General features: G+C 31.5%; 1 protein-coding gene across 1 annotated transcript; it reads right to left on the reverse strand.

The window, feature by feature from the left end:
• Positions 1-30,709: 30,709 nt before the first annotated feature.
• Positions 30,710-59,085, reverse strand: LOC107163456 (endothelin-converting enzyme 2-like). The gene is made up of 14 exons (XM_089226556.1): positions 58,289-59,085; positions 35,671-35,806; positions 35,418-35,579; positions 35,166-35,314; positions 35,017-35,079; positions 34,686-34,886; positions 34,429-34,556; positions 34,028-34,352; positions 33,778-33,959; positions 33,216-33,332; positions 32,863-33,118; positions 32,206-32,301; positions 31,770-31,846; positions 30,710-31,597 (listed from the first exon to the last, which is right to left on the reverse strand). The coding sequence occupies exons 1-14, from the start codon at positions 58,697-58,699 to the stop codon at positions 31,507-31,509; spliced, it is 2,394 nt and encodes a 797-aa protein (XP_089082682.1). The 5' UTR covers positions 58,700-59,085; the 3' UTR covers positions 30,710-31,506.
• Between the last annotated feature and the right edge of the window lie 1,863 nt (positions 59,086-60,948).

Genomic DNA, 60,948 nt, shown 5'->3' on the forward strand with positions numbered 1-60,948 from the left:
ATTCGAGATCCCTCACAAGATTCAGCTCCCCATGTTTGATATGTAACATGAGCGATGAATGGCGAGCGAAGATAATGATTGTTATTCCTATTATAAATATGTACCTATATTATTATCTATTGTACACCTATATAATATAGTGTATACATAATGGTTTGAATAATTGACCAGTACGACGTTAACGGCTCGTATCAATGTTTAATGGTGCATATAGACAATTTTTATCGTTTAAAAATCGAAAAGTTTTTTACTCAGGTACAACTCACGACTATTATATATATACACCGTTTTTAATAATAGTTAATAGTTAATACATAAATACATTTATAAGATATGCAGTATGTATAAAATAATTTTTTTTTTAATATAGGCAATGACTCGCCTAATTTTTTTCACAATTAATTATTTATATCTACAATAATACATTTAAACTAGGTGAGATTTCATTGTACAAACTTGCTTTCTTAAAAAAAAAATACGTCATAATTTGGTGTCGAGAATCTGGTTATAGGTCCTTGTGCCGCATCTATATTGACATGTTGTGTACGTGATATATTGAAACTGGAGAGGTCGTTGGTGTATAGGTAAAATTTTGAGAGTAGTTTTATTAAAAAACACAACATTATTAATTATTATTATTATTACAACGTTTTATTTATATAATTTTATTTTGGTATTCAAGACTCACAAATCACGAATAAAGAAACCACGAACAACGCAATACCATATTTTATATTAAAATGCATTATTTTTTACTTTGATTAAGCTTGAATTGTAAATTATAATTACAAGTTTGCCTTCAATCTTTTGGGATGAATTATTATTATTAAGTAAGTTTTAAATACATAATATAATATATTATACACAATACACTGTATAATACTACATAACCCAGCAAAGAACACAATATATATATATCTACAACACCGTGCGAAAGTGTGTCAAAATAATGTCAAATAATCTTTCTCTAATTCTTTTGTTCGGTACAGAGGAAGAGGTGTGTCTGTGTGTATGTGTTGTGTGTGTGTATGTTTGTACATATCACATATGTGTGTACGCAATACGACCGGGCTAATTGAATCCCACGTACCAATTTTAATTACACTCGCATATACGTGCACGAGAGAGGTTTCACTATTACATCGGTTCCAGGGTGACAACGACGGTATGACACATGTGTAAAATGTAAAAGAATAAAATAAAAAATTTACGCTTACCTACTCTCTTGTCCGGCACGTATACGCACTTACGAGAAATTATTTAGGAAAATCGTCGAGTGTCTGCACTATACCTGCAGATTAATGATTATCGTATATAAATCGATGGGTGGCGTATAGCATACACATTATATATGCAACAGTGCAATACAGTGTACTACTCGGTAGATCTGCACAATGATCAGTGATCACGATGATTATTGTAGGCACTATCCAGAATAATCCGTCACATAAACGCGACCTCGGACCCGTCCCAGCGTCATTCGCACGCCTTTACCGCCGAGGCGTATAAATGTACAACATAATATTATTGTATTGTAATTTCGTTATTTATGTATTTCTTCCATGTACGCGCAGCATTACAAATTATAAAACGTATACTGAGGTATGTTAGAGGTTATTAGCGGAACGTCGCCGAAGTATATTATTATACCTAAACTAGCCTATACATATATATTTAAACTTAAACACACGCACACCACTCTCAACTGTGGCCAATAACTTTTGAGTATGTGTATTATGTCCGTATGTGTGTCGGTGCCGACTGTAATATCTCACCTGGCCGACGCGTATTAGGTATATACACATATATCTAAGTACTTATACTGTAACATACTAACATTTGGTGGCGCCAACGGTTACGCCATCGCGCGAGACTGTAACATAAAAATATACGACTATTTCGAAGTGCACGCAATTTGCATACAAACAATATTATCATATGGTACGCCGCACCATCCTTAACTTTTTTAACTAACGTGGACGATTGCTTTGCTCCGCGTCTATAATATGCATGTATATATTATAAATATCTATATCTCTCTATATCATATATATATATATATATATATATATATAATGTAATATTAATACATAAGTACTTTAGAAACAACATATGAATTTCGACACGTAGATATATAGGTACATATACTCGAACGTGCCACGAAGACCACGGAGATAATATCGAAGTTATAAACCTCAACTTACGAAATTAAAACTAAAAGAAAACATGTTATTTTAAACGTTGAGCAAATATTAAATATCCTAAAATATATGAGGAAATGAGTGTGGTTTCAAGGGGTGCTCCACGAGATTCCTATAACGTCCATAACGCCTTACTGATATATATATATATATATATATATATATATATATTATACTCATTGGTCGATCTATATAGCCATCATATACCATATACCTAGTAGGTACCTAAAATGTTATATTATATAATATTATGAATTAAACACATATATTAATGACAAAATCATGTAATATATCGCGTCTAGGAACATTTCCGCAAATCGTGTCACGCAACGTCCGCTGCTATTACAGTACATCCACGGCGATGCGCATGAATTGCATAAAATAAATATATATAACATTTCGTATACGTACCTATATTATAAAAGTTTCCCCGCTTTACGACAAAAATTATCCGTGAATAATGTTTTTTTTTTTTTTTTGTAATACACGACGCACGTGTAAGAAAATAATCATAATATCGACGGCGTAAACAATTGTTTCGTTTGGTGCAGTATTTACCAACGATATATATTATAATAATATTATATACATATAATAGGTATACGCGTACCTATCCACATATCGTACATGTTTAATATATTATATGCATAATGAATAGCGACAGTTTTCATTTAGACGCGCGCGACTAATCATTACCAGCATTATAATATTATACACTGCAGCTTATCATCAGTCCGTTTGTTATTCAAATTTAAAACGTACTTAGGTACTTGTAAAAGGTGTATTACACAATGGCGTGTAGCCATTGTTTCATAAAGTACAATACTATTAGTATATTATTACGTAATAGCAGGTCCTATAGGGCTATAGTGAATATCGGAAGTGAATATCGGGATTTTCGTCGACAAAAAAAAACCGAACAGTAGCTATTACCACATTCATATTATAGTGGATAGTCCTGCCGTAGCTGGCAATGCACAACAAAAATTGACTCTATAATTATTATTATAATATATACAATGCGTACAGCAGGTATACATTATATCAATATGCACGTGAACCGATTCACTCGTATCGACGTATGTAATATCCTGTCCCCCATCAGCGCAATGACAACGGAAGTATCGAACCTGGTGGCGAACTCGTTTTCAAAGAACGCAATTTTGTTTTCCCCCTCAATTATTAAATTTATATTTTTTAATCTACACAGTTGTATTCGTCGAATTTATTATTGTTTATAAACTCTGTTTACTGATGTACTATTAGGTAGTATGTACTTATGTATTCTACTTATGCTCTATTAATATTATTAAATATTAATAATATTATATTATGCTGTAGATATTCACTTGGACGTGAACAACTCGTATTTTCTTACCGTCATAATATTTTGTACAATACTAATGTAACATAATATGGCTTAACTTGACAACGAAGCCAGATTATGAACGTCACTAACTGCATGTATTGACCGTCAATGAAATGGAATCATATCTTTGGAATCATTTCAATGTACAACAACGTATGGTATTTCTTAAGACCTAGGACTTTAAAATGAAATTTACAAAACTATAGTGAAAAAATCATTATAATATATATCATGTCGTTAATACTCATAATATTATACTGCACCAATTTATGTCAATAATATATGAATTATAATATTATTATCTACAACCTATGTAATGTACATACAGGCTGGTAGTAGAAATAGTATATACAATAATATTACACTTTGGTTCTGGGATAGTCAAATATTGGTGATGACGCCCACAAATTAGGGGGGGGGGGAACTCTGAGTTTTCATCTATGTAGGTGTCCAAGACATGATCGGAAAATTGTACACATTCATTATTGTCAGCTGGCATAATTGATAACAACTCAGTAAATGGTACGTTTAATTAACATGCATTTTTGATTGCATATTTTTGCATATTTGAATGAAAATCAATGCATAAATGCATGTATATTATAACATAATAAAATATAATTATTTATTACATACATGTAATTAATTTAATTTTGAATTCCGGGACGGAATTCATATGTTACTCAAAAAAACTCGGGGCGCAATTCGTATGCACCCCAAAAAAACTCGGGCCGCAATTATTAGGAAGACATTTTTACCGCTGATCGCAACTATAGTAGCCATCACATAGCACACTACAGTGTTATTATGTACAATTTGGACAGCATGTCTGAATCGTAATTTTATTTTCGATAATAGTGATTAATAACGATTAGCAATAATATCATCAGTATCTGTCCCCCGGTTTTTACCTCGCACAGGTAAAAATAATTTCACTCAGCAAAACAATACAAATGATAGTCGCCCAAATGCACTATTATTTTTTGGTAAAAATGATTACCTTCACCCAAACGACCTCCGCCCATAATACTAACTGTACAGTAAAGATTGAAGAACCTGCATAGGTATCGTTGTGATCAAGACTAGGACTTAAGTGTATTATTATTATGGATACGCCTATATATGTGACTTAGCCCAATGTACTTCATAATATGCCGTTTGCAATCTGGTTTTAAATTATGTATAATTATTTATCGTGATAATTCGGTGCTTGGTGGAGAAACTTCGGTATCATTTGCAAACCGTCTCGGTACCGTCGCACGGCGGTGTTTGCGCAGCTCACTAAATCGACTTTGCACTCGCCGTGGGCCCATGACGTTTTTCTCTTGTGTTTACCAACCGCGTACAGGAGGTAAATTAATTATAAAGTATAATATGTGCACGTATTGTATACGCAAGTACAGTATAAGACGTATACCTACGCAAAACCAAATATTTATTCTACACTCGACCACCGCGCCGGTTCGAAACACAGTGGCGGAAATGAATGATGAGACATTGACGTTGCGAGGACAATAGACGACGGTGCGACATATACAAGTCGGCTCAGCTGCAATCGTCCCGATCGGGCGGCATACGTCCTATATAGGTATAATAATAATAATAATATGTTCATGTACCTCAGCAGCTGCGGTTAATTGAACTGTCACGTCGTTCTGCGGGTAAATAATATAATAATGTGGCGCGTGTTCCGTCGCAATAAGTCCCCACGCGCGTTGGTCGGAAAAAAATAATATACGTCTTTAGTATTATAATATATAATATGTAATATGTAATAATAGAGTTAATAGTGTATGGTTTATTTCGTACGAGTTGACGTTATTGTTTATAATTTCGATCATGAGAAATTTAATGATACCGACAACTTACTCGTAAGTGTTTGATAAACAAATCTACGTTGATAAACTAAATCCGGTAGTTGATATTACATACGATGTTAAATCGTAAAAACCGGACAGTTATGCCGTACGAAAATCTGAATAAGATTGTTTAAGTAGATCGTCAGCCTATTAAATCTAATAATTTAAAAAAAAAATGTATAAGTAATTGGTTAAAATTGTCAAATTATTTTATTTTAAACCATCACATACACATTATACTATTCTTTAAAAATATTTTCATTTTTTATACGTTGTACTCTCTATTTTTTTCGATGCATACTATATTTAAGTTAAAAATTTATAAGAGAACTAATAGAAGGAAAAATTCAAACGCAACTTCCCTGTCGTATTTATGGACGGGGTATTTCAGAATGATACTTCCGTATCGAATATCGATATAATATTTGTAGTAAGATACAAGATAGAAAAAAATGTTATATATTATATTTTCATATTTAATAGTTTAGAAAATGTTGAACATTGTTTTAAGTTAATATTGGGTAAAACGTATGACAGACATTATAGTTATTGTTGAGTTTTAATGATTTAAATTGCATCTTCTTTACTACTCCAATCATTTTGAAAAATTATATCGATACGAAATTATCGTTCTGGATTACGGCTAGTCTATCAGTACGATAGGTAAGTCGCATCTGAACATTTGGGACGCAACTTATTCGCTATAAAATTAGAAATTATTATACACAAGCTTAAAGGATGTGAGTAACATGAAGCCATTTTTTTGCAATACATTGATAGTCGTAGAAAACCATCCATTGAGTAATGTACAATACTATACACAATATAGCTGAACTTTTGTGATTTATGTTTTTATATGCGGTTTTTATTAATTCACGATATGAGAAAACGATAAATTACAAGCTTAGGTAGTATAATTTTTATAATACAATATTATAATATTATAATACGTACACCAATGCAAAATTAATATTGTATTCGGATCCTATATACACCGGCCGGCTACCCGAGTTCCCTGTACTTGCGGTGTCTTTGACACACGAGTAGTGTAATATAATCATCACTTTATACATGTATAGGACAATAGTCATCACGCGTATAGTTTTAACGTTTCCGGCGTTGCGTCGAGTCAAATTAATCGCGAAACGGACGCGTTCCAATTAAATTTTTTATGAAAAAAAAACCCTATGCGTTACATTATAACATGAATCGTGTCGATTCTCCGAATGCTCGTTGCTTATCATTACGTTGCACGGTCACCAAAAGGTTGTAAACACGGCTAATAAGACTCATATAAGTCATATACCTATATATTATAATTATCGGTATTTCAATAAGATTTCCTTCTCACTGGTGGATTCTCCTCAAAACGATTCCGGAAATTCTTTCTGCAATAGACGATAATAAGAATATTGTCGTCGTATTGCTTTTATATTATGTTCTGCAGGTTCATCAATTCATCATCACGCACGCACATCTGACTCTGGCATGTCATCGCAACGTTTCACATTCATTTGTAATATTATTATTTTTGCGAAAATCAGTGCAATAATATGACGAAGCTTAATATTGTGATACAACGTTACATAATAAAAGTGTACTCGCCGTGTATTATAGAAATATTCGCGTGCTATTTCTTGAAAATACTGCGAAAACGCTATTGCGATGCTCATGTGAACCTACTGAACCTATTATGTTGTAACAATTTTTTTCAGGCATTAGCAAAGTATTTACCAGAGTAATAATATTTATCATTTAATCTAAAACAAAGTCCTATTAATTTTCTAGCAAAATCATTACGATTATTTTATCGACAAATAATTTAGGTATACTATGTTTGCCTTTTAGTTAATAACGTTTTAAAAATTCTACCATATAATATAACACTGTTTAATATGAAAGTGCAATCAAAAACCTTCAGTAAACTCATCAATAACAATAATTATATAGATTTAAAGTTGAAATTGTCTGTGAAATTCAATTTTCAAACGTTACAGATATCACTTTTATAAGAATTCATGTTTTTTTTTTCGGGGAGTGTTATTTTTTCTTAATAAAATGTAATCAAACTTTCTTACGTTTTAGATTCTTATAATAAATTCGAGGACAAATTAATAACAAAAATAATTACAAATCGATTTGTATGTGTATACATTCGTATATACATTATGAAATGATACTATTTAATGATGTGCCTACAACCTACCTATAATTATTTTTGCGCCGTTTATTCTTCGACACGTTCATTGTTATGTTATGTTTTAATGAGAAAACACGTCTAGTAAAAAGAAAAGCATAAAAGGTGCGCACATTAATACATTTTGCGCCTACCTTCCGATGATTTAATAGATTTTTCTTTATCTTTTTCCTTTCAATTACGACAATATATGATTATAATTTCGTAATAATACAATAAACATACATTGTAGCCCGTCGACTACATGTACACAAGACATAACATTAATATTTATTGTCGTACATGTATTCTAAAACTTGTTATTTTTTTCCCATCGGAATGTCAATCGGTTTTAGTTATATTATAACAAATGATTTGTTCATATTTTTGTCTATCATTTAATGTTATACACTCATTTATACAAACGATGAATCTATTATTGCGTTGCATTGCGTGGCAATCGTTATAATATATTTTGATGAATAATAGTAAGTTATATTAAATACACGGAGGCGTATACATATATGATTATATAATATGGTGGTATAAACATTTTTTAAATCATTAATCGGTGAAGGGGGTGTATTTAAAAACGACAAGAGTAAAGAACATTGTATAAAACTCGTGATTTCCTTATGAACCACAAAAGAATTAATAATTTATATTCTTATTTTTTACGTAATAGGTACCCGCTTTGTTTTAATAGCAGTTTGAAATTTGGAATAAAGTAAAAACAGCAGTTTTCATCCGCACGCAACAAACTTAGTTCTGTGTAAATATTCTTATACTTAAATCCATGTGTTTGATGATTTTTCCTTAACATGCATAATGCATTTCATTTTTACTGCATATCTTATAAACGCCTATTAAACTTGTTTTACACGTAGATATTGATCGCTACTTGAAAGATTTTTGATGTTTAGGTGTTGTTGTGTTGTATGTATGAATAATAACGAATTTTTTTATTATAATTATTTATATTTGACCGATTAGAATCATATTTTTTCTTAAATAATTCGTGACCATTAAATATTAAACTAAATGTTTACTCGTGCTCTTTTCTCATTTAACGTCAACCTATGTCGGTTTTTACATTTTTTAGTTCATAAAATTCTACTAGTTTGTTGTTATGTTGTAATGTGTATGTTAGTGTTTTTTACGATAGGACCCAGTATTATCCGTGAGAAAAATTTTAATAAAATAAAACTATTGAACGCCAGTGTTTGTATATTATGAGAGATGCATATTATTATAGGGTTCATCTGCTACACTCAAACCTATATTGAACAGAAATAATTTTATTGTTTTTTTTTTCTCTCAGAATGTTGTTTATATTTTATCGGCCTTCAACTCTGCGCAGATAATAACGTTGTTTAATTAAAAAGGATCATCATTCATTGCTGCGTTTACCAAAATCGATAAGCGCGCGTGGTAAAAATCGTTAAACTTCACATACTGTAAGTTTGTTCACATGTCTCGTTGACAAAAACGTCAACTATTTTTTAATTAATTCACTGTAATGACTAGTATTATATCACAGAATAACAAAATAATTATTCTGTAATTAAATAGACGTGATGACGATGGTCTTTGTTTCTTGTGAAAAAAAAATATGAAGTATAAATTATAATATTTCTAGCGGTCTTTAAACGCATGCGAATTGTTTTCATTATTATTGGTGTCCATAATTTATATACATCAAATTATTAACTTCTAATAAACATTTTAGATTATACATTCAAGTCAATATAGCCATATTTACACTACATTTTAATCTACAAAACAAAATAAAATTTTTTTAATAAAAACATACGTAAAAAAAATAGCCAAATACAAATGAACTATCCCCTGTAAGAAAAATGCTATCGGTAATTTTAAGACCAAATTAGATAGATTAGGTTTTTTACTTGTAGAAAACTTCCACACAAAAAAAACTCACATTATATTATATTTATATACACTTATACAGAAACATAATCACCCATAATCGGTTGTATGATTGTGGCCAGTGTATGTATTTCTTTCCTGAAATTACTTACCAGTTCCTATACGATCGAGTATAGTTCAAGTAGAACTTCCCTGCATACGATACTTTGTTAGACGTGAAATTGTTGACATTTAACAATTGTTCAACAATACTTTAGGCAGTATAAAAAAATAAATCATCATTAAATCGCATTATTATATATGTACATTTGGAAACGTTTAAAAATATTTTATCTGCTAAACATGGAAAATACCACGCGGAAGCCGGTGGTAATGTGGCATTTTTAATTTAAATTATGCATGACAAATGTTATAATATTATAATACACGGCCATATAGGAATATAGTATTGTATATTATATTATTACTTACGAGTAATAAGTATACATTACAATATAATTATCTCTATGCCTTATCAAAACCGGAAGAAATCTAGTCGACTTATATAGGTGGTAGTAAACTCCCTGAGTAGGATAATTATTATTCGAAATGGCTAATAACAATAATAAATAATTATTATAAAATCGTCCTACATACAGTAATAATATATAATAAATAATGACCGGTATCTGTATTTTCGTCGCTGTTGTGGGCGATTAATAATATAATTAAGAAGGTATTTTATGGATATGATATAAAATTTAGGACCAGTCTTATAATTTTCATTATTGGCTACATCAAAATTATATAGGTATGATAATTTAATTTTCGTAAATAAATTGCTTAAATAAAAAATATGTCTAAAATAATTTAAATTCGCATGTTATAATTAATATATAATAGATTACCTCACTGTTATAATAGTAAGTTTTTGTACAGTCATGATTTTCAAAATACTTCGATATGAAGACATATAGTTTAAAATATTTCTTAACGACTTTGCGAGGTCTTTTCGCATGCCATTTTGGAAAACATGAAACTGGTATTGAAATGGAATGCTATTTTTGAGAATTTACTCAAAATACCTATCAAATTAAATATAACAAACTATATAAGCTTAAGCAAATCGTTGCTATAATTTAGCTGGCTTAAAATTAATCATATTTTTGTAGCTTACTGATTTTGTAATTTAATTTTATAATCTAATGATCTAATTATTCTGGAAGTATTAATGAAGAATTTTTTAGTGACTTAACTTTGTTTACCAAGAATATTCAGGATAATAAAAATATATCCATGACAATGAGTTTGGAATATTTGGATGTTAGCCGCTATAGTGATGTGAATATTTTAGAACAACATTTATAATTTGTAAGAATGGCCAAAGTATAATAAATACTACATTTATGTATTACATATATTTTATATTTTTTTAAAACCATTTTTAATGAATTTTTTATGCTTAGTATAATCTTTTTAGTAGGTAATTGAAAAACTAGTCGATCGAATTTCGAACTAAGCACATCAACATTTTCTAAACAATTATTCACTAAATTGAGTTCAACAAAAAAGGTAGGTTCTCATTTTAACGACAAAACTTTATATCGCCACAACACACTCCTTTAGTAATACAAAAATTCACAAAAAATTGAAAATATGGCCTTAAGTGTATTTAACAATTCAAAAAATCAGCATTTAAAAAAACTGGAGGTGAGCATGCTAATGACTCACCCTGTATATAGTATTGTATACTGAAGAAAAAGCGATCTCATTCCAAAAAAAAAAAAAAAAAACAATAAAGAAAAGTAACGCACGCGCGCAAGACTCAAATCGCTCACATATGTGTCGACCACTCGAACCATTAACTATTTTAGGAAACCATAACTTCCAGGTGTCGGTTGGGCCCCATTAAATCGCATGCAACCATTGTATACATCCGATTGCAGTGTAGCACTCGAGCGATATTATGGTAATTTATTGCATTATAATGTATGAGACATGGCCGAACTATAAATATACTGTTCGCAGCACTCGCGGTTTGAACATGTTTATATAATATAATACATTATCATTTTTTTTGTTACATATTATTATAAATTATAGTCGCTATTCCATTATACGCACTGCGTCTCCTATGCAGTTATCGATGATCAACCTATTATGACATATTATAATATCGATAACTACAGCTCCAACTAGCTGTTATACACTTATTACCTTTATTGTATTATTTGTTACTCTGCTGACGTGCTTGAAACTACCATACCACGCGCTCTAATCATCCCGCAAGAAATCAACAAGTTTCGGACCAGTATTATTATTATTATAGTAGTATAATATTGTAGGTAGATACTTTAGATTTATTTTTACAACACCGTTGGCGTATCGTTACTAATGTTAATATTATATATGGCTACGGCAATAATACTATAAATTATAATTAATGCACGATGTTATACGGTCTATTATTATATTATATTGTTATTGTAGGTATACAAATATATTTTAAATTATAATATAAATTATTACGACAGCGGGCCGTAAATGCATAGTGCGGACGTGCAGTGAACAGGCTGTGCCACATCTGCAGCTGAACGGCGGCACCGCCTGGTGTTTTGAACTATGGGGCTGTGAAAACCCCTCTCCTTTCTAAAATTGGATATTTTCATAAATGAAACGTGATTTTATTCCACAATACACGCGTCTGTATGTGCAATATAATTATACATATTATTATATAGGTACAGGAAACGACAAATTACAGTATCCAGTATCCACTGATGGATATTACAATTTACAATATTGTTTAATATGTGGCGGGAGACATGATATTTATACAGTAGCTGTGGGTGAAAAACTATTGGCTACAGTCTATACAACTACAACAGTTATTGACTAAAGCAAAAGCAAAACATTTTAATTTAGGTGTTTTGAGACTGGATAAAACTTATTTTTTCATCGATTTTCGTAACGTTTTGATTATTGATTTAGACTCTAAACGATGACGCGAATCAGCAATAAAAACAACAACAAAATATACTATTCATAACATGTTTTAACATAATAATATATTCATTTTCAAGTTTCTAACCACAAAACAAATAATTAGAATTGCTGAAGAGCCTAATAAATGTCTACAAACATCGTTACGAATTTTTTTTAATAACTATTCACGATTCGAAATAGTTATAGACACTCTTTCTCGATTGCGAAAACATGCCAGACATAAAATATCTATTGTAATAATATCAGATTACGGTCGTTGTATACCTACATGATTATAAATATAATATTATCACTCTCGAGTTTCTGGTATGAATAATCCGACAAGTTACTGAAAAAAAAACACAACAGAAAAAGTATAAAATATTATAATAATACATATTATTATCGTCCTTAGAGATTTTTATTATGATTCTTATAATTGTACGGAGGTAGGGGGCTGTAGATTGTCGCCACAGATTATTCGGAAAACGTTGGGGAAAAATCAAAACTAAAACATTATCACCCCATCGCTGGTATCCGATGTGTACCTAGGGTTCGCGCATTGTCCACTAGAATCCACATTATCCGAAATAGGGTCAAGACATAGGGCCGACCCACCAACACACACTTACATTCTATACTCAGACACTGCCAAAACGGGATGCGACATCTGCAACAGCGATCGAAAACTCCCTCGTATACACCTATTACATAAATTTAATTTATATTATTCGCGTGTTTGGACGATATCGTATACGCTAATTTGATTTGGATTATCAATTTATTTTATTTCCATTGTCCACAGGTCATGTGTAAACTTAAAAATATTATTAAACACACGATGATGCGGCAATTATTAATATTATATTATTACTAGTTTAGTAGTTATGCAAAAGTGTAAAACCTCATTAGAAAATAGATTTTTTAAGTATCGATCTATATTCACTATAAACAGTATTTTTTAAATATGAAATCTAAAAATTGCCACAAAACACTTTGGTAGCATAAGAGTTTGAAAAAAATTATTCAAATATAAATTATATTATCGATGGTTGTGTGTTCACGGTAAAATTTGTGATACCTTCGTAGTTACGATATAGTATGAAAAGTACATTCACAAATTAAATTAAAATCAAAAAGTTCGTGCTACAATTATTTTCTCTATATTTCATAAGGTCTTTTTTTTATCTCTAACAAAAGGATTATAAAACCGGAATCCATAATTGGATTTTTGAAATTCATTTATTCGAAATCATGCCTAGTTCTGACTGCACACTACGATCGGACTACCACGATGAATATAATATAGTAAAAAATAATAATATAATATCACGTTTTCGTGCAACCGCTCTCTAAATGTTTACATTTCCTTCGTTGTTGTCGTCGAGGTTGACGGACAATTTGAAGGAGACATCGAAGGTGTATATTGTTATACAATTGTTTGCGTTGTGCGTACCTGATTACAATATATAGCATAATATGTATATAACTTTTAATACGTATATGTCATATTAATATATTATATTAGTGAGTAGTTTACTTTTCGTTGTATTCTCCGAACAGTCCGAACATACTGTTCATACTGATTGCGGTCGGCGTTTGAAATTTAAACAATTAATATAATAATATAATATATGCGTATAATGTATTGGTTACAAATGCGATTTCGAAAAATGCGCATAAAAGCAAAATTTAACGAGTGTAAACGGAGTACCTACCTAATATATATATGTATATATTATTCAGAATAAAAGTAATATACAATGTTGTGCATATATAAATGTGATAATAGTTATCTTGTGAATCATAATATTAAAATACCTTAGTGCTTAGGTATATGATATTGTATACAACTTATCAAGGCTGGGCAAGTTAATGATTTTTTTTAACACAGTTAAGTTAAGTTAATATGCACCAATTACAAAAAGTTAAAAGTTAAAAGTTAATTTAATTATAGGTTAACTCAGTTAAGTTAAAAGTTAATACACATTTTTTTTTAACTTTTTATTAAGTTAAAAAAAAGTTAATTTTTTTTTTACACATACTTTCTTTTTTTACAAACCCTGAAACCCAAAACTAATTTTTATGACTATATAACAAATGTTTATGCTTTATACAGTATATTATTGTATTTCATTGAAGTTTTCATTTCTAAAAAAAGAACAGTAATTACCTATATATAACAAGTAATAAATACCTAAAAATAATGAATTAATATTATTTAATCAAGCCTTGTAAACAGATACTATTTGTGAGTGTGTGTTTGAAATAGAGTATTACTGTGTTTAATAAATAATCACTAAATATTGTATTAAATAGATACTAGGTATTACCTATATGGCTATATACTTACTAAAATACTAAAATACTAAAATATAACATATTATAATTTAAATAGAAAGATAATAAATAAGTTGAAATAGTTGGATAATATTTTATTATTTTAACATACACATTTCATATAGTTAAACTATAAATTTAAACTTAAATAGGTAGCATTAATCTTTATACTAAAAAATTATTTGACGTTCGTGTACAACCACAAGTTCACAACTGAATACTGATAAAATGTCAGGCCCACATCAGTACATCACACAAAATCAAAATATCGATAATTGGTTTTTGTTTATTTTTAGACTTGTTGGATTTATTTTTCCCGAAATGACGACTTCGGTCGTCGATAACACTAATATACCCGCATGATATAGGTATAGCCATAATGCCATATATTATAGTCATAAAGGGACAATATTATGTCTATATTATATTTATTGTAACTTGATATAATTAATTTAATAATATAAAACCTTTTATTATTAATTATTTTCTGATGTATACCACTATACAGGTGTTCCTTTAGAGTACAGAGTGATTAGAAAAATATAAAATTTTTTAAAATTAACTTAACTTATTCCATAAAATGAAAATCAACTCGTTAATTTCACGTTAATTAAAAAATAAATTTAATAAGTTAATAGTTAAGTTAATGAATATCCAAAAGTAACTAGTTAAGTTAAAAAGTTAAGATAAAATTAACTTTTTAACTTAACTTTAACTTTTTAACTCGTTAATGCCCAGCCTTGCAACTTATATTATTTCACATAACACTGATGTGACATTCAAAAAGTCTATTTTGTACATAGAGATGCAAGACATTATAATAATCTTAAATATTATTATGGTCCAACTAGTAGGTTCTGGCAAAATGCCAAATAGTTTTATCGCTCTATTATAATTTTTACTCTCCGTACACCATTATATATAGTTATATACAAGACTTTTTTTATACATAAAAGTGTTGCAGTTTGCTTACTTACTTAGGGGTGTATGATTTATACATACATAAAATGATGGTAAGGGCATCTCAATCATGGAATGTTCGGTTAAAATTTTAATTACGGTAATAATGTAATATTAAAACATTATCATAATTCATAGTAAATTTACTATTAAAACCAAATAAATTACGAGTTTTTTCTGCTATAAAACTAAAATTAATTTTATAAAATTATAGTTCAAGAAGATTAAGTCTTATAATAGTGAAATACACGTTCGTTCAGAGACGGTATCATATATACCTATAATAATAAAAATTATATTGTTTAAATATATTAAGTATATAGGTATAAGTCAAAGTTTATCAAATAAACTGCATATAATCTGTTATAATAATAATATAAAGTATAGATATAGACGTGGTCCGTTATATCTCGGTAGTGGGTGGACAGAGGTGATACGGTATTGATGAATACATTAATAAATTACTAAGTCTCTCTGTTTGGTGGTCATGCCTTATATTGTAATACTGGATAAACATGGGCATACTAAAACAATAAAGATGAAAGATTGAAATCAATTAAATATACACAAGCCACGAAGTATGTGTCATTTCCAGAATAATAAGTATTAGTTCACATGCTAGTATTCGACTTTTTATTTGGGACAGATCAAGTGACGCGAAAAGAAAACAACTAACACACGACTCGTCCGGTGTGGTCCGGCCAATACTGGCACACGGCAGTCTCACCACGGCCACGACACTTCCGTGATCTCCTTCCGATATACCTTAGATAGGCACGCGGGGTCACTGAGTCGGCATTTACTGCCGTCGACTGGTGTTTCAAGAGAAAATATAGATATCAATCAGTGATGGACGTTTGATTCCAAATAATTCATTATTACATATATTCTAGTTTTGTTTTAATTTTAACTATAACTATAATCTGATTAAAATAATATATTTGTGTAATGTAACAATCTCTATAAAATAACGGCATAATATTATGCATATTATGCTATAAATTTAAAATTAAAATCAACTAAATAATAAGAAATTTACAAATATTTTAATTCACAACAAAATTTTAATTTTTATAGTTTAATGAGTTCACATATTAGACCGTTTTATAATAATTGTATAATTTCAGATCATGGTAGAAAGTTAACAATGATAGCTCATTATTAACTATAAATATTGTAACCATTTACAGTTGATGTCCAATTCAATGTAAAATGTAACGACTGGTTTTTGTCAACGAATAATACTATACGACTTTACGAGTATACTACGTGTTGGTAATATCTTATGTTAGAATAAAAACCAAATCTTCGGTATGCTCTGTAGTATAATATACTATAATGACTTCTAATGAGTGTATTTACACGGGTGATATATATAATAATCGCATACCATGCAGTAAAACGTTATTTCTGTTCCACAGCGTGACTTACATGTCAACCTCCTCCCCCATCATAAATATCAACAATTTTGTTTAACATTTTTTTTTCTTAATAAATATTTAGCATATGATTAACGTGTATTTGTACGAAAAGTCCTAAACTCCAATATTCCAATGTACTATGTAGGGAACTTCACGTATATGTCTAAAGATAATATGTGCTGGAGTCATGTACATCATTATTGAGTGTAAATAAAATATTTTTAACCAAAACTAGCTAACAAATTTACAATAGTTTATAAATACATATTATACTCATATACGTTTTTTTCACAATTTTAAAATGTTCATAAATTTTATTAGTACTGAATTTTTTTAAACATTTATCTATACTATTTTATTAAAGCAGAAAAAACTACAAACGATAAATTATTTAGTTGGCGTTTTGCAACCCTTATTAAATAAAATATAAGGTGGAAAAAAGTCGAGGGTGAATATATTTATTTCGAAATTGATCATATTGCGCACGCCCTAGACTATAAAGATTGTTACAGAAAATGGTCAATACTCAAAAGGCTCAAAATACGTTTTTCAAACATGCTGCCTCCAAAACGAATTACAATATAACACGGACTACAGTTGAAATGGATTTCATTTTTAACATTTCTAACTACTATCTAATACAAAAGTGGTCACGTAGTTACGTTTATCCTATTAATATTGTTATAATGTGCGGAAAAAGTGTCTGTATGATTCATACAGTATGAATATTAAAAAGGAAACAGACACGAATACTGCCGGCTGCATGCTAACATTGCTAACCCTTATATAGTTCCATCATATAGTTTTATGGATTCTAACCCTGTAGTTTTTTCATATATACAGCATGCTATAGTTAGTTTCAGAATATTTTTAATGATACTATTATTTAATAATATAAATAAAATAATATTCAAATACGATTACTATTATACGTACCTACATAACAAAAAGTTGTCTGAAACAATAACGACGTATATCAGTATAAATGTATACTATACGTATAGATGAAGTACTTTATAATAATTTCATCACGGGACCTAAACGATGTTTCATTAATTTCTGTTGGTTTAAATTTAAAATATACTAATCTATATAGGTAATAGTAGAAAATAATAAATATGTTTTATTTTACTATATATAAGCAACTTAGCTTAATATTTTACTAAATACATTTTTTTAGTGTACTCAATGTTTTTTTGTACATCTTAAACATCGAACACTTTAAAGGTAAAAACTGATAAATATGTTTGGATTAGCCAAAAAATAATTCTACATGGCCGAAATGTGCGTTTAAAACGCGGTACAAACGTGTCTCTGTAGCCAATTTGAATTTGGAAAGTGTTATAGTGGACAGTGGTTACATATTATTATATTAAATATATGAAATATTGGCATGCGTTTATACATCAGACTTTAAAATAAAACGCCATTCAAACGTGAATAGAGAAATAATGACACGTAGGTATTATTATCAATAACGGGTAAAAACACGTGACGAGTCATAATTTCATCGCGAGTGCCATATTATTTCAGTCTGCAATGGCACAAGATCGGCGCAGTGGAAATTTAACAGCAATATTAATGGTGATATTAGTGGTCAAATTTAGTATCTTCCATTCCGTAACGGCTTTTAACAAAAAAAAAAAAAAAAACGAGATCAGACGGTTCTGTGTGGAAACCTCGTGAAAACATTATTTTACTACCGTTTCTACCTGAAGTATCATATTATCTTCATCTGCGCCAGGTGCGACTATATCCATGTGCGTCTCGGCGTATTCCAACGGTCGCCACACATATGATATAATGAGAAGTGTACAACAAACTGTATACGAGCATTACAATAATAATATAATATGTGGTGCAGTTCACGTTCACCCTGCGGTCCAGGTGCAGCATTATATTATATACCGAATATATATCTACTAACTGGCGGATATATTATTTACACCCTAAAATTCGGAAGAAAAAAAAACAACAAACAAACAATCATCATCATCATATTGTCGATGTATATAATATAATATACGTATAATGGCGTGCGTGTCGTGCTTTATACTTGCGGCGCGGGCCAAAAAAGCGACAGATGTGGGTCGGTCGCCCCGATTTATATTATTATTATTATTACAGACGATGCACAACGACGTATATACTCTTCTAGAGCTCCAGCCCCCAATCGAAAACGCCAAACGTTATGCAGTATTATATAATAAATGTAACATTATTTTCATTAAATTTACGAGGAAAACGTCGTCGCAGTCGTCGTCGTCGTACGATGTATAACTGGTTCGAATTTTCCCCCGGGGCAGATTAACGGATAATAATATCGGAATAATTATTTGGTGGTACTTTGAATTCGACCGGACAAAGCGCGGTGCGGGGCGCAACTTTATGCACATTCTGAGCCCATTCGCATAACGCGCTCGAACGACGTCCGCGACGGCGGTGACGTGGGCAACGACAATCTTTGCGGCCGCTCATCTATGTGTATAGGTACCTATATAGATAGCCCGTGGCCACACACACGTGGCGAACACAATAATAATATTATTAAAGTTACGGGCTTACGGCGGTCACGTGGTGGTGCATGTTCGGTGGAGATATCCGCGAGACCGCGAACGTACGTCTGTCCGATTTCCCAACGGGCTCAACCTTGAGCGCTATACGTGCAATGTAACGTGCACTCTACACTCTACATGCAGTCACACAATATTGCTGTTGTAAGTGCATAATATTATTATCATTCTATTCGTATTTATTTGTTTACGATGTTGTAGGTACCCATATGATATACAATAATACACGAAAATGGCGTATTTCACGTACCTATTTCACTGTCGCCGGATTTCACTTTGCGCACGGTATATTACCTGTATTATGTGTTTGTATAGATATGATAAACGTTACAATAGTGCTGTGTGCAGCGCAAAACGACCACAGACAATCGCCAACGGCCGTTTCATAACAGTGCATTCGAATTAGGTAGGTAGTTATAAATGTATAACATATGGGCACTCACTTGTCCGCAGACGTTATACCTCTGATTTTTTGATTTTTAACGATTTTTCAATATTCTTGGGAACGATTATCGTCCATAAATTGTGTGTGCACGACGATGTTTTCCATTTTGTTATATTCGTGTGTTACAGCCATATAGGTATATACGCGCACAGTGCACACGTGTACACTATAATATATATGTATATATATATATATATATATGGCAACCATGATAAATTACTTTAACTTGAAGATATTTTTTATTTAAACTGATTGCAGTAACAACAATAATTTACACATAAAACCAAACAATATTAACGTCAAATAATGCTAAACCTACACTTATTTTGCCTACGATTCGCCAAAATAATAATAAACTACATATTATTATGATGAAAACTAAAAAGTAATGGATGAATTTTATATTTATAGAAATATTAATAAGTCATATATTTACTAAATATTTTTTAAAGAATAGTATTCTTATGATAAAATTGTATTATGCGAATTACGAAAAAAATATAAAAATTAGAGTGCATTAATTTTCTATTGTTGGCATTATTTTGGATTAAAACCAATAGTTCTTTACTTAAATCCGCTTAGTAACCCTCATTTTATTCCTAGATTTAGGGGTTGAATTTGTTGTTGATGCGAATAAAAATAAATGTCAAAAAAGAATGATGAAAAACCGCTACAAATAAAATTATGAAATTACGATTCTATTACATTGTAATATATTTCGGTCTATACACGTAAAACATTTTATGGTACCGCGAAAAAATAACCCCGGAAATTTAGACCCCGAAAAAATAACCCCATAATATGAGTTTTTGTAAATTAATCTCAAATCAATACAAATACAAAATGTATAAAATACCTATTGTCCTATTACCTACGTACAATTTTTATATTCACACAAATAATATTAATTTTTAATTCAATGATAAATTATTGTATACCTACGATTTAAAACGATCAAGAGCACGGTCTGTCTGTCATATCGATCAGATATACAATAACTAGGTACAGTGGTATATTATAACATATTATATTTTTATTTATATATTATTGACATTGTATTACAAATTTATACTTTATTACTTACGAATCATTTTTATTATAGGGTTATTTTTTCGCGTGGTTATTTATTAGGCAAATCACATTTTACATATTATTTATCCTAAAATATGTAGCTTACTCGATCAAAGTACCATATAAGCTAGTATAATGGCTAACAAGACATCCTTATTTAATTACCTAATATAGATACACAGTATTTCAATCTGAATAATAAATTGTAAACGATTAAAATTGATAAATTTTTTTATGGAATTCCGTAATGGTGGGTGGTAATAATATATTATGCATCCTTGATCTTTGGCTCTTCGAGACTTCATGAGTATTCCGCTATAACTGATTTTTTTCACGAAGTCAAATCTAAAACGCACAAGTTTGATGCCTTCAGGTGGATAAGTTTTCCTGATACTTTGATTTTAACTTTTTATCAACCATTATTTGTCCCGTCAAAACGATCATTTGGAATAATGTATGATACACACCAAATTTAATGATGTTGGCTGCCAGCGACGGTGCCACCCCAATTATAAGTGAGAAAAAAATTCTCTAACAACGTACATTTGACGATACTATGTATAATTATATAATGTGTATAATAAAAAATAATGCTGTTTAGGCGTATAGGACCATCTGCACGATTCAGAGGACTTCGACGGAAAAATGGAGAGAGACCCCAGATGACTCATTAAGGATACGCGACGGATTTATGTCCCTCCGAGAAAACTACAATTAAAATCGATCTACAAAAGGGGATAATATTATGTTGAGTTGGGGACTAGAGATTTCCCATAGTATAATAATTGAGACCTTTGTGAACGAAACGTTAACATTTGCATGGGTGCCAGAAGCATAAACAAATAAATTTTCAAATAATCCGGTGGTATCGGACTGTGTTTCTAACGATATCTGTAATAAATTACAGAGTTCCCCGACTTTTAGCAATCATTTTTATGACACTATCGGGAATCGAGCTTACAATTTCCCGTGCGTGTATTAGTATAATATAACTGTACACTTAATTTTCGTTTGGTTTACGACGCATACAATAAATATTAACATCAAAAATTTGAACTTTTTCAAGACTCACTGTGAGTCTGTGAGCTATACTTATAGTATCTGTAAAATATTTAACAATCTAATATACAATATTATTTAGTATAATAAATAATAATATCATGTGTGTGAGTAGTGATGTGTATTTAGTGATTCACCATATCAAAAATATTTTTTTTCAATTTAATCCATACACATCGAATAGGTATTATTCGTATTTAATACCTAGTATAGGATGTAGAACAATATTATGAGAGACAAGTTTTAGACCAAGTTATAAGATATCATTTTCTGTAACTTATTTTATATAGGTTAGTATAAGTAATTACTATAAAAAATAAATCGTAGTTTACGAATCAATAAACGATTTATACAGCTTTTCAAATATAAAATCACTCATATCAATTACTTTTATTAATTACAGTTAATGATTTTTTGCATAACATATCGTAAATCTTGAAAATCCAACCACATTGACACTCAGCGGCGGAGGGAAAAATATTATTGTAAGTAATATTTTAAACTATTTTCTTTCGTTTTTTTAATGTTCCCCGTTCATAGAAATAGGTTTAATATCAATCAAAAATAATAGTAAAATATTTTAGTGTCAAGTTAATAATTTCATTAATTATAAATTATATTGATAGTATTGATGTTTAAATTCCATATGTGTTAAATATAGTATAAGTGAAGTATAACACAAGTATACACAACATGTATATCACGGTTTTTTATTCTCACATTAAACTTGAATGTGTAGACCACAAAACCGTTTTCGAAGTGATTGCACTCATCCACAAAAGTTAGCAAAATCTCAAAGTGTATATCTTCATAATAATTATAAAGTATATAGGTATGCCTTCGTAATATTGTAGTTAACAAGGCGGGATTCAAACTACGGATACCTACTTCATTGAGACTGTATACACTATACAATACATACTGTTGTGTATTTCTGTACAATGTATATTGCTATTAGCTTATGTTGATGTAATAACTTATAACTGTGAATTTCCGCAGCAATTTGTTTACCTTCAAATTGTATTTAGGAGATATTATGATGACGTACATTTTTCATTGAATAGACATTCTGTCCAAACTAGGTGTATGTACCTATCTAGGTGTTTTTAATGTTAATATATTGTAAAAATATTAGTTATACCTTGTACGATGAAACAAGAAAAATAATTTTGAGTTATCAACCATACCGTCCTTTACAACATTTTACATTTATCGCGTCGTTAACGTCATTGCCATACTCACATCTTTGCATAAAATTATCAATGTATCATACTTAGAGCATATAATATGTAGGTACCCACCTAATTGAAACATTAAGACGAAAAGCCAATTTCGTTAACAGCGCACAAAAGTAATAAATAGAAGCAAATGTATAATACCATAGTATAATTTATCTATACCATAAAATAATAAAGTTTATTCTGTATTTTTATTTTTTACTTAGTATAAATCTTAATAGTAAACATGTTTAGTTTATGACTTAAGTATATTTTTATCGTTTCAAGTTCCGGCTTACAGGTTTCTGTAGTTGATCGTATATTTTTATACGTGGTTAAATATTCAATTACATAAAAATCATCATGGATATTATTTAATATTATTTTTCTATTTCATTAATTTATCATTGTACAAAATAGTTTAAGATATCTTTTATTCAAGAAAATCTACTATTCAACTTATCGTAATATCGAACCAATAATTACTAACTACCATTGTGTTAATACTTATATAATATTTTTGGTAAAATGTTCTATTTTACAACATATAAAACATCACTGAAGACCAGTTTCGGCCTTATATAGTATTTATTGTTTATTATCCACATTCAGATGGACAAAAATCTTAAAAAATATATGTATATATACACATATTTACCGTGTTAAAATAGGCAACAAAAATTAAATTACATACTATAAGTAACATTTGATGGTGTTCTGAATTTTTTTTTGAAAACCATATGTCATCATCTCAGTAGTCTAAATGAATTATTCTAACTGGATTTTCACCCCCGAGTTCGTAGTTTATAATAGTACATTAGTACCTTTATATTAAATATAATATTAATTTTTAAATTTTTATTTAGTTTAATCTATAGTTTCTATATTATTATTATATTTTTATTTATTTATTCTCCTGGAAGATTATGTATCCCACTGAACATGTTCATATGTATAGTATATCCTATATGCTTATAGCCATAATAAATCAAATCGTGAAGTTGTTTAATTTAAAACTAATTTAAACAACTTGTAGTCTCATGTGTTTAGTTCTTGCGAACCTCATTTTATTTTATCGCATTTTTCAAGAAAAAGTCTGCAATTAATTTTGGATTTGATAGCGATGAGTGACGACCAAAAAAATATTATACATGTCGACGATATGAAAAAGTTTTTGGAGAAAATCATGAAATCGGCCAGTACGGAAACACATAATCCTCCCATCACTGACGTTTGTATCACGAATTCCTGATACAGCCCCGCAATATAATATACACATAATAATATAATATTTATATTATAATAAGGCGTTTTATCGAAATTCGTGTGCATATGTGTGACGTGTTTGTCTTGACGTGTCCGTCCCGGAGACGCCTAAACGATTAGAAACACCTCTCTGCCAAAGAAAGTCTGTATACCGTCTAGACTCTAGACGCCTGGTGTGTACAAAATATTTCTCTGTAAACAAAAAGCCCACAATAACTATATAATATTATTGTAACTATGTCACTGACTGTCAGTTTTTAACAGCAGCGGAAGAAACGACCATACAATAATATTACTTAAATAATATAATATAATATATATATTATTACATATATAGTGATGGAAAACGGACCCGATTGAACAGACACAGTTTCGTGTCACATAATATATTATTATTTATACACGATGATGGTACTGCAGACGACGAGTATCGCCATAATAATATATTATACGTTCCTGTGTGTGTAAAGTAATATGTGTCGGTTGAATGTGTCTAATTGAACGAATCGTATAGTAATAATTACGCGTCATCGAGTATGTTCAGACGAGAATCGGCCGGATGTGATACTGCAGCAGCAGACATACACGCAGAAAATGCACGAAAACATCCATTGGAATTTCGTGAAATTCTAGTCAGCGTTGTGAAGTATCGCAGAATAACGAATATTTTACACACGAAGCGATTTATTATTCTTTATTTGGGCTGTTATAAGACTCGTCGACCGGAGTGGAAATCGATTAACTATATAATACATTTTTTACAGAATATACGTAAATATAATAATATGTAAATACAACCGGTCGTTTTCCACGATTATAATTGCGGTTTTTTTTTTTTTTTTTACAAATTTCAAATTCATTATACCGAAAATAAAATGTTCCCATTCCATTGGTCCTGTCCTGAAGTGATGATCTGTAAATAAATCCAAAAACGAGGACGTGTTAGGTACCAGCTAAAACTACAATGTAGGCATTTTGAGTGACGTGTTGTGGTTTCCGAATGAACTGTAGAGAGGTATACGATTTCCGACCTTCTGAGAATTGTAAATCTCCCTCTGTGGCGGCGTACGGTGGCGGAAGTTGCCGTCAGACCGACACAGACTTGACACACTCAAGGGTGTGTTCCAACGCCCGACACACCCTTCATAATAATTATGTCAACGTCGTTGGACAAAGCGCGGCGCATATCAAGTGTATGGTATATAGTTTATTCGCACCCTAATATGTTGATTTAAAAACTCATTTCGACGAGAACAATATATTCCATTCAAATCTCACGTACGATCGCGATAGTCGAAAAAATGTATTTACTTTTCACGAAAATGGCAGTGTCTAAGAGATGCGAGTGTCCGAGATTAATATTTTGATATAAACATTCGTTAGATTCACCGATGATTTTAAAATTATTTCAAACGCGGTATTTGAATGATTTCACTATTCCGGTCATTGTCAATAATTATTGATTTTTAAGAATATGAACGCCATGCGCAAGTGAAAATAACAATAGCCACAAAAGTGCCTCACGCAGTGGCAAACAAAACGGCTATACACCATATTATTGTCAACAATTCGTGATATTTACCTAAACGATGAGTAATAATAATGTAGGTATAGCTACAGTATAAAGTATACTGTTATTTAAATACGAACATTGTCAAAGTCAAAATTTGAAGGTGATATTCGCAATGTTATTGTAGTAGGTTTTAAAATCTATATTTTTGTCAATAGCTCAATATGATATGTGTGACAAGGTGACTTCAGTTTGCAAATGTATTTATTATATAGGTGCTATCGGTTTTTAGCCTAATAGGTAAGGTATACTTCGGATATCGGAAGGGAAACGGTAATAATATAAAATGATGTGTGGTTTGTTCTGTGACGAATACGGAATGCTTTGAAGTTTGAAGTAGCGACGCGATTAAAAACCACGAAAATTCGCAAGTAACAGCAATTGGGCTGCTAACGGCGATGACGATTCGACGCGTGTCACTCAACGGTTCGCGGAAACAACTTGCACGACATCGCGTTATGATCATATTATGTCAAGTATACCGTAGTCGACCGTTAAGATCTTGGCGAAACTATATTAACTACACGTATCGTAATGACATAATAATATAACATTAATTGCTCTTGTGATTAAGTCAAATACCTACGACTGTGCGGAATGCAATCTCCCGTTAACCTAAAAAATAAAGTAATTTATACTCATCCATAAAAATATTAAATTGTAATTTGATTTAATAACATAGTATTATGTTAATAAATACTATTATGTACGAGTGGTATATACGTGAATGATGCAGGCGATAAAATTATATGGTGTTATATCATTATACCGTTTTAAAACTAATCGAATTGTTTTTTTTTTCTTCATAAATACGCGCGTGCACGCTATATATATATGTCATGCTGGACGTTGACGTATAATATCCAGTACCTACTTATTCCAGTAACAAACCCTATAAAACCGATCAAAAGTATTTGGAAGAATATTGAGGTAATGTTTCTTGTTTGGATTGTATCACATGAGATGGATACCTTAATAATATATAGAACCTTTATCGAATACGACGCTGTATTATATGCGTCTTATGTAATAATATTAATATATTGTCACGATGATGTTATAATAAAATGAGATCGAAGCGAAATCATGGCAACGAATATAATATTTTTATTTGATGTCGTAACCACTCGTAAGTATATAAACATCCCTTCAGAGATGATTTGAATCTGATGGTACCGGTTTGCAGTGTTCGCGATTTGCATTATAATAATATAATATATTGTGTATTATGTTATACTGCCGCCATCATACTATGATTAATACGGTCATGTGCAGCGTGCTGGGTATACTCACGCGTATATGTATAGTAATATTATATTGGCGCACTGCGGGAAATCAATCCGAAACCGTCTATCGTCTTGATATACCATATACGTACCTATTTACCTGTGATATAGCAATAGTGCATCGTAACAATGTTGTAGTGCATATACCTATTATTTTAGTAACAGACTTCGCAACAATGGTTGATTATACAACGACGATAAGTGTTAATGTATAAAGATAATATACTTTATAAATTATAATTTATAATACCTACGTGCAAGAGGTTTGGGTAGTGCTGATCTTCAAAATTAATTATACGTTTCGCATTGTACGCGGTTTTGATTTAAATAATTCAAACACGTTGATGGCTCGTCGTAAAAGTCCCCAAGGCTATAGTTTTAAGCCACGTGAACCCCGCTACGATATCGGATAATACGTTCATTATAATATAGTGATGTATGCCAATGTTCGAAAGTCCCCCCGACGATGGCAAATTATGTATGAATATCAGAATAATACAGGTACGATTAGTTATTGGATATGATGTCCGACGACAACCTACACGAAACAGTGGCAGTTTCGCGAAAATTCTTGGTGCCGTTTAATAGAACACCCACGAATAATGCATTAAAATGTACCCACCCAGTGCCTGAAACTATTAAAATATGTTGTTATTATGTTATATTTTTAAATATTGTATTTCACAAGTTTTGTGCGTCGTTTTAAAACTAGCTATACTCTAATGCCATGTGCTATGTAACGCGTAACTTGGTATCCATTCCCACCGAGTACAAGTAGGTAATACATTATATAACGTACATCATATTATATCGTTACATCACTCGTGAATTTCAGCCAGATTATCAACAAAGTCTGGTAATAATGTATTATTATTGTCATCATATTGACACCAATCGTTTACTTTAAGTCCGTTTCAGAGATCACCGCAGTTAAAAAAATATAAATCTCACCACTAACATCAACCTAACCAAAATTGTTAAATGTTATATACTTATTATTACGATCACTGCTATTCGATGGGAATGAATGACAATAACAACTATTGTGGCAAGTGAATTCGTAAAATAATATCTTAACTCATAACCAGGGCCGGATTGGTTAGGCGAGCTGCCGAGAAAATCTCGGTGGGCCGGTAGTATCTGAGTGTGGGTGAAAATAAATACATGTTAGGATAAGTAAATAAGTTCGTAACGATTTTAGACGTAATAAACCAATACAAAACAATAGACCCAAATTCTGGGCCAGTGAATATGTAAATGGGCCGCTTAGAAGTGAAAATCTCGATGGGCTGATATATACCAATCCGGCCCTGCTCATAACTATAGATAAATACCATAATAATACCTCACCGAGCTTAGAATATTTTATATATAATACCCATTTTTTTTTTATAGACACCTAGCTAATACAATATTTCCAATGTAGGACATTTATTCAGACATTTCTATTTAAAATGATGTTCAATAAGTGGTCTATAGACCACCACGAAAGGTTAAATATATCAGGTTTTATTATAGAATTTAAGACGAAAACCGTTATTACGGTCGGAGATAATAGGTATAATGTATATTATAGTACTGGTTTAAAAATATATAAAAATTTATTACGAATACTAGCCGGTTTTTCTCAGCGAAATAGATTTAATCAGCATATTTGGATCGTTTAGACGAATATTTTCAGAGATATGTTAACAGTTATAGAGAATGGGATATGGGAAAATAGGTAGGTATAATGTGTGTAAATATGTTTTATTATATTACAAGTACATTTTTTTGAAAACTATCTGGTGAATTGCTGAGTTAAAGTTGCCCATGACCTCGGGTAAAAACTCAATCAACAATTGCTGAATTTTCAATGAAATCGTAAGAGAGCTTTTGTCCAGTAAATATTAATTATTATGCCACGCACAATACTAACTTAATTTCTGTTTTGGTATCATGGCGTATAACCAGGAACGTTCTTCCGTATAAACCCGTATTTTTATCGACGTTTCCTTTAACGTTATCTCGATACATGCAGTATTGTTTTTGTTTTCGCATTTAAATTGTACACCGTCTTATCGGTGTCCACATTATCACGTGGTATTTGTTGCGTACAGGAAACAATATATACATATGTACTTTTTATCGGCCAGAATTGATTTTTTTTCTAATATCACGTTAATCGTGTGTTATAGTTAGTGGTCGGTTTTCCTGGTATCTATAGCAAAAGTAATTATAAAATATACAATTTTAATATTAATGTAAATTATTAATTAGCTTTATTTTAAGAAATAAGAAAAGTAATTTTTATGTTATATTAATAGATTATTTTATAGAAAACATCAATCAAATTATTTTCTTCTACGATTACCAAAGTTTAAACAGTTAGAGAAAATGAATCACTAATACGTCTACTTTTTTGTTTGAATTTATACTAAAAATTGCTTGTACTTGGCGACTTGTCATTCGGGAAAAAACTGAAATAGTATCCACTGTATACTGAACACTAGGTACAAACATTATTTAATGTAAAATGTAGAATTATGATATTTCATTGGTTAACGATACAAAAAAAAAAAATCAAATTTTGATATTGCAAACTCAAGTTATTAGTTAATAGTGATTTAGTATTTCAATGATTTTAGCATACTTGAATCAAGACCAATAAATTATAAATTTTTTTGTTTCAACATATGTTTGTTTTTACAATGCTTTTATTAATTTTAAACTCACCACTAACATATTATAATAAAAATAAATACATGGGTGTATATGTTATATCATTTATAATTAAAATACCTTACTAAAAATTATAAACATTATTTATTGTGTTTTATCAGTGTGTAATTATAAGATAAGTGTTTTTGTGCAAACATTTTTTTTAAAACTCAACCCATTAAATAATAATTGTTTAGTATGTCTTGGCCATTTAAAAAAATAATTTACATGGTATGATATAAATGTGACGACATTTGAAATTCAACTATCAATGTTTAGATGATGCACAAATAACAATATGAATGTTGGCTGTAAGGAAAGCGCAAACTGCATAAAAAACAACAATTTATAAAAATATCTTAATTTAATGGAAAATCCTTAAGACTATAGTGTTTTTATTTAATTTTAAATATATAGTTCACAATTTTGCTATCAGTTTTACACAATAAATTTAAATAAAAATGTTAAGGTACAAAAAAAATGTTGTATTTACATTTTAAAGGCATATTAATATCAACAACAAAATATGATTTAAATTGAAAGTATGTGTATACTTTATATACAATGGGTTTGACAAATAGAGAAAAATGCAAAATCTTCTACTGACTTTTTTTAATACCCTGTGTGTGAATTTGTGAAACCAACTACAATCATGAAATTATTTTGTCATTGAAGTTCCGCCAAAAAAAAAATAATTGAACAGTAAGGTAAAAACAATTTAAAACAAATACACACACATTTTTCCAGTCTTTACAACACACTTGCATGATGTATGTCAAAAAGTCATCAATGTTAAGACTAAAAACATTAACACTGTTTGATACATGTGTGCGCAAATGTGATTTTAGAATACATAAAAAAATACTTATATTATAATTAATAAGTATTGGCGATGAACTCTCCAACCATAAAATGATGTCATGGTCAATTTGCTCAAATTTTATCGTAAACAACAATAGTTATAGTAATAATAATAATAATAATAATAGTTAATAATAATGATATCGATAATAATTAAAGTAATAATAATAATGAACGAGAAATAAGTCACTAAAAAAACGTTCGAATACTCGTTGTTGAGTGCATAATTTCTGGGAACCCGGATGCACTCGGATATAATATTAGTTTCACAACATCAAAAATCAATAGATGTATTTACATGTTTTCGTTGGTCTTCCCATGCAGTTGAACGCGCTTGTGAATGATTCTGAATGTTCCGATATCGTTTTCAACCTGTACAAAAAATAAAAACAAACATGAAAAATAATTTGACGAAAAATGGAAAGAGCCAACGCGCAACTTTGAACGCCTTAAATAATAACGTTATGCCACTTTACATAACAATGTGTTGCGGTGTTGCCTATATGGAACGCCGCGTGTTACATAATAACACTATTATACTTACAAAAGAGATTCGTCAGACATCAAGTCGTACATAGTGTCCAAATCTTGTTGTTGTGGAGATTTGATTGTGCATAGAGACTGTAAAAAAGATAAATATTATTATTTTAAAATTGGCATAGGTACCTTGATATAATTAATAATGATATTATCATGTTAAATATACAGATAACAAATTATAAAAAGACGCTCTTTATAATTTGAAACTTGGATGTAAAAACCGTACATACAAAAGTATAGTTATCGCAAGAAAGGTCTCAAACTAAATTTTAAATTAATTAAATTTAACAGAACATTAAAACACATAACAGATCATTTAATATTCAGACTCTTACAGAACTGTTGAAATTAATTAAGGATTAATTTAATAACATTTAAAAATCAAATTTATTAATGTCTGAATTAATTTTATGTCATTATTGTACTGCTGATGTTCTTACTTGTGCGTATCCTATGAAGAACAGCGCATCGTATTCATATGACTCCATGGCTGGTTGATGGTAATGTGTTTCAGTTTGAGTTTTTTGCGTCAAGCTCTGTGAAAATAAGGCATTAAATATGATCATCGTGATTTCAAACGAAGCTTAAAATAAATAATTTACAATTGTAAAAAGGCGATAATAGAGTGATGATAAAACAGTTGTACTTAAATTATTACAATAATAATTAGAAATTTATCACCTATAGATTTTAAGACCTAAAATGTATAGTTTATAGTGATGATCGAATATTTATGAGTCAGTAAGGTTAAGTTAAAAACCCAATCGTTTAAATACCTAAATATGTCTAAGGGAAACTTTTTGATCGCAATATCCATCATAGAGGTTTCGCATACAAAATAAGTAATAAAACATATACAATATATATATACAACATCAAATCGTCAAGCGTATACAAAGACAACAGGATTGACATTCACATAAAAATTTTAGTGTCGATTTACGAACACAGTAGATTTGTGATGACCAACCTTTCCTCGGCAAACAACGTCTATGGAGTATGGACTATACGACGGGCTTACGATTATGAGTTATGATATCATTAAGCGGATGACATAAATATCACTACCACACATCATTATCATTTAATAAACATACCTGAAGGGCAAACCGAACACTCGATACTGATAACATGGCTGTTAACACAGTATTGTTAGTGTACTCCACCTGTTGGTCTTTTAGGAATTGACCGAAGCAAGAGCGGGCCTCAATTGTGGCGCCGATACTTCGGTTGACGGCCGCCGAGTGGGCTTGTAACAATACTCCGTCCGTGCCGTGAGCCACTCCAGGTGGATACACGCTGGACAGAATGGCTGAGCTGATTTCTACACCCAAACCTCCATACAACAAAGCCCTGTGAAACAGAAGAGGAGTTATTCTCAAGATCGATTCTAGATAAATATACGTTTATGTGAACATACACACATATTTTATATATTTTTGGGACTTACTCAGGATAACCGATCTCGAAATAAGGTGGCGAAAGCAATGACAGTGGAACGATTACTTTGTTGCTGGCTACGTTGTATGTGACTTTTGGATCTTCAGACACCAAGTCATCTAACCACCTGTGTAGAATAGAACGAAGGTGAATTAAAAAATATTTAAATATTCAAAAAATGTTATACAAATTGTTATCAATATTTTCAGTTATATGGCCATATAACAAAAGCTTATAAATAGTAAGCAATGTATCTTATTGTTATTATTATTAAATTTATGATGAAACGCTTATTCAATTTACTCTGACAAATATTAATTAATAATATAATTTTGAATTATACTAAAATAATGTATTAAAATTATTAAAATAAATACAATTTTTCTTGATGATAATAAATCTATTCCTTTTTTTAAAATGTATTTTAACAATATCTTAACATTTTAACAATAATTAATAATACACTAGCTGGGCGCTTACACTTAAAGTTGACACAGTATTTTAAGTAAAAAACTGAACAAATTTAAAGCTATGAATGGTCAACTATTTTGGTATTATAATATTAGACTTACCCATATTCTTCTTTCTTGGATTTGAGTTTGATCTGCGAGTAATCTTTAATGAATGATATGGCATAATTTACGTTTTGGAAAAAGTCAAGCTTTTGAATAGGTAACTGGTTATAAAATTGATTCACGTAATTCTCTTGAAGCATATTTTCTGGTAGCCCGATTTGTACTGTCAGTGAATTCAACTAAAACAGAAATGAGTTAAAAATAATCCACTAATCAAACCTAATAATTTAGAGGTATAAACAATTACCTTGTTTAAAACGTGATCACTCAATTCGGGTCCTAAGTCTTGATTTTTTTTAACGTTTGATATGATCGACTCTTTAATGTTCTCAAAAACATCTTTCACTACAGCTACAACTTCAGTTTTTTTTTCGATGTTTGGTTCCAGCGTAGCAGTTATACCGAATCCCATAAACTTTTGCAACAAAGAAACGCAAATCTCCCATCTAGGCGGCAAATCTTTCTCACCCGTAAGCTCGGCTGTGTAAATTTTAACGATTTCTCTAAACTTCACCGACAAATATGGGACATAGGCTTCAGCCATTTTCCACATAAAATAGTCGTTAAGTCCACTGTTTGAAAAAACACAATTATATAGTATTCTGTTAGAAATGAAATTATCAGAATGCACGATGTCGAAAAACTAACCTGCGGTCTGACGACGATATCAGATTAGACAAGTTACTGAAATAGGTCGGCGATACAACCGAGATGAACGTGTCGTCACCAATGTTACTTTCTGGGAACTTTGATTGCAAGATGTCTAAAAGTGGGATCTAAAACAAAGTCGAAATCAATTTATAATATGATATACAAAACTAATAATAAATAACTATAATATGTATGGAATCGTTACGACATAATATGTTTGTTTATTATAATATGATCATATAGTATCTTCGTACCATTCCAGCAATTTCTTTCAGTTTCGACAACTTGAATCGTCTGTGAGAGTTAAATGGGTCCTCTTGTTTGCTAGCTGGGGTAATTTCCGCGATACGTTTCTCGTAGTGGAACATGTCGTTGCTGAATATCGATGCGTCACCACTGGTGGCGCCCAGTAATTGCGATACGTCCACCATGTACTGTTTGTACGCTGCCACAATCTGCAAATATTCATCAAAGCACGTATTTATAATATAATACATCTGTAATCTAATGCTTACTAACATGATTATTCTAATTGTTATCGTTGTATTATAAATATTATCTTAATTATTGTGCACACAAACTTACTCTGTTGTCTTGCTGCCTGTAATAATATCTTCGGTCGGGTAAGCCTAGTCCTGCAGGAGATATCTGAAATAGTGAAATCATTTAATATTTTATACGACCAACTACCAAAGTAATGACTAATGACACAATAAGAGCACCGATAATAATACCTGAATTATGTTTTGGCCTGAAACCTTATCGTCAGGAACAACGTCTATCTTGAAAAACGGACTCACGTTGTATTTGGAGTGCAATTGTACAATAGTACTAGTCACGTCCCACTCATGAACGTTAAAATCTTTTAAGACATGCCAGCCACCTAATGTATATTATAAACATAATTGAATAATATTATATTGTTAAGTACACATAAAGAAAATCATTAACTATGGACCACCCGAGAGACGTGGAACAAAACGTACCTAGGATTGTACTAATAATCTTCTTCAAAGGTTTTCCTTCATCTGTTTCGATATTGTCTAGGTTCATACACGATTCGTAGAAATGCTTCATCTTCCAGTTCAACGAGGTGGAACTGGCAACGTTTCTCAGCGTAACAACCATGTTCCTGATCTTTATTTTTTCTATACAAATTCAATAAGTACGGTTTAAATTTCAATATTTATTTTAAAATGCATAATTCTAACACGTATAATATGCACTCGATGTACTTACGATCTTGTTGAATCCGTTTTTTCAAACTCCACGAACTCATGTAAGCCGGCAAGTCATTGGTCTGCAGCCATCCTCCACAAGAGTATTCTCTAAAATTTTCGCACGGATGTTGAGTAAAGTTAATTTTGGGTAGAACCTTTAAACAAAAATGTATATCATATAAATACAAGCCCATATATATTATATATATAAAATATGTTTAAAATTTAAACGTAAAGTTACAAAGAGTTTCCTGTAATACATTTCGGTTGCGGATCGTTAACTCTACGCTTTATTGCTTTAATTCGATTTTAAAACCTAAAGAAACGTCATGGGCGTTGTTCAACATCATACGAACCGCAATAACATCTGAACGCTATTACAATAGTGTTGAGAATCATTTATTTTTTTACAAACAGACGACTTACAACGATCATTTAGCTCTGAATATAAAACATAGCATTTTAGGTTAGATTCATTGTTACAATAATACCTCGATACCTAAACAATAGATAGGGATAGGATTCATGTTAGACACGCATAATAATAGTCATTATAAAAGTACATCTTTACGACAAAACGTAAATGAAATTAAGATTTAGATTTCATCGTCGATCAATTAAAATTTAAGGTGCCATACGTCCCGATTTGGTCAGGAGTGATCAGTGGACTGGTAGCGTCATGGTACGTAGTTCCGATATTGTTTCCGGACGACCAACAATTGTCTTGGAACTTAACTTCAATAATGTAAACATTTTGTCTTTTACTAAAAATTTCTTGTAGAAAAACAATATTGTTTTCATTAATGATAAAACAATGAATGTTATTGGCCATACTAAAATTATTTTCCCGGCTCGGTGATGATGAATAATGACAAAATTTTCTTTTCTAGTTTGTCACGACAATTTTTGTTAACTGAGTTAACCTCGTAAACGTATCCCGTAGGGTGCTAACTAGTATATTATGTGGTATTCCAGTCACGAGAAAATATTATGTTAAAACTATTGGTGGTTAAGGGTTAACCGTGAAGGATTATTATGATTTTTTCCTGTGAAATTTATACGAAAACATTTTGTATCGGTTTAAGTAAAATAAAGTATGGAAACTATAGGTAAATTGGAATTCGGCGTATAAAACTTTCTAACAAATTACAAGTAGTAGGTAGTATTTCGTAGACACATTATATAAAAATTATATCATATTATTTAATACCTATCACATTTCAATTAATATTGCTATAAATTATAAGTTATAACGAATACCACTATCCTGCAATTATCAGGCGTATATTTCAGAAACGAGTAAGCAGTTCAAAATTGCCATGACCATTAAAGACAGTTAAAGTCCACGAAATCAATTTTAAAAGAAAAAATACATAAATCAATCACAAGTGAATATTTTACTGTTTTCTGGACCAAGTAAGTATAGATACTCTCGTTATTTTTAAAACGTAGCCGCAAATGGTATATAATATAATATACCATATATTATACATTTATACCCACCATTAAGGGAATCAGTCATCGTCAACACCCACTCAAAAAACCTTATTTCCATTCTACCTGTTGCGCGTATATATTCAGATTTTTATGAATGACTTAAAATAATCACACACTGTAGTAGCAAAGAAAACATAAGAACCGAGGATACCCAATTTTAGTTCATGAGACAAGACACTAGCCACAAAAATGCATGAACAATGAACATCGTACACCCACCATGTATTACCGCCTTTGTTTGAACTTTAGATTACGCACATGTTTATTACCTATTAAATATTGGCAATACTATTATTATTATTATTTTGGTTATAATTTAAAATACATCATATCCGGCGAGATCTTCAAAAAATAAAAATAAAAAAATACAATCAATAATAATAAAATTCAATAAAGAAAAACACCGTATAGACAATTAATATTGTAGAAATTCGCGGCATCTGCGTTGTTTACTACCTACTGCAGAGCGATGTTAGACGTAGCTTCTTCCATACGCGCACGCAGACCACTATATCCACTGTAATAATATGTGCGGCTCACGATAAAAGGGGTTTTCGATACGGACGAGAGGCGTTCCGGTCCACCTAACGTCAAACGACCGTCGAGACGAAAATAAACGCTGCATCACTGTCGTCCGTGCAGCTCGTCACGTAATTATCACGATATGTTAATATATATTCCGCGTGCACATGATTTAGGTATTTTTAATTTCTATTTTTTACCCCGATAATGTCAATGCGTAACCCCTGTGAGGGATTAATGAACCGTGTTGGCGTTCAATGGAAGTGGGCTTGGCTTCGTCGTCACCCGAGCCTCACCCTCGAATCCGGACGACGTATTACTGCAGCAGTTTATACGATACAATTATTAATGATAATGACGATAATATAATAACATACGTTGCATAGACCGTAAAAAATGCACAGGAGTGCCTCACTCTGATAGAGCACACGCGCCCTATATAATATATATATATATATATATATATACTTATATAAATTTACGAATTCACGGTCAGATATATATTTCGTTTTGTTTTCTAGTCCTCGTAGTAACACAGTACGGGTGCACAATAAAACGATACGATATTATTATACTCGTATACTTTCACTGTATAGAAGTTCGTGGCCGCGTTCGACAATAGGCAAGGTGAAGGACGCACACATTACACATTATAATATTATGTTCTCCACGGGTAATCTTATACCCTGCATAATATATAATATATTTATATGTATACCTGTACGAGCGAGTGTTTTCATATAATTGAATTCGTCACAGCTATGTATATAGGCCTCTCTATACACAGACGATGAGTGATCTCGTCCAGCGTGTCCGGCCCACGTATAAGCAAACTATTATGTACCTATTACACCATCTATGGAGATGTACCAGCGTGACACACAGTAGAAAATATCCATAATAATAATAACGTCAAGTCGTTGATAGCGAGTGTCGTATCGTGAATGTTGTATACATAAGTTATGTCGAATTTTCTGCGTATCACGCTCTCTTTCTGCGGTTGTAATTTTTTCAACTTTTAGGTGTTCATCAACCACCATTGACTTGAAAGCCCTCGCCACCAGCACAACCGTATGGAATATATTATTTTTGTACAATATATCGTCTAGTCTATAGTGAAATGTAGTATATGCCATACGGTCGTATATATACATTTTTATGTACATTTACTCAGCGTAAATAACATGAAGGTATAATAGCAGTAATATGAGATCGGAAACAGCATAACGACTGTAGCGTTTCAAATCCTGTGCATTAAGCATACATATATGCGGTGACGGTGTTTTCCCCCTAAATCGCGTATATAACGCAGCATAAATAATTATATTTTGTCAAGCATCGTTCGCGCGACCGTACAACAAGTTTACAGCACGTGCACGTATGCGTTGCACTCCAAAAAGTGATAAAATATATTAAAGTATACAATATTGCAAACAAAAAATAGTTTTAAGCGCCTTCAATTCATATATTTGCTCTACAAAAAGGCAGAATTATATGAATATCAAAGCAAGATATTGAAATTTTACAACAATAAACGACGAAACATTTAACACTATATGTACCTATGACGATAATAATAACTATTACAAATTTACAACTGATGGTACAAAGAAATATCACCAATAAAAAATTATCAATATGTACAATATTAGTAGTAGCTTCAATACTTTATCATAAAAAAAAAAAAAAACCATAAAATTTCTTTAATTTGTATTGACAATCAAGGACAGCATAGAAAAGACATACTTAATACATTCAATTCTATTTTTTCATTAAAATTGTTGTTGTATAGTTTTTTGGAAGTACATTAAAGTTTAAAAATCTTAAGCAAACTATGTGGGTACATATTTTTATCCCATTATTAATAGAAATAATCATACATTATTTATATGTAAAACATAGATGAAAAAAATAATAATATTAGCCTAAACACACAATAGTATACACATGGTGGCAAGTGGAGGGTGTTCAAACCACTTTTGGCATTTTTCACTATGCATATAATAAAATGAATAAAACTTAAAAAATATTTTGATATATATAATTATATATATGGATACACATAATTTTTTTCCATATAATATTATAACCCCTTGCATTGAAATACCTGCAGAGTAAGCCACTGAAAAAGGGTATTTAAATTCAACAATTTTCACTATAGCAGCGGTTCTCAAACTTTTTTGTTCACGGAGCCCTTATATTCCTAAAAAAACATTACGGAGCCCCAAAAATCAGAATTGTCTATATGACACAACAAAAATTTATAAAAAATGATGTAAATTGTAAATGATTTGCTTTTTATTTTATTTTCTGTAAAATACGAATATATACAAATTATTTAATTAATATTAATAATTTAAATTTAATTAATACAGATATTCTCGGGGAGCCACAGAGCCCCTAGACTATTCTCGCGGAGCCCTAGGTATCCGCGGAGCTCAGTTTGAGAACCGCTGTACTATAGTGTTTTACTATTATCAATTACTAGGTAAGTATTTAACAACAAATACACCAAAACAAATTGTTTTTTTACACGTTTGTGATTTCATGAATTCAATTTTTCAACTCCACACCGTGTGTCTAATCTACTGAATTCTGCCAATCATTTGTAATAAATAAACTACATTGATAAAAATATTGCTTATTTGATTATTTATTGATTATTGTTTTATTTATACGTCACTAAAACATTCCAATGTGATGTGACAATGCATGCATTACCATGGTAAAGCAAAATTAAATTTTTAAATCCTAGTTTCCGATTGCAGGACCTTGTGAAGTCATGTATTGTATGATGATAACAGTGTTTGAAATAATTATAACTATATATATACGTATCTACTTGGAACTCAACGATAAACAACAAATATTTCGTCGCACAATACATGTACCATAATATCAATATAAAAACCACGATACTTCAATTCAAACTGATTAACAATTATCTGCCAATACATTCAATGTATTAGTTTCTTGTTGATAAAATGTTTTTACCCAAAAACAATTCACTATAAGTAAATTATAACATATTAAACGAATATACGATTTCCCCTAAAATATAGTTTTTTTGTTCGTAACCAAAAAATATACAGCATTACAGCACCACTTATTTTGCAAGGCTATAGAATGAATCTTTTTAGTTTTCATTTATTAAACTTTGATTGTTTCAACATAAGCTTTGTTTAAAGAATTTTTATTTTATTTTTTTTTTGGCTAGAATCTTATAAGCACGAATGTATAACACAACTAAGTATTGCAATTGTCGATGATTGATAACTTTCAATCACAAAGGCAAAACCGTTAACAATAAAGTATATTATAAAGCCTCCAGAGTGATGCATAACGAGAAATTTGAATTCTCAACTCAACTCTCGGGAACAAAACAATCGACGAAATGAATATCTATTTCCAACGGAACAGTGCCTGCCCATCTCTTAATCTTCTTTTTTTTAACCCATCTCATGACTCTCATGTACGATTTCATACAGAAAACACTATAAATTTCATACATGGTATTTGGCGGATATTTCAAATATATTAGTTTTACATGTAAATTATAACGATACAAACGAATACGTTAGTTGTTTGTGTATAGAGTTCTCCGCACGCATAAGAGTTATGGGCGGGGGGTAAATTAGAATAGGTCTGAGAACCATTGCGAATAAAGTATATTATATTGTACGAGTGATGTCGGTAATGGTGTAGTGGGAAAGGGGAAGAGGAAACCAGTTGAGAATAATGTGGACACGTACGACGTACCGCTAAATTATCGTCTTTCTCTCTCACACACACATACATACATACAGACACTCATTCAATATCTCTCTCTCTCTCCTCTATGCAACTGACCCTCCGGCCGGACAGTCGCCGACTCGGCAGAGTATCTGGTCCAGCAGTCTCCCTGCGCACAAGAATGCGCGTGCTCTGCAGCACACAATACATGCACTTACACACTCATACAAACGCAAGCATTAATATTCTAACAATCTTACACACACACACCATGCACCGAGATCAAACCAAGATTACGCCGCGTTGGCGGACGGAAAACTAAAATAATAATACGGCGACACACGCGGGAGAATAATTATAATATTATAGCTGGTGGTTGTGAAACAATAGTACGTCGCGATGTTTGATGCATATTTAGGCATACCTGTTGCGCGCGTCCATAGAACGACGTACATCATGTGTAACTACATCTGGTTCCAGTGGCGGTGCGGAGGTAGACGACCCGAAAAACGTTTCCTATACCTACCGACCACGCTTGTGTGGCAGATATCCGGCAAGTGTGAGTATTCAAACAGGCGACCGAAAAAGCAATCACCCTAATTTTTTTCTATTTTTTTTTGTGGTTTAAAAACGCCAATATGTACCTACTCAACGTCTACAGTGAAATGACATCCAATACCGATGCATGTATAAAATATAGGTAAACAGCGTGTTATATATATTATCACTATAGTATATAAAATTATATTTTTAGTAACAACTAGAATATTAACTATAAATAGTACTATATGATATATTATAGTAAATAGAATACGACCGCAGCTAATACGAACACATTTACAATATGTAATAATGCCCTCGTAAAATCCATTTGACGATGGGCTGCTAGTTACACGAGATTTCCTAAGAACCGGTTGGCGCTCAAACTAAATACTATATATAAGTAGTATTTTCATTATATGCTTATGTTACATTTACGATTATAATATGGAATCGGACACCCGCAGTTTCGAAAATCGTAATGTAGTTGATGCGGTAATAAATCCAAAAAGCCATATTTCAACGGGCCCATATATCTACCTATTGTATACAAACTCCGTCTCCAGCGGTAGGAATGGATTGTATGCATTGTATGCTAGTATTCAACTGAAACATATACCTAACATTTTATACTGAACAACTCAACCGTCCGATTTAACCGAAAATAACGTAAAATTATAATTTATAACAAAACATTTAGTTCGAAAAAAATATATACCATTATACAACCCAATAAACCAAAATTATAAAATAAGGATACGTTTAGGTATGCATTTTTCTAGCGGTGGTCCTAAAAACTCAAAACGAAATTGGAAAAATAAAAATACAACATGTTTAAAAATGTTCACGCGATAAATTCAAACGACGGTTACAGTTCATATTCATACATTGAAATATTGAGGTATATATAATATATTGTATTTGTTGATATTATATATACAAGCTTGAGCGCATCAGTATTATGTATACAAGTGTAGGTATGTAACTATCGCTATTTACTATAGTGACAAAAATATAATATACAAACCAACGTGGTATAAACAGCTCACATTTTTACTAATATAAGAATATTGAAACTCCTAAACAGTGTGATATGCATTTGTCTTAAATTTTGCTAATGTAGAACACATCGTATATTCTATATACCGTGACCCCAATCCCTTTTAACCACTTAACATCAATCTTCCCAAATCCCTATTCTTTTGATATTTAGATATAATTCAAGTGTCATAAATAATTGATTAATTCATCAATCATTCAACATATTTTTTTCTCATTATATAACTATACCAATAAATACAAAATCATTTTTGTTTTGCCCGCGGTTCAAATTAAGCACCCATATCACCACTCAAAAATATGATTCGGCAGGAAGAAGCTTATAACAAGATACTATAATATATATAAGTAAGTGCGTATGAATCATCTACTTCAATAATTATTTCACGTTTTAAAATTCATAGCAACATAACATAATGAATATGATTTAAAAATTGATTTCGACATGGGGTAGTATGAACACTCACATCATCATTGTCGGTACATAAAATTTTTCAGTGGGTTTTGTACTTTCTTCCTATATATATATATATATAAATATGTTTTCGTAATAATACAGGTAACGTGTGTCGTTATTTGTGAGCAAACACTAATTTTATTCGCATTTGTCTCGGCCCGTTAAAATATCCAGTTTCTGTAAGTTGCGGTGAAAAGTTATACGCTCACAGCTCGCTGAAAAGTCGTCGGAGCGAACAGCATACGCACCCGCGGTGACATTGGATCGCATATTATTATTTGTTCACGATGCAAAAACGCTATTATATACACGGGTACCTAGGCACTAGACAGGTACCTAGGTAAGTACGGAATGGTATGATAGTATTAATTATTATATTTATTGTTAAAACAACTGCAATATCCGAGTATCGTCTGTCGCTCTCAAAACGTTGTGGATGATCTTAAAAACTGTACAGCCTAATGTTAATCTTATCTATTTGCGTGCGCTCTACAATACTGTGAGATATCATATGGTTTAAATTATTTTTCTTTCAAATGTTACTTTTATATAGATAGATACTTCTCTGTGTGTTTCAGCAGGTGCAGTGTGGTACGGTATACGTACTCGCATATTAAATGTATACGTAGGCAGAGAGTTTACGAAGTTGTAAGAAAAAAGAATTATACACGAGTTTCTTAGAGTGTTATACAAAAACATGAATATGTATATACACTCGAGAGTGTGTTACGAAACGAACGCTACCAAGTATTTTGAGAGTATTTTTTATGTAAAGATATGGTTTAACTATATATAGTGCAGTATATAAACATATTATATAGATTACGATGACGTTCGGTACCTATATTTGTATATTGTATATAGGTAAACGTCTTGTATAAAAGTTTGTGTGTGCGTGGGTAAACAAACGAATAATGATAATAATAATATTATAACATGCATGATAAAAAAGTGTATTGCTTCTGTGAGTGTGTGTGTGTGTTTAGGTATACCTAGTACCTACATAACTATCGTTGTTATCTCACTCTCTCACGGTCTTGCGGGGTTGCGCTTATGTGCAAAGCTGGCAAGCTGCACTTTAAAACCAGGCAAAACCACGTGAAAATGTCCGTGATTTATACGACACCGTGTATAATATTTTATTTGGCCATATTAATATGCCATAAGATAGTTACGTTACCTATCCGTCATTATTCCAGCGCGATAACATATTTTTTGTTTAAAAAATTTTACTGATAAATGTAACGCGCACATACGCTTACGTATTACATACAGTGTGTTTGTTTATATTATTAGTTATTAATTTATTACTCTATGGTTTCAACTGTAATACACGATGATTTGTATTTTCATTTAATTTTAAATGCACAACGAATTTTTCAAATCTGTGGTTTATCGGATCAGCGATTAACAGAGGCTGAAAATACGCGGGAATCTGTGCACGCAAGAGTCATCGTTATTACTTTATTTCAAGTGGTTCAAATTTTCAAAGGAAACTAAAACGAATTCGAAATATCATAGTTTATTGAAGCCAGAACACAAAAAATAGGCAAAATTAATTAAGTTGTGTTTAGCCACGGAGGAACGGAGATACAATATAATTAAATATTTTGATTGTCTGTTATAGTTTGATTTGAATATTTCGTTTTCAAACGAAATAATAATTCAATAATATTCTTAGTAGTTAGTGTACCCCTATGAACAGTAGTCTGACGAGTAAATCTTAATAATTTCATTATAGTGCACACGCAGCAAATAACTTCAACAATTGTGACAGTCAAAAAACATTTATGGTGCAATAAAACTTAATCAACAGTAGGTTTTTAAATTGTATTCGTAATACGTCAGTTGTTTAGATTATAGAACAAAAAATAAATCACAAAACACAATGCCAAAACAAAATATTGTATTTAATTTAATTTTACTAACATCACAGTTCATTGCGTTTATACGATTTACTTTATACAAACTGATGAGATACAATTTATTAAAATAGAAATTTATCTTTCAAAATTCTCTTTAAAATAATTGTAGTTAGATACTGTTATAATAGTTGTATTTTATTCTTACTCTTAAATTTATTAAAAATTATTGGTAAAACGCCATAATCTTGAGATTCGTAGGTGCATAGACTACGACCATATTAGAATATAAATTATAATTGAATAACTCATAAATATAAATCGTGTGCACCTATAAAGTAAATATAAAACAGTAACTTTTTACAAATATAAGTTGCTATAAGGTAACGGTTTTCTTATGATTTTTAAAAACATATAGGTAACATGTTGTTGATTGTCGTATAAAATATCGTAAATAATATTAATATATTATAATTCATAATAATCTTCAGTTATATCACATAGGGACCTACAATCTACAATAGGTAAGTACTACGCACAGTATACTTATTACTTATGCATCATAGTTCTATTCGAGTACACTTGAAGATAAAGTTATTAATTGAATCATAAGTTAACTTCAGTCAATAAATAGGTAGTGAATAACGTATTATATAATATTATACAAAAACGGCTATGGAAGGAGGAAATTAAACTTTTTTTAAATAATTATATTCATATACTATATAGGTATATATTGTTGCTTAACATTATATACTATACTAAGTATAGGTCACAGACGAAAATGTATAACATAAATATTATTTGTATAAATGCACATTGATAACCTGTGATTTAATTTCGTTTTGTGGCGATGGCAAAAAAATTATTTCTTTGAACGTAACGCTGCGTAACAGTAATATGAAAAATTCTTTGCCAAGGACACACAAAAAAAAAAGAAACGAAATTATGTCGTAATTAATTGCATACCGTATCAGGCTGCAATTTAATCCCCACGTGGCCACTACATGCGGCACCACCAGTAGCGACATGCAGTAGCTCTATGTTGATTTTCAAACAATTTCATTTAGTCCAGACCAGACCATATGTTGTTATGATATTCATAATATTTTTAATATTATGTAGGTACATACAATCGAACTTGAACCTTAAAAATGTGTACTAACATGAAATTTTTAATAACAATAAATTCCTTCAATAAAACCATCACACAACAATAATAAGTGTATGTTTTTATCCCGATTTTGATTATACTACTTATTTTTAATATGTTTTATTCCCTTTGAAATGGAATTCAAAATCACTAAGAGCCAACTTTTAGAATAATATTATATTTTAGTAGGACTAGGACATGACCTGTTTCACGAATTGGTCAGCGCAGTATATATTTATTTAAATTTAAATAGATATTTTGTCATGCGAAATTGTATTTTTAAGAAATCTTTGAGTAAAATCACATAGTGAATTATTTGACAATATTTAGACAAAAATGTGTAATCCTCTAACATATCACGCTAGGTACGTAACACGATAGGTCAGAAATGGAAGAGAATGTTTTTGATGTACAAAACGCACACTGTGTGTCTGTGTATATAATCTTCTTCATTGCGGGATGGAATATTGTACGAAACTACAAAACATACATCGTAAACAAACGGTTGCGGACTAGCGGTAGATATAAATTAACGACATAAGTCTTACTTTCAAATAACATTTTTTGAAAAAACATAAATTATTATATAATATTAGATACCCTTCACTTAAAATTAGGCTGTAAAACCTATTATAAATTATATAGAAAATTCTATTATTTCGTTTATATCGAATGCAGCTTTAAAATATCAATTCTATTGTTTCATTGTCTTCAAGTCATATAAGTATACCTATATAATATAATGTATTAAACAAAACGTCTACAATTCTACAACCAGATGCAAAAGGCACGCGATTTTCCGTTTTTACCGTTAACGCATATCGCCGGCACGTCGTCGCGGTCTATCGTTATATCTCTAACCTATATTTTGCTATTATTATTTTTATAAAACAGATACTGTTCGACGTTGTCTTTTCCCCCTATGGATGATAGGATTGGAACCATATACGTTTTAATACAGTGTTTCTCAACCTTTTTGATATCACTGAAAACCAAATTTATCGTACCGGCTGCCGGCGGTCTCTCTCACTCTTACGATTTTAAGCTTTGCAGAACCCATCAGTGATCTTCACGGAACCCTAGGGTTCCACAGAACACAGGTTAAAAAACGCTGTTCTAATATCATATCAAAGTTCTCTTGACTTGAAGAAGAAGAAAAAAAGAATGAAAAAAAACGAGGTCACCCTAAAGCACAATCCGCCTGATTCGTCGTGTACCTATACACAGACGTAAAATGGATACAACATAATATAGTATAAACAATATACATTATATATATATCGCTGCACATACATATATTACATATGTATATATATTTATAATATAAATCATTCCGAACAGGTACCTATTATTGTCGGCTGTGTACGAGCACGACTTACCTACCATATATAATATCTACATACTTGCACTGCAGCGAATGCGTCTGCGTCCCACAAAGGGAAAAGAACCGTTTCGCGATATCGTTTTAGCCAACGGATTCAAAGCGGTCACTGTATATATTATAGGAGATTTTATTTTTTTTATATATCCGTCGCGATACCAGTATATTTACTATTCTTGTACACAAGTCACGCCTCTATTTCGTCACTTATTTTTTGTTCGCGCGAAACCTGAGCTTGTTTGGAACCACGAGAGATAACTCATTGATTGTGGACCGTGGTTATAGGTGGCGAGCAGGTTGATTTTCTTCAAATCGATTTTCGGTGGTGTAGAAAACGTATTTTATCAATACACTCTAAACTGTTACAGCTCCAGTTAAACCACTTCAGTGCGTAGTAACATATACGTCATATTCGACATCTACAATATTATAGGTTATTTATATTATTCTACACATATGTTACAATCTGCTGCAAAAATGATTTGCGTTAACAGACAACAGTGCGTATAATAATACGTATAAACTATAAGTAACAAATACAATATACAATTTAAATGTTTAAAAGTCTAAACAAAAATATTTTTTGATTTATATATCGATGAAAAATAGTTCCGAACACAGGATTTAAAATGAACGTGTCAAAAACAGTTAATAAAATAACACAGATTTTACGCGTGGATTGTTCAAATTTTGCCGTTGTACAACAATACTATTTTTTTTAAATTAATAACCGATGATACATATTTGATGGCACATCAAAAATTCGTTATCGTTAATGATCTTAAACTTCTTACAGTGCAGATTGTGTACCTTTATTGAAAAAAGAATCATAATATATAGTATAATTAAATTATAATTTCATGAGTCTCGTAACTATCAAGGTTATTTACGTATATATTAAATGGAATCCTTTATAGTTTATGATGTTATGCCCGCGGTCAAACAGTTTAGGTCTTTGCCCTAGACACGTTTTATAGCCACTAATTCGATCAAGTTTTATGTAATAAACTACATTTTTTTCGTTGCTTTTATCATGATGTAAATTGTAAGAACATTAGTGCAGTTTGCATAAATATTATGACAAATTAGAATCAATGATATTATTTTTTATTCTATATAATACACCTCGAAATATAAGGGCAATCTGCAAGTTTTATACAAGCAGCTAAATTAAAAAACAATTTAATAAAATTGTATTATCGATAAAAATCTTAAAATGCCAAATCCGTCATAAAATACAGTTTAGTTGAGTCGTTCGTGGTTTCAATGAAATAGGATCCAGTTAAGTATATAGCTTCCATAAAACTAGCATTTAAAATAAACAATGGAGCAAAAAACGTAGTTCTCATAAAAACATAAGTGTAATATATAATAATACGTATTTATTATACACGCATATTGCGTATTATACCATATGAAGGTAAAATTAAACATCCACAAATAAATTTAGCGAAATTTACAACAAAAACCGCGCCAGTATTTAAAAACCACGTCCAAACACTACGACTGAGTACTGACCATACACTGCGTATGATGTTGCTCAAACATTGAGTCAACAAATCTAAACATTTAGAATCGAAAAACGTAATATTTTGTCAAAACAATTTTCATATGTGTTTATCGCGAAAATTGGTCATAAAAAGTGTAACATACGTACGACGGATCAGCAGCATCTTGTGAGTTCAGTTTGAGCGGATCTGTGGAATTTTGATTTCATTTTCAAATTTCAGACGCAAACTTTTAACCTTTTCTTTTGAATCGCTCTGGGTGATCGACGATCAAGTATCATACCGAATAAAACTTTTAAATAAAATTATGACATAATCTCAATAATGAAAACGGATATAATATCATCACGCTACCCCGAGTTCCCAATAAGACTATCTATACACACTGATAAAAACAAAACAAAAACATTTGTTTCAATATTGAGTAACTAAAGGTTATGGATTTGATTATGAAATTCTGTAACCAAATGTTTAAAACGTGTAAATAGCTGTATAAACATTAAACATAATATACTTTACGTTTCGGAACAAATTTGTATACAACCTAGTACCTACACATTATTAGAATGGACTAACTCGTCAGGGCACTTCTTCAAGCAAAATTGCGTGGGCCGCAGACTGCCTGCGCGTGTACCTACCTATATGGAAATATATATTATGTATACATATAGGCTATAACCATACAGGTTTATATTTGGTGCACGCACTCATTACGTTTATGTATTATTATTATTGTTATTATTAACACCAGTGTGAGGTTGGCGCGGCGGCATAAAAATCTTTTATTCTTTTGGAACTCTCCGGAACCACGGAGGCCGGAGAATCACAGGCGGACAGCCAGCCAGTTCGAGTAAGACGGAAAGCGGCAAATAGGTGTCATAGAAAAAATTGTTCTACATAATAGAATACTACCTACAATGTAATACTACTCCTCCTAATGGAACAAGCTATAATATAAGAATTTTCGAGAACATAGTAATTTCGAGATATGGAGTTGCGGTGAAGATGGCCACGTGCTGTTTAATGTTATGCCGCTTGCGGAGACCGGGGCAGACGGTGGTTGCAGGGGAGACGCCACTAGAGAAAACTGAGCCACGTGTTATTCTTGTTTTCATCGATCGTCTAAAAATACTTGATATATAATATAATGTACTCATCTCTGATGTACAATATTATTTCGATATGTATAATAAAACAATGAGAATTTGGTTACTACGTCATTAGGTAAGCTTAATTATCGTATTTTATTTGTCACGAAATAGTATTTTTAATATGATGTATATTATTCTGTATTCTATGTCCGTAATTTAATATTAAAAATCACCCAAGACCCGACATTGCACGAACCATATTTAAGCCTAAGTCTAAGTTAATTATTTATTATAACAATTATTTACGGTTTAATTGTTCTTCCTCCGGTTCTTACGTCTATTTGTATTTTATAGTATAATTTTATGTAGTGTAGAATTGTCAGATTTTGTATTAAAAAAAAGCATTTTAAAATACTAGGTACGAATTAAAGTTAGGGAATATATTATAAAGGGTATTATAATTTATAGATTAATACATTATTAGGTATTGGATCAAAATAAATAATAGATACCGAGTCAGATTGTAAATCAAAATTGGCTGGGCCGGGTTTAAAATTATGTTGTGCAGACCTGTATAGTTGTGTAAACCATATATTATAATACACGCGAATGTTTCGACCTTGGTAACGATAGTTAACTGTACTTCTTTAATGTTATTTTTAACTACGAGAAGACATATACTGTATCTTCAAAGTGTGCAAAAAATCTACCAGACCGATTATTATTATATTAATAGTTAGGTACCCATCAATTCGATTAATAAATTGATACAGTTGGGTTTACATCTAATATAGAATCAAGCAAAAATGAGATCTCAAATGGTTTTATTTTATTTCATTGGAATATTTTTAAATGTACGGCGAACCTATATTACAGATTCATAGATATTCCATACATTTATTAAAGGTTTACTAAAATAAATAATGATATAATATAATAATAAAGAAATGTTTTTTTTTATTCTTATTATCTGCACGTAAGTTTTGTTAATTCTAGAGCGATTGCGATTTACGACACAATCAGTCATCGTTTCACAATGATTTTAATAATTTTGATATGAAGACTTGGGCGGGATAAAGTATAGGTAATCAATAAATTTTCTAAGCATGCATTAGATAATATAGTCAACCCTCCATTTTTCACATAGCATTTTTTTTATTCCTAAACTACATAATATTACTGACAGAAACGTGTTATTAATGTTTTTTAATGTGTATACAATTAATGTGTATACAACACGAATAGTACATACCTTTATATTAAGTATTATTATAATTACTACATCGTGATTCATCACGAAACCCGTTGTATTTTTTTAAATATATATATACAGAGAGCGTACACCGTAACCGACCAACCGTTTTATTTTGCTTCCGTGCGTTGGTAATAATTTTTAGTTTGATTATTTCCTCTACGCAGAGTATTTTTAATTGTGCCCTTACTCGAGTCCTGACCAGATTATCAGAAAAATTCTGTGTAGTATGGCCTGTATTCAATGTACCTCCATGTCGAATTAATCTTCTTAAGACTCATAAGTCATAATATTTAATAAATATAGATCGTACGCTCTACCAAAACACAGAGACAATAGGATAGAGCAGAGTAAAAAGAAATACGAGATCGTCCAAGGACAAATTTTGTTATTCGTAGACATGGTATACGCATATTATAATATGATAATATACAGGATCATAGTCAATCGCGTGACGAGCTGAATAGGACAGTCCCAAGATGGAATTATGGAGTAATATCGTGCAAGAAATGCAAAACTATATTGCAGTAGACAGAAACATCACCACAATGTACGGATAGAGAACAAAATCAATAAAAAAAACACCGCGCCCTACTTCAACTCATCTAGTTGATTTTTATTTAATAACATATCAATTTTTCAGTATATTTAAGCGCTTTTCAAAGCAGCATTTTTATTTAAAAACCCGTATCGTCCTTAGTATCGATGAAAATATTCAAATTTATATAGGTACTTAATTAAAAATATTTCAGATGATGACGTAGGTTTTAAAAATCGACTCGTTCCTTCGTACATTTTTTTATGGCTTTAATTATAATATTGTCATCGACAGCGTATCGTTACGACTATCGTGCGATATCGGAAATAATGAATGGAAATCGTGTTGACAACAAATCGTGCCGAAATCAACAATGACTCGCTTTTCGGGTATGACGAATCGACCTCCGTATACATCACAATGTGAACGTGTCATCGACACTTTTAAAAGTTGATAGCCTTTTTTTACGAGAAAATCCTCATTCACGCACCAAGTTGATGAAACACACTACCAGATGATCGTGAGTTCTTTTTTTTTATCTTTCTCCTGCCTTAGAAGTCTTCTCACGCTTGGTTCAGGATAAAGAAAAAAAAACAATTGTGTTATAAAAGTAGTCAGCGCAGACGCGCACATAGCTGTATATATGGCCGAGTGTGTGTTTAGTCAGTTCTAGGTTCCGGTTAACAAAACGAGATAATATAAAATATATTTCTCCGTACGTCGGCGACGATATATTCATCATATTATGCACGCAGAACAATAACCGTGGTAACCGAACACGACCAGAGCCTGTGTATGTTCACAAACCGTGTAACTATTATAAGGAGAGCTAGTATACCTAAGGGTATATAAAATATATGTAGGCATATCTTTGTGTACATAATATGACAACGTGGTAAACGGGAAATTGGCTAATGTCATGATTTTATTTTTCTGCGACACATTTTATTGGAGATTTTTTGTTTTGCAGTAGCAGCAGCATTATAAATTTAGAAAAATATTAACTGCAGAGATATCACTTAGTGTCACTAACCAACACGATGTACCAGAAAATGAGGCGTACCTACTGTTAAATATGATAAGATGATTCGAATTTTGAAGGGATTTTAATCATAACTTAGGAGTTAAGACTAACTAGTCTTGAAACTGTCTTGAATTATACACTAAAATGATCTAAATTCTTTGGCACCAGATTGCACACTGTCTACACTCTTCAGAGATATTCCTCATATACCTATCTTATTATCTCAAATCTCAATCAATAATTAAATGTCCATTGATAAATATTATGTCTTTTATTGGCAATAAGATGCCGAATGGTTTTCTTGTATAAATTCGTCTAATAATAAGAATAAGTAAAAAATTAGCAGTGTATAAAATTACGATGATGGGGACGGCAAATGTCTGCGTACAGAACTTTTCACCGAGAACCAATTATCTTGAATCCCAATAACGTATATTAAGCGAGATAAGCGAGTAAATGAAATTATGGAAAATCTTTAAAATACCATAAAATTCGGACAACGCCAAGATTTATTGTTGTTTATCTGATCGTATAATATAGAAAAAATAAATACACGAGCACTTTGCGTATTCCATACTAGTATGTAGTAATCTGTAGCTATATTATTATTTTATAATAATTTTTTATAAATATACACATTGTGTTTTACGTCGACATAATATTGGAAACCGTACATGGGATTTTAGCGAGACATCGATCGAAATTAATAAATAATAACAATTATTATTGTCCCGCAGCCTGCACATTTCATAAACCAATGTACGTTTAACGATTTTTTTTTTATTGATCAACAAAAATGTGATTCAATACCACACAATAGCGTTGGCTGATCATGCGTTATATTATCAATATATTATATTAAATACACACATAATACATCATATAAGATTTTTTTTTTTCATTAAGTGCATTAAGATAGGGGTTTTATTTGAAATGTGAGATGGTTTGTCTCAAATTTGTATTCATCGCAAGTACGGTATGACGACAAAAAAGCGATCATAGAAACGTTATGAATTATTGCTAGCCCTAGTAGCTCTTATGTTATTTGGATAAATCTTAGTGATGTTTATATAGTATGATATTTTAGATTTTAGAATATGTCACCTCAGCTTTAAAATAATAATTATAATGTATCATGTATGAATATATAATACATAATAGGTAAGGTATTCCTCATTACGCGCTAATGGATGATAATATTAATACTCGTAATAAATGTTGATTCATCCAAAATTCCAAACAGACGTTAATTTAAATAATGTTTACTGGTAAATATATATATTTAATATATAAATATATGATATAATATAATAAGTGTACAGTTGGTTATATTGATGATGGTTTAATTGCAGATTATTTTGGTCTTTTTTACACATCCGACCGAATAGATATCGACGTACCATGGAAAATGGAATAATGAATTATTTTTAATAAAACGGTCAATTCAATGCACTTAAATTCATGTACAAAATTGTAAAATAAAAATATTAATGTTTTTCATTACGGGCTGAATTAATAACCAAACTTATACGCCAATAATAATTATTACTAAAATTATGTAATCATAAATAAGTAATATAGTAATGAATACCTACCTAATAATTACGTATTACTGTTATGATTTAGAGTAGGTATGCATTATTAAAAACATAGTGTAATTGCTTTAGAGGTGTATTGTAATTTATTAAAATAATCGCATTTTTTCTATATTTAAAAAATTACACTGCGTCTATTAGGTACTTGCATACATTTTTATTTTTGCATATCGAATAACGCAAAATCCGTATACAGTGTGAGCGATGCGATGTCCACACCTTAGCCAGTGGGCGTAAGTACGTTATTTCCATTAAATGTATAATGGTATTACACAGCAATATTATTTAACCAACTCCTGTCCGTACAAGACGCCAAAAACGCTTTGGGACTATAATCAATCTACCTACGAAATGATAAATATTAGTTTATACACCTACGTAAAATTGGAAGGTATCAACTATGTTATATTATTATTATATTATTAGAATTTTGTAAAACAGAGTAAGGATACGCAAAATGAGTTCAAATGAAATATTTACCGTTGCAACAATCCGTAAAACACGAACGTACAAAGTATGTAAATGTATATTCAGTCTACACGCTCTACAGACAACGAACACGTGCAGTCTTTGATTCGAAGCGTCTGCCGATTATACAAATGACAATTTTATTCGTTCATTACATCTGTCGTAGACTAAACGAACGACCTATAAAACATTTAAATACAACAAACGGAATAAGTACATCAAACGTCTGTAATAATGACAAGCACACGTGTATCCGAAAATAATGCATATTATATATCGATGGCATTACCTAAAATTTATATAATAATATAGTGTAAACTTTATTATGTACACGTTGATGTTTGCGTCTTACGCAGTGAATATCATAATAAGTATTAACACTATATCGAGATAGTTTTAGAAAAAATAACCAGCATTTCTGCATATTTTATTAGCGTCAAAATTAATGTTGAACAACGGGAAAAAACAAAAAGAACTCGTTTTAAGTGTTTTCGGGAATACCTAGTATCTATTGTATATGTGTAATAACAAACCAACGTATCTGTGTACGATATACCTACCATATTATGTTTTGTTATTGAGGGCAACTAAATAAAAAAAAAATTTTATTATTCATAGTTCGTAAAAACGTATAATTAATATCTCTACCTAGGTACTTTTAAAAGGTTGACAGATCGTCTAAAATTATTCAACAGGTTTTGAATATTGTTTCAAATTTAACTCAACTATACGACATAACAACATGGTAATGTACACTAGAGGACATGACGGAATTTGATTTGCCCGATAAAAACGAACCGTACCGTCATCGTTTTTATTTTTTCCGAGAATACTATTCCAAACGAGTGAATTTCCTATGTAATATTGTGCGGGCTGTCCGCATAAGTATACCAGTGAAGAAAAATCTACAGATCTATATTATGAAATGTACGTGAGTGGCAAATTTCAAATACTAAAAACATATTATACATAATAATAATATGCGCACGTCAGTACAATGTGGCGAGTACAATATACAGACAGAAATTCTTCGTTATCCGTAAACACCTGCTGTACATTATCCTTCTGGATGACGATATCCTGCAGCGAGTCGTTTTCCAGAGACCGCGTGTGCGGACACACGACACACATATCGAATTACCGGAATAACAACGACAGGACACAATATAATAATAATAATAATAATATATGTATAAGTACAACGTGTGCGAATCGTAAATATAAGGATTCGGCCGATCGGAAGCGTAATCGAGCGGAAACCGTAGTACGTGCAGCGTTTTATACGCAGGAGCTTACATTATATACCTATCTAATATATTAATATAATATTTAACTCGGATTAGTCGAAAGAAACATTTTTTTAAATGAAATGTTCAGTCGAAACGCGGCTCAGTGTTTTTATCAATCCATACTTAGATGATGACATGTACAATTTTGTACACTCAAATGATAATATAATATTGTTGTATTTTTTCGACGACCGTTTGATAGTCATTTTCGTCGGTAAATCTACGAAATGGGTACGCGCGTAAATACGTAATATACCAATACCATACACAACACGATCGAACGTCGAAATATTATAATACACGTTACACATAATGTTATCACCTACGTCGGTGTAAAATTCTTATTCAATAATACAAGCGTATATATGTATGTAGTAATATTATTATACAGACCAAAGGTAGTTTTTACGACGATCGTAAAACCGGCGGAGGACGGGAAGAACGAAGGAAAAAAAAACGACGTCCGACCCTTTATACCTGCACCGATCGTGTGCAGGCGTGCACAGCATACTGACGGGTCCTGTGGCGGCGGCGGCGGCGGCAGTGGTCTTTTGTGTCGATCCAAGAGGGGTTGTTACGGCCACCGTCGACGCCATTTACCGACGTTTTCTCTCCAACGTTTCGATATAATAATATAATATATAATATTCGTGTTCCTGGAATGCACCGCACAATATTGTTGTCTTTTTGCACGTCGAAAAGGTCGTACCTACACGTGATCCAGTATACATAGAACCTACAAGGGCTACACGTGGTAGTCTGGTTTAAGTCCAAAGATAATTTCGTATTAACAAACACACACACACACATACACATATAGGAGATATTAACCGTACACTATATTATACTATATAGGTACTCTGCGATTGCAATTTAATTCAACGTCGTATCGCTTCGAACCGAATTATAGGTATTTAAGAGAAAACTTTTAAAACATCGTTCGTACGCCAGTACGGTATTACACATCAAATGCTAAATTATTCAAATGCGATGTTTGATTGGGAAAAACGTTCTCGGTCAAAAACACCGAGGCCTGGCCAACCGTCGTGTCGCTAAGCAGCACGAGAAATTAGCATAAAATTAGCATTTCACAGTAAATAATATGAAATGCGACCATCCATCGGCGCAGGAATAAATAATAATATACCTAGACAAACAATAAACTTGACAAAAATGCAAACCTAAAAAAAAAAAAAATTCCTCTTTACAAGACTCTTACAACCACGGTATTTTATAATGATTATATAAGATCCCATGTCACACGATGGAAAAAAAACTGTTTGTGTCAGGATTTTTTTTTTTTTTTAATCGGCCCGATAAAATTATACTGAAAAGTCTTACTAATTGACGCTGAATTGCGCATTACGTTTAGGACGACGCGAGATGCTGGAAAAAATTCCGGGAAATAAGACTTTTCGTTCACAAAAGTTTTGTAAAACAACGAATAATAGCCGTCGATCGTTTATCCCTCTAAGCGCCAACGTTGGTATTTGGTCCGAATTTTAATTTTTACCGCGGAGACCAACAAACTTCAATGATGACACAGATATTAGTACCTACCTACATCACGATCCATAAGTTATTGCGCTAGACGGTATTAAAGTCGCCAACCAGAACCTAGTGTGATAATAGTATATTATATTTCGACTGAAGTTTGACAATAACTCACCTCGGCTGAAGCTCGGAGACAGGCAGCCCTCCGGCAGACGGGGAAGTAGCGCGGCGGTGCGGGCCACAAGATGAGGAGCACGACCAACGTGATGAACAGGACAACGCACAGGAGCAGCGCGGCCACGGCCACGGCCAGACCTGTTCTGGAGAAGCCGGTCTTGTCCCGGAGCTTCTGCTCCAGGCTGGTGGCGGCCGCGAACGCGTGGAACTTTCCGTTACTGGTGCCGTTGTTGTTGTCCGCGGACGGCGGAGGCGCGGTTATCGTGCCGTTGTTCTTTTCGGTCACCGGCGACGGGTCGGCGGACGCCTTCAGACAGGGTTCGCGTTCTTCGTCGGTCGCTGACAGGCAACCGTCATGTTTATCTTGCATCTCTAAGTTCTGTCCGCTGTTTTTGCGTTCTTGCGCCATTGTCGTCACTCGTCGTCGTTGTCACTCCGCAGCGGTGCACATCTGAAGGACCAACGGTTGGCTGGCAAGTACGCGCACCACCAGCGACTTTGACGGTGTCGGCGTGCTACGGCGGGAAAGTAGACGCGAACAAGTCGCGGTATTACGATCGGTAATCACCGGAGAAAAACGGACGGGCACTCGACCCTAGCCCAGCAAGATTAATATTATAACACTGCTTGCAGCGCAAAACTGTATTGTAATATATTACGATAAACGTTTTAATAATATATCGACTTCGGTACCCAATCGCTCGCCGGGAGCACGGCGAAACGACAATAATATTATTGTGACGGTATTATGGTACCAGTTGTCTGCCGTGGTGTATGCAGGAACGCGACTGGCACCGGTCACCGGTGGCGGCGACACACTACCAGTTTGGCGGGAAAATCAGTGTTGCCAACGCGCGCCCGTCGACGGATCTATTCGACGCGGCTTTGCCGCAATAACAATATTATACCGTGTCGTGCTTATAAAATATATTGTTGCCACTTGCCAGTCGTGGCCTGTGGGACGTGGGTAAATAATAGTAAAACATTGAAACATATTTCGTTTATGATCGTCACGATCGAATGCAGCTGGTCAGAACGCAGGAGCAACGAATATTGCTAAGGTCCACACGAGGCCTTATTCTAACTCGCACAACTCAAATCGATCAGCTGAATTAACTTGACGAACATAATATACCCATTATATTGTATTATAGGATAAGTTGGAATAATAAGTGCTATGATTATGCGTACCAACTAATCGTTAATACACATAATAAGAATGAGAAAACAGTGTACCATTTGTACCTGTTGTAATGACAAGTTTTGTGTTCGAGGGTAGCTTAAAGGTTTAAAGATTTTAATTTCAACAGATGATGACAATAAATCTAGAATACAATAACAATAATTAAATACAAGATGAATAAAATGTAAATTCAGAAAGTATATATGTTGGTTTGAGCTTTATTTCAACATTTCGATACTTTACCTATTACTTTTAAATTTTGGCGAAACGTTTTATTTTCAATCTCATATGAATTTTTAATTTTTTTTAGAAAATAATAATTTGATTGTACCAAAGATTTAGCAAAAAATTGATTCAATGTATTATAATTACTGAGCCACAGCAACGCGTGGCTGGGTCAGCTAGTAGTATTATATAATCGTGTATTAGTTCTAATAAAAAATAAATAGTATCTAAAGTATCCACGATATAGCCATTGGGGGGTGTCGACGAAACTAATAACATCCTACAGCCTGCAGGCCAGTTGTTTTATATAGATCATACAGTTTCGGTTGTATTGTATAATTAAACTTGACTATTTTTTAATAGATATTTCAAATTCTAAGCGGGGCGATGAATATTAATTTTATAATGATGCGTCTTAGACACTTTTTCTGTAGTAGAAAAAATGGTGTCATTTTCAACTTTGAGTGTGATTTCTGGTAGAATAATTAGATTGAGTTGAGATTTTGATGGTTAAAAGTAAAAATTCACTATATTTTTTAATATAATTGGGAAAAAAATTAAATTATTAAGAAAAAACAAAAATTTTTTTGCAAGACCGATTTTGTTATTTACTTATTTCATAAACATTGTGACATTTTTAAATGATTCTTAAAATTAAAAAAGGTCTACATTATAATATAGTTATTAGTAACATAATACATAATATAAAAATAAAAGGAAGTATAATCTAAATATAAATCGACACGTTGTTGCAAATCATTATTGTTATACAACATTAAGGTATTTGTTTTCTTGTATACTTAATTCCCAGAGATGCTACTTTTTATATACAAATATGTGAGTGTGTGTTGGTTGTGTTATATTTTACATCATATATATTATTTACAATGTTGGATGTGTGAAGTACTAGATGTCTAGGAATACATCGTATTCTACGTGACTTGTCCGCGAATACGAACCAGCGCAATTATATAAGGAAACACATTCACTGTATAGACTATAGGTTAGAACTTATTTTGACATAAAATATACACAACCATTTATTACGCTCGACACGTTTAAACCCATCCGAATATCCAATTGAAATGCTTGAGTCGCATTCTATGACGGACTAAAATATAATGCCATAATGACAATCGTATTAAGAACCCGATGGCCATGTGTTTTATTGTTCACGTCGATCTTCTTCGTAAGCCAAAATGCATAATATATCTACTGACATTGGTATACATGTCATATATAAAATTATA

The sequence above is a fragment of the Diuraphis noxia genome, unplaced genomic scaffold (assembly GCF_037042655.1).
Source record: "Diuraphis noxia isolate RWA-SAM2 unplaced genomic scaffold, SU_Dnox_SAM2 contig0004, whole genome shotgun sequence".
Taxonomy (NCBI): domain Eukaryota; kingdom Metazoa; phylum Arthropoda; class Insecta; order Hemiptera; family Aphididae; genus Diuraphis; species Diuraphis noxia.

What these genes read in the sequence shown, in the direction of transcription:
- LOC107163456 (XM_089226556.1), bottom strand. Translation starts at nt 58,699, where the DNA reads ATGGCGCAAGAACGCAAAAACAGCGGACAGAACTTAGAGATGCAAGAT. An exon ending in CAGGCCAAAACATAATTCAG is followed by an intron (nt 35,080 to 35,165) that starts GTATTATTATCG and finishes TCACTATTTCAG; the next exon opens with ATATCTCCTGCAGGACTAGG. An exon ending in ACAGGCAGCAAGACAACAGA is followed by an intron (nt 34,887 to 35,016) that starts GTAAGTTTGTGT and finishes GAATATTTGCAG; the next exon opens with ATTGTGGCAGCGTACAAACA.